Source organism: Argiope bruennichi, chromosome 11, assembly GCF_947563725.1.
Source record: "Argiope bruennichi chromosome 11, qqArgBrue1.1, whole genome shotgun sequence".
Taxonomy (NCBI): domain Eukaryota; kingdom Metazoa; phylum Arthropoda; class Arachnida; order Araneae; family Araneidae; genus Argiope; species Argiope bruennichi.
This window is the reverse complement of record NC_079161.1, coordinates 72,825,728-72,886,675: the sequence shown is the minus strand read 5'-3', so window position 1 is coordinate 72,886,675 and position 60,948 is coordinate 72,825,728. Positions and strand designations below refer to the sequence as shown.

General features: G+C 29.9%; 1 protein-coding gene across 4 annotated transcripts; it reads right to left on the bottom strand.

Moving 5' to 3' along the window:
* Positions 1 to 1,193: 1,193 nt before the first annotated feature.
* LOC129956462 (uncharacterized) lies at positions 1,194 to 45,350 on the bottom strand. Of its 4 annotated transcripts, none has more exons than XM_056068351.1 (16): positions 45,163 to 45,280; positions 39,329 to 39,506; positions 37,601 to 37,818; positions 34,792 to 34,863; positions 32,815 to 32,867; positions 32,616 to 32,666; positions 32,466 to 32,488; positions 30,901 to 30,982; positions 29,335 to 29,398; positions 28,122 to 28,202; positions 25,547 to 25,611; positions 14,773 to 16,715; positions 13,012 to 13,197; positions 10,726 to 10,893; positions 8,595 to 8,675; positions 1,194 to 5,213 (listed from the first exon to the last, which is right to left on the bottom strand). In XM_056068351.1, the coding sequence occupies exons 1-16, from the start codon at positions 45,184 to 45,186 to the stop codon at positions 5,068 to 5,070; spliced, it is 3,435 nt and encodes a 1,144-aa protein (XP_055924326.1). In that variant the 5' UTR covers positions 45,187 to 45,280; the 3' UTR covers positions 1,194 to 5,067. The 4 variants fall into 4 exon arrangements, with proteins under 4 accessions (XP_055924326.1, XP_055924325.1, XP_055924323.1 ...); XM_056068350.1 differs by having other exon boundaries at positions 1,196 to 5,282; positions 45,256 to 45,350; XM_056068348.1 differs by having other exon boundaries at positions 1,196 to 5,282.
* Between the last annotated feature and the right edge of the window lie 15,598 nt (positions 45,351 to 60,948).

Sequence of the window (60,948 nt, the reverse complement as noted above, 5' to 3'; positions counted from 1 at the left end):
CCAGAATAAAAGGAAAAGGAGTCCAAATTTATTCTTGTGTTGTGATTATTTAATAATGTGAGAGCTATCGACATAAATTTAGTGCATGTGTAATCACATTATCTTTAAAAAAAAAAAAAAACTGTCTTTAATTATACCAATTTTTTTGTCGTATAAATTTTTTTCTATATTTAATGAATATTTAGAACAAATTTTAAACATTATTTTCAACTTGAATACAAAGATAAATAAGAATTTTCAATGAATATTTAATGTATCACGAACGATAATATACAAACATAAGAATTCTGGAAGAATATTAAAATTATTTATAAAATTACTATTAAAATTGCCATTATTTTTTATTTTTTTAAAAAATGCGATTTTTTATCGATATTAATATAAAAAAATAATGATACGAGCAAAATAATGATATTAAACTTCTTCCCTTTAGCAAAATCAATTTCATTACAGCAAACGATATTTTTACTTAATTCTGCGAAAGATATGTAAACTTATATTTAAAATACTATTAACATGAAAAAAAAATGCAGAGTTTTACAATTTTTGGGATTAGAAATTAGGTTACATTATTAAAAGCTAAGAACAACAAACTCCATCTATTTTTTACGAATTTCAGAAAGTAGATAGAAAATGAAAGAAATCCATCATAAAATGAAAAGAACGCTGTAAGACTACTAAAATAATATGAATTATATATCTACCAAAAATTGAAGCTTAAAGATATTTTTCTAAAGATGCTATTAAAACAAAGTTATGTAAAATATTTAATAAAAAATGTTAGCAACCATTAATGCCGGAAAACCAGCATATCACCAGGAAAAATTAGATAAGAAATTTTTTTTTAAAATAATAGGAAGGCGTTTGTAATTCTAACTTGATTCTGAATCATAACATATCAAAAGCAAACGATAATTTTATTATCAAAGTTTTTTTTATTATAATGTTTTATTTTTACATCGATTAGTAGATATAATGGTGAAATAGTATTAAAATCAGACCAAAAACTACAAAAATGATATTCAAAACTTTATAATTCAGCCAAGCTTGAGCTCATTAGATTGAAAACATTAAACTGTCAAGATAATCTTATTGAATATGATTTATAAGATTGAAGGATTGAATAAATTTAGACTTCATAATTGTTTTCAGAAGTATATACATTGATAGAAATTAAATATTATTTACTGCATTTAAATCCTTTTGAAAGTTAAACTGAATTTTATGATGAATCAGTGAAATTTTTATTGAAGAATTCTTTAAAATGTTGCATAAATTATATTAAAAAATATTCCGTAGTACACATAAGATTACAATGCTGAAGGATTCATGTTCCATAGCCATATTTTCAAAAAATATCTTTTGTTTCAGCAAAAAGGTTTTCGTATTTATTGGAGTTTTATGCCTTCTATTTCAAATCAAATCTTATGGCAGCTGACAGCAAATCAGAGAGAAAAAGTGTTATGAACAAAAGATCATAAAGCTTCTATAGCCATATGAGTTATGCGACTATCGAAATTTGAAGTTACATATTACTATTCAGTTTTGTATAAATATCTGCTATATATTATCTACCTCTCTCACACACCTTCTACCCTCCATCATTACACAAATCTCAATGAGATATATTTTATTTTTATTCTGAGGAATACTCATTCAAAACAACAAAAAATAATAAAATAAATAATACTATTAATAAATTCCCATTTCTTAAGTCAACATTTCAGAACAATTTCAAAATAAACACACTGAAATAAACTTTCACAATAAATTGAAATAATTATTTAAAAAGGTTTAATTGCAGTAAACAAATACAATCATTCATCTGAATAATTTTTCGAGCCATGTGCATTATGCATAACCTTTGTACAAAAATATTTCTATATTTTTCAAAAGGCAGTCATAACAAAATTTTATTCACCAATAATTACCTTCTACTACTTCTAATAACAAACCTTCTACTACATATAGATTCTACTTATATTTGACTTTTTTAATAATGAAATACAATTCTTTCAAGCATTTTATCATTAATTCAAAAAATTTTATGAAAAAAATTATAATTCAGCATTAAAAAGAATTTCAGACCATAAGTGTTCACTATTACCTGTTTCATAGTATTTATTCCCTATAAAACAGACAAAAAAATTTTATGAATTTTTTTATTGTTGATATTATTACGTAGAAAAAAAATACCTGAGGATGTTGGTAATTATAATTTTCTTGGTGTACAATCAAATTCTTTCAAAAAATTAACAATAATAATATTACAAATAAATATCTAATCATAAATTGATCAAGGATATCTAAACAAATTGATATCGTTATTCACTACGTTTCATTTTAGACTCAAGAGCATAGACAAATGTTACGCATAAATACTGGACGCAAAACTACAATAGAATTCTTTAATTACATAAGAAGCATAAATAAAATTCTTGTGTTATTGTTTTAAACAAAATTGCATAATATTTTTATAATAAATACTTCTATAAGATACAAAATTATCTTTCAAACAAAATAATAAAGAATTTGTAAACGCAAGAACCCTTTCCTGATTTCAGAACAGACAATACTCTTCCCTAATACAGACAATATTTGTTCAAAGATTTTTTTTTAAAGTCACACATAAAAAAAAGTTGCCACTGAAGTCATTTTAACAGACATAATGGAATAGAATATGGGATAATATTATTTATTCTATTTATTGTTTGGAGCTGACAATTTGTTCTTTTATATTAGAGATGCTATTTTGATGTGTGCATCAATTAAAATTATTTGAAAAAAAAAAAGAAGATAATTTCTATTTGTCTAAATATGGACTGCATAACCATTTAATATTCACAGTTTAAATTTCAATATTTTATTTTTTTTCTTTTTGCTGGTGAACTCAAGGAAAATTACATTCTTCTATATAAATGGAATCATTTATTAGGATTGAAATTTCTATTTTGTTACAAATAAAATATGTTTAATTACATAAAATTTTATGTCAAAAATGTGTAAAACTTTCCTGCAAATAAGGGGGGGGGATGTGAAGATATATATAACAAACATATGAAATTTCTAAATAATGCAGTTATAAATAAGTTAAAATAATAATAATGAAACATTTAGTATACAAACAAAAATTTAAAAATTGTTCTTTTAGGGAGGTTACCTTTTGTTTGCATAGTTTGAGGCACTTGATAAGAAAGGCATTTTGAACTGCATTTGTAGATTATCATAAACATATAGACACACATATAAAGCGTGTCCCAAAATTAAAGCAAGATTTGAATTTGCCACTACTTGTGCGGTAGCAGCCTATTAAAAAAACCATTTGACAGCTGTTAGTTTAGGTTAGTAAAAATTGAGCGTTACATGATAGAACAATGAGTTTTCATTGTTGAACAATGTTTCAAAAATAACGAAAGTCTGGCGGTCACAGTTCGAAGATTTGAGAAATGGCTCCCTAGATCGTGTGATTCAACACCACTGGATTTCTTTCTATGGTGTTATTTAAAGTCAAAGGTCAATGCCAACAAGCCCATGTGCACTGAAGGAGGAAATTCAACGGTGCATCGACGAAATTCAGCGTTATTTATGCAAAATTGTCATGGAAATTTCGACAGAAGAGTACGTATGTGCCAGCAAAGCCGTTGAGACTATTTGCCCTATGTGTTATTCCAAAGATACATCCTGTGTATTTTATGATTCAATAAAAATATAACAATTTAAATAAAAAACTGTATTTTTTATTTAAATCAAATCCTGCATTAACACATTGTTAACACTATAGCATAATGCTCCATTTTACTATATCGTAACTATCAGCTATGAAATTTTTTTATCAGTGTTGCCAACACAAATTCACATCTTGCAATAATTTTGGGTCTCCCTTTATAATACAAACAAAAATAGAACAAGAAAACAAAGACATTGTAGAATCATTCACGAAGCATTTCCATGCTTCTGCATGGGGGGGGGGAGAGGAATTCCACATTTTTTGGGGATTTCCACACAGAAAAAGCTCTCAGATTGTTACCCCAGAATTTTGGCGAAGGGGTAAGGAATACCATAAAATTATTAAAATTTTTGTAATTATTAATAACTATACCTATTTATATGCATATATATGTACATAAATATTACAAATGCAAAGAGAAAAATAACATTTAATATACAATTTCTATTTACAAAATTATAATATCATTCCATTATAAAGCTATCATAAGATTCCATCACCTTTTTACAATAAAGATCTAGTAGGTCCGCCAGTTTGGGGTTATCTTTATTCCACATTTGTTGGGGATTTCCCTACAGAAAAAGCTCTCAAATTGTTACCCCAGAATTTTGGAGAAAGGGTGGGGAATAACATAAAATTATTAAAATTTTTGTAATTATTAATAACTATACCTATTTATATGCATATACATACATAAATATTACAAATGCAAAGAGAAAAATAACATTTAATATACAATTTCTATTTACAAATTATAATATCAACCCATAATAAAAGGCTATTATGAGATTCCATCACATTTTTACAATAAAGATCTAGTAGGTTCGCCAGTTTCGGGTTATCTTTATTCCACATTTGTTGGGGATTTCCCTACAGAAAAAGCTCTCAGATTGTTAATCCAGAATTTTGGAGAAAGGGTGGGGAATAACATAAAATTATTAAAATTTTTGTAATTATCAATAAGTATACATATTTATATGCATATATACATAAATATTACAAATGCAAAGAGAAAAATAACATTTAATATACAATTTCTATTTACAAAATTATAATATCATCCCATAAGAAAAGGCTATCATGAGATTCAATCACCTTTTTACAATAAAGATCTAGTAGGTTTGCCAGTTTGGGGTTATCTTTATTCCACATTTCTAGGGGATTTCCATACAGAAAAAGCTCTCAGATTGTTACTAGAGAATTTTGGAGAAGGGGTGAGGAATACCATAAAATTATTACAATTTTTGTAATCATCAATAAATATATTCCTTTATATCCATATATGTACATAAATATTACAAATGCTCAGAGAAAATTAACATTTAATATACAATTTCTATTTACAAAATTATAATATCATCCCATAATAAAAGGTTATCATGAGATTCCATCACCTTTTTACAATAAAGATCTAGTAGTTTCGCCAGTTTGGGGTTATCTATATTCCTCAGGAACCAATCTCTTAATGGAGCAGGGATGTGTTTGTCTGTAATACCAACATATTTTAATACAGATACAGCAGCAGAATCCTGCAGGAACTTTGTACCTACAAAAACTATTAATAATAATAATTAAATAAATATAAAAAATAGAAACAGAAATTAAAATATTTTGCAATTAATAACAAATTTAATAATTGGTTCTTCACTATTTAATGATGAATCGCCTTGAAATTTTGTTAAATACATGCTGGAAAAGAAAGAATAAATTCAAGAGAGCTTGAAACCTAATGCTGAAATATTACAATACAATAATGCTTCAGGATTATTTATTAGATTCTTTATATATGCTTTTTTAAAATTTATTTTTCATTATAGAAATAATAATATGAAGGCAAAATGATATTTTATTTCATATTATATATATATATATATATATATAAAGTAATCAATCTAGAATTACAAATATTTTGGAAACGAAGCTAAATAATTTTGGAATCACAACTAAAAATGATTTCTTATTCAAACTAAAACCAAAAAAGGAAAGGAGTTTTTTTGGTTTAATTTTGATTTTTTCCTATTAACTTGGTTTTTATTACTATATATATACAAATGAAATAAAATATCAGTGCAATGCACATAAATAACTAATACAATAAAATCCTGTAACTAAAACTATGAAAAATATTGTTGTAAAATAAGTGTGAAAATATGTTAAAAAAATTTCTTGAAAAGTTTTAAAGAAATAAAACAGATGTCACTGGAAAGCTAATTCTTTTAAGTTTTAAATGGGGTGACAAATATTATGTAATAATGTGCTCTAAAATTATTGAGATGTCATTTTGATTAATTTTTTCTTAAAATCTTAAAAACAGTTTCTAACTACCCAAGAAATAATTATTCACCAAATTTGGTAACTCTGAGTTCAATGATCTGCCCTAAAAACTGTTTTTAAGTGTAAGTTTTATAGTTTAAATCATGAATGTTGCAATTTACAGATAATACATTAAAAATACTATTAGGTAAAAAAATGATTGAACTCACTTCTGTCACATATAACTAACATCTTTATATATTTTTATCTTTCCAAACCATAATTACAAAGTCTTGAAGCAGAATATCATTACTACTACATCCATTTTACTGATTTTCAAAAACAAACCTCCCAATATAACCATCCAAAAATATACCGTTTAAAAAAATCTTCAATTAATCATCACTCACTCACACACGCTGAGATTAGCTAAGGGATCTTATGTTGAAAATTTTAATTCCGGTATGTAGATTAAAATTTAATAGTTATTTTTTTCTACCCTATTTCAATTTCTATTCTTTTCTTCAATGCTTTTTAACTCCTTGCATAAATACATAGAAACATATAAATATTATTTTACTAGAAATTCCTTTGTAAAAAAACTACCCAATTCTAATTATAGCAATTATTTAATTCTTTCACTTTTAATTATTATTAAAAAAAATTTTTACACACACACACACACACACAAAAAACATCATTCGCCTTGGGGTCCTGAATTACATTATCACCAGGAAATGAAAACATTCTGGTGACATTTTTGAAAAAATTGAAATTCTTTTAAATGATTAGTAATAAATCTGATTATTTTCTTTGAATAAATTTAATGAGCAAATTAAATATTCAAATTTGATGAAAAACATCTCCAGTGATTACATGTGAAAAAAAAGATCAAAATATTCATTTGTTACTAATTGGAGGGGGGGGGGGGATCAGCAGCAAAAAGAAAAAATAATCAAAATTCTTACAAAAAATTATACAATCATTTAGAAAAATATTTTCATTCATTTTAAGCTTCAAAGCTCTTCAGATAAACATACATAAGCAAGAAAAAAAAATCATGACAATTGGTAATTCAACAGAATGCATGCCAGTTCAATGATTTCAAAGAAACTCTTACACAACAAGAAATCATTTACAAAATAACACAAAATATGCAAAAAAAGATTTATAAATAAATTGTAAATAAAAAATACAGCCACATCAACATTGTTTTTAATAATTTCAGAACTATTTAGAACCTTTAGGGCAGAATTTGAGATATATTGATTTTCAAGACTTTTTTAAAACTCTATATTAGATTAAATGTAATTCATCAATTTTCCCTTTGACATCAGATGGCCTTATTAAGTATCAATTTTGATTTTATCTCCCACTACTTTTCTTGTTTTTTTTATATACATTTTATTTCTGAATTCAAATTATTATTATTTATGAGTCCAAAATTTAAACATCAAAATATATAATTTCTAACAATTAAATTTGCAATTAATTTATTTCATTGAGGAATAATGTTTCTAAAGTGGATATTTTTGTATTTTGTCAGCAAATGCATTAACTATTGCAGTGGATTCTGCATTTTTGGTTCAATTATTCTCTTTCAAAATAGAGCAAAAATTTAAATAAATAAATGTGCATATTTCTTTTATTATCATCATCTTTGAAAAGGACTTACATAACAAATTTATTTGGAAAATATTTTATAAAAAACTTACTATAAAGGATTGTGTTACTAGCTACTTGTTCTTGTCAGACTTTTTTTTGAAAAAAAAATCAAATTTAAAGTTTTGTTAAGAATAAATAAAGTTAAATGTAGAAATTTAACTATATTAAAAAAATAAACTTTACTAATAAAAAAGTAAAAAGTTGAACAGTTAAAAGGTCAGCAAGGCAGACCATTAGAATTAAAACTATCAAATTTGAAACTATAAATAAATAAAAAACCTACAAGGCAAATATGTTCATGTCAGATTTTTATTTTGAAATTTAAATTAGCAAAATTTTGACGTTTTTGTTTATAAATTAAGAAAAATATGACAGAACTTCTTTTCACTCTTCTAAAATTAAAAAAAAAACATCCAGTTTTTATTATTTATATAAATATTTAAAGGTATTTTCTATTGTTGTAATCAAACAACATATCTTAATGAGCTTTAGTTTTATTATATCAACTTATCTTTAAAATTCTGTACTTAAAATCCTTTAATACAACAAGAAATATGTTATATAAGCTCAAAGATTATAACTGCTAAACTAACTCATTTTATAAGTATGCTTTAATTCCTGCTAAATGTAAAATATATCATGCCCTATAATGCTACAGGGCCTGTGCAAGACTACTAAAAAAATGCAAAATAAATGTATATCACAATTTGAAGTCCAAAATTATTTTTTTTTGGAAACCATGAATTACCAAATTATGAGTAAAAAAATCAATTAGAACTAAATAAGATGAATAATTTTGTTAAGCAAGACAGTCATTAAATATTCATTTCATATAACTGAATCTCAGATTTAATTCAATATATATATATATATATAATTTTATATAAAAGCAGAAAATAATATATATTTAAAAAATTATTTTAATATATAAACTGAATAATCTCACTACCTTGATGAAGAAGACCTGGTTTGGTAAAAAATTGTAGTAGTTCTTCATAAGGACTTACATTGCAAAAAATGGAAATGTCCACTGCGTAAAATAAAAATGTCAAATAAATTCGATGCTTAGCAATTAGATAAAATCATAAATTTAATAAACAAATCAATATAAGTCAATGATAAAGAAGTCATAAATAACTTAAATTATTTGTTTTAAGATTTATTTATAAAAGTATTCAAGTCTAATAATACATTAAGACAATGATAAAAGGCATGACAATATACACATTGCATATAAAAATGTTACTTCTGAAATTGCAGAATTTTACCTACTCATTAAAGAAAAATGGAAAATTTACATTGGACAAAAGGTTAAAAATAATAGTATCTAGATAAATAGATACAATGCTTAGAAATTTACTTATAATGAATGTTAATATATATAAATTATTTATATATAAAATTTTATTTACATGAAATGAGAATATTGTTTAGTACAAAAACAGTAAAATGATATACACCTAAATATTGCAGCGGAACAACAACTCCTATAATTATGGAAAATTTTTAAAACAATTTTTATTTATCTTGATTCTTTTAAAATTATTATTTGTTGGTGCAAATATTTCTGAGAATTCTACTACTAAGCTGACTGGAAATTTAAATGCCACATATACATTTTTAAGCAAACATTTTGGATATCAGTTGAGAAGTATATCTTGATTTATTTATTTGACTAATTAAATTTTACATTACTGTATTTTAACAATTTTTTTGAAAGCAAAATAAAATAAGGTTGTTGTATTGAAATTCTTAGATACACCTCAAAACAATTAAAATTAATGTCAAACAAAATATAAATATTATGCTAAATTTCCATTAAGTTTTATTTCAATTTTATTTCCTTTATTTATTTGTGCTTTAATAGAAGATAACATAGCAAAATATAAAATGACCAATTTTATAATAAATATCAATGTTTCTAATACATCAGAAGATGATTTAGAAAGAATGAAAAGACTAATCATCATAGCTTTTCAATAAAAGCAAGCAAACTCAATATTAAAAACTAAATAATGTTAAAAAAAACAGCTTTCTCATGAGTTAAAGAATTTAAAAAAAATCATGAATGCACTCTCCAAATGACTGAGTCAGCTATTCCATTTTCAATGTTTGATTCTAAAACAATTAATTAAAATTTATTTTAACACTTTTTCAAACCATGGAGGTAAAATAGTTTTTGAATCACAGATTTAATAACATGTCAAAAATAATGCTTTATCCATATGAAGATATAAGATCCTCTTTATTATACAAGTAATTATTGTAAAGACAATTTTAAAGAAAGAAAAAATAACACTTAGAGAATAATTTGGATTTTATAATGCCCTTTATGCTAATATGATGGATTTCCATTAACTGTTAGTTGATATAACTACACTTTTTGGAATGGAAATATTCTATATTTAATCATTATTTAAGTAAAAAGTACTTAATAAAATATCCTAATATACAATATTTCTAATAACCGCAACATTATTTAAAAATCTCGTAATTTCTTCAAAAATAAGAAGTTATACTTTTAATTATTTCATTCATGAAACAAAGGTCTTTTAATAACTGAGAAAAGTTTGTTTCCTTATAAGTTATCAAAATTTTTTTATGACATTGTAAGTGGTCATGTGGTGACAATTACATAAAATGATTAAAAGTAGCTAATACTTTCTTTGTAGGGAAATATAATTATCAATTAATGAAATTATAATTATAACTTTCCTTGTATTTAATAAGCAAAACTTTAAGAAAATCTATTCTTATTGTTTAGATTTCTATGACACAAAAACAATTTAAATCTTCATATTAATTTGGACAACCTGCTAATAGTAAATAACATTTGCAATTTTAATTTATATAATGAAAACAAAATAATACACACCCATTCAATTTTTAAAGGTACATTAAATTTATTGATATTCTAAAGGAAAAACAAAAAATAATGCTACCAATAGAGAATAATTATAGATATTAATTTCTACTAGCACAGCACATAAATTTATGAATAACTTGAATCGTTTTTAATTTACAATGTTACGGATTCCAATTCTTAAAAAAATTGAAGTGAAAAAAATTACTTCACTTACCATGCAAATTACAGAACAAATCAAATCCATGTTCATTAAAACAGTTTGAAAAATGCAGCAAATTGGTAAATATATATTTATTCCTAAAATGCATCTTCCAATCCCAAGTTTGTCTTGAAACATAAATAACTAAGGCCTTTGTCAGCATCCATAAGTTTTGAAATAACTCTATATGAAAAAAACTGAGAAATAAGAATTGTGCAAAAGCAATAAAATATTAAAAAGTATTCTCAATAAAGAGATTGTAAAAATAATTCATTTCACGCAAACTAAATATTTTCAGGTATATGATGAATATTTCATGTGCCATTTAACTGTTTTAACTATAATTACTTTTTTAATAAAATGGTTCCAGTAACGTTCTTTCCAGCGTCATTTTATGGTTACACATATTTTTGGTTTTTCACATATTAAAAAGAAAGGATTTATAGACCACCAACTATCTCTGCAGCATCAGCCTATGTACATTAAAGCAAAAAATAAAATTTCTGCAATTACAAAAAGCTAAATTATCAAATATTTTTAATATGTTAAGAAACAATATTAAACAAGGCAAATTTACTTGTGTAACAAAAAAAAAAAAAAAAACAGTCATGGATGCTAGAAATTTTTTAAAATTATCATTTGTATTCTAACGGAAACTGATATAATTTGTATTCTAAAAACCATTGAGTTGTTTAAACTGAATTATGTACCTGACAATACCAATGGCTCTGAAGAAGGGGATGGGGGGTCCACAAACAAAATGTTTCTGAGTAAAACAAGTAAACAAATAGACTCTAGCAGATCTGCTCGTGCAATGCTATTTTAATGATGTAATATGCAAGTATACAAAATATGATATTAAGGCATTATGCAATATGTACATTTTTTTTTAAATCTGAGAAATAGCCTTTATTTTTATTAATTGATCAGATAGTCACTTATTTAGATTAGATTAGATTGACAATTTATTTATTTGTTATTTAGATTAGGTTTGCTACTAATTCAACCAGATAATTGGAATTCCAGTATTGGTGAATGCATTATGAATAAAATGATATGCATGATTGCCAATATATCATCCCTGAAATATTTACCAATAGGGCCTTGACAGAGATATTATAATACACCACATATATTATGATCCATATACATATTCAGTGTGAGTAAACAATATTTCATAGCTGACACATTGTTTAGGCCTTTGAAATTCAAAGATATTCTACATTTGATTAATATATCAGCTCATAATTTTTCTTTGTTTTAAAATAAATTTTCTTTATTTTAAAATAAAATTTTAAAGAGAACATAAATATTCAGAATTCAAGATTTAAAAGTTTTATGGAAAACTGAGAAATAAAAATTATGGTCATATCTACAACATAATTACACCTGATAGCGTATATTTTATTGTCAATTGTATTATACTAGTCTTGAACTGATAGTATAACATAATTAAACAAATCATTTAAATATTAGATATTTCAAACTTTCAAACATTCACAACATTGAAGAATTTCAATTTTAGATGTGTCAAATAATTCTTACTAAGAAGATTCAAAATGAAGTTAGTTTTGCTATTTAATTTCTTTTATAATAATAATAATAAATTAAGCACAGCAGGACTTGATTGATTTAAAATTAAACAGTCAAAAAAAATTCAATTTATTAAAAAATTTGAATAAAAAAATGCATCTAAAAATAAGTATAAAATAATTAACAACAAGAAAAAGTAATTAACAACAAAAACAGCAGCATAGTTTACTTTTAATATGTGATTATTTTAATAAACAATACATAATTAATAAACAGTGATTTTAATAAAGGAAGTGTTTTAATAAACAAATTCATAATCCAGCTTTCTGAATATAAATTGCACAATGAAACTCAAAATAAATAGCACAATTCATATCTAAATGTGTTCAATTTTTTTTAATAAAAAGAAGAAAAAAAATTGGCCTAATCCATTGTACAGTTATGTAGTTCTTAAAAGAGTTCAACAAATAAGAGCTTCAAAAATTATCATCTTATCATTATGAAGATACAAAGTACAAACATAATTAATTAGAAGAATAGATATAAAATTTTTTTGAAACTTTTTGGTTAGAATTTGAACGTATAAAAATGTATTCAAAATATAGATCATATTTTAACAGAAGGTTAATTTGAAACTCAAGGCATAAAGATTAAATAAAAAAAAATTGGTAAAGTTCCATTGTACTTAGAAAATAATCGTGCAATTTATAAAACATATCGGTTATAATATGCAACGGTTATAATAATTCAGAACTGTTGGACACTTACGTTTAGCACATCTGGAAACAATTTCAGAGGTTAAAAACTCTATTGCCTGATTGGGATCTGTTACCAGTGGATGAGGAAAATAGGCAGATCTTAATTTAAGGGTTCGTGCCCAAAGGTCAGAATCCATTAACAATGGTTTTTCTTCCATTCCATAAAAGATAGAACTCAACAACATATTTTCTTCCACTAAAATAAATAAACTAAATTTAACACTATCAGATATAAAAATAGAAATAAATGGATAAATAATAAAAAGTAAAATAACTCTACAAATCGAGTTAATCCATTTAACTCTACACACCAACTTTGTTTTCAAGATTCTGAATTCCAAAAGTTAGCCATAGATATTTAAACCTAGAAGATATAATTAAACAATTAAAAGTATCATTCAATTATATTCATGAAAAGTAGAATGGGGAAAATAAACTAACAATGTGGAATACTGTAAAAAGCGACAAAATCTATTTTGAACAATGGAACTGTGCCTAGTTTTTGAATTTAATAATAAATATAATTAATAAATTGAACAAAGAGTTAACCAATTCAACATCATTTTGTAACTTTCCAATATAAATATTAAAAAAATAAATATGGAGATAAGAAAATCCATTGTAAAAATTCCAGTATTTTAATAAATGGCAATGTGCATTGTTGAAGAAAAAAAGAGAAGGGGGAAAAAATCAAATGAAGGAGAGAGAAAAGAAAGGAAGGGGGGGGGGGAGAAGAATCATTAAGCATTATCTTAATAAGTGCTGGAACCCCTGGAATAAGTCTTAGAATTCTCTCCTTTTGTTGGTTTTCTTTTTTGATATTTCCAGTAAACATGCCATTACAACCATGATTTCAAATAATCATATTCAATTTGTGGTAGAACAAAACAAGATAAAAAGGTTTCTTCATCTTCAGGAGAACATTTAAGCAATTTTTAAGGACTATTTCTGTAAATTGAGCCCTTTTAAGGTGCTTAAAAATGGTTTCAAATTTAAGCACTTTTCATGATTCTATGTACCTGTAAATTTATATATCTAAAAAGATGATTTTCCAAATTTTTAAATGCTACAAAAACTTATCCTTTTTAAGAAGATATAATATTTGCAATATTACTAAAAAGTGTCCAAATTTATCTTAATTTTTATGAATTAAAATAACTCTGATGTGCATATTTCCACCTACCAAATTATGTTTTGGCCAAGTTTCATATCTCTTATTCATGTAGCCTTCTCATTAAATAAAATATTTATTCTGTTTTAGCATTCATAGATTATTTTGAGCACTTCTGCAATTCACAGTACTTCTGTCTCCAACAGGCAAAATAGAATTCAAGTGTTTCGAATGTTGGAAAAAGCCAGTATACTGCAGCATGCATGATCAACAATTTATAAAAGTCAAACTAACTTGTTATTAACACCCCGTTAGTCACATGTTTTTCAGACATATGTGATTTTGCAGTATCTGTCAGATACACCGGTATATATATTGTTAATATTAGTAAATAATATAACTTTTTCAATAGAATAATACAGATATATAAATACAATGCACTTTTTTCCAAAATAAACTAGAAAGACAGCAAAAGAGAATTTTCTCTCAGACATAACATCATCTAGTTATTGAAAAAAGAAGTAATCATGCATTGTCAGATAAGATGTGACTAACGGAATGTTAGTTAGAACAAAGAAAATAATAATAAAAACCATATTTAGATACAAATTTGAGTAGACATTTATAAAAATCTTAGCAAAGTGGCATCTAGAAAATTACCTGAAAAACTATCATTCAAGCTAAATGGATCTCTCCAGACCGCGGCAAGTGCGTTAATCAAATATGGTGCAAACGGGTGTCCCAATCTCAGCAATTCACAGCACAAAAAGAGAACTTCCCACCTATCATTGTAGCATTTGCACATCTCCATAAACACTCTACACAAAGAAGCCAAACCATTCAGTGGCATTTTTTTCTTTGAAATGATCACTTCATGAATTATGTTTAAAACGTTCCTTCCCAATCCATTCAAGTGAGGCAATGACTTCTTTTCAATTTCAACAACAGCACGGACAACACAGCTTTCAGAATATGGTATATACACATATAAATCTTGATTTTGAAAGTAAGTGAATAAACTGTCATGTTGTGGTCTTTCACGATAAAGATAATCCACTACCAGAAAAATTAAAGATGGCATGTCCAATTTTTTGGGGTCTGAAAAATAATCAATTAAGGATTGCACATGCTGTGCTATACATGCATCAGAGATTGGACCAGTATCAATATTCCCTAGCATAAAGAAAAGAGGATTTGTACCTTCCCTATATTTATTGAATTCTGAATTTTTTATTCTATATAATTCTATTGCAAGTTTCTCACAATGCTGTGTAAGGAATACATTCAATTTTGGTAAATAAGTATCATTTATATCTTGATGAGATTGCTTGCAAATAGAGTCGAAGTGTAAATGTTCACCTGGAAAAACATTTTTGAAGTTCTGTACATTTTTAACCTTTTTCCATTTATTAGGTTTTTGCTTATTACTTGGGGCTTGAGCGGAAATTAGATCATTACAATGTGAAAGCGTTTGGCAATTATCTTTAAAATTTGCATAAAATGATTCAATATTTTCTTTTTTGTTTAAAGATACTTGCTGATTTAATTCAAACTGTTCTAGCATTTGATATCTTAGTCTTTTCCTCATTATTTTTCTTTTCGTTTTAGAAGGAAATTTTTCCATTACAAAAGATTTTCTTTTTAAAATTCTTTCTTTTCTAGTTTTTTTTCTTTTTTTCTTTTTAGGAAGTAATATATCTTTTGAGGTTAATGTGGAAGAGGCAATATCACCACACTCAGGAAGTTTTTGACCATTTTCTTTACAATTTGAGTTATACGATTCAGTGTTCATTTTTTTAATTGGTAATGCACATTGTTCTTGTACAGGTATATCAAATTCATCTTGGGTTTTATTTGCATTACATGACTGCATTTTAATTGCAGAGGCATCCAGAAAGTTTCCTTCCACAACTTCCTCAGCATCATTATTTTTTGTGTTAAATTTATTCAAAGAAGCATCGGCTTTAACCACAACTCCTTTGGCAGATGTCTCAGAATCCACTGTAATCTTTTCAGGTGAATTCAGATATTCCATTATACTTCCAAATATAGCTTTTTCAACATCCTCATTTTCCATGTCAAATTTATTCAGCGAAGTATTAGAATTAACTGAATTCCTTTCTTTAGAATGTTCAGCATTCATTACTTTTATTTCAGATGTATTCAAAGAAGAATTAGCTTCCACTGAGCTTCCATATACAAAGTCCTCTGCATCGTTACTTATTATATGAGATTTACTGAGAGTAGCATTAGTTTCAATTGAGTTGTCTTTTACCGATTCCTCAACATCACAAGTATTTATAAAATTAAAAAAGCTATTATTTAAAGACTGAGTTTCATTCCTCAATTGAGAAAGGGGACAACTTTCTTGTAAAGTATTACACAATTCATTAAATTCAACAGTTGATCTGTTGTGTGAAGATTCCTGGACAACTGATGTGATGCTTTTTGATTCAACATGTTCAGTAACATTTTGGTTTTTTACTGAATCAAAAGTGTTTTCAAAGATGAGAGAATTCTGTGATCTGCTGGAAGTTGAAGACATAAATTCCATTGACTGGATGATATTTTCTTTTTCCTTCCCAACAGCAGCAGACATATTCCTGGAATTTAGAAAAAGGGTAAGCCATCAAGGAGTAAGTCTTTTGAATCATTATTTTTAGAAATTTATGGGAAATAGGGTATATATTGATTCTTTTCGTTTAAAATCTTAAAAATAATTAAGAAAAATCAATATAAAGCAAGATTTCTAGAAATTGCAACACATAATTTAACAAGAAATATTTTGTGTTCTGTTCCAAGCTTATAGATACTTAGGTCGAAATTGAAACATAATAAAAAAAAATCTGAATAAATATTTTTTTTCTATTTTTTTATAAGTAAATTCTACTGAGAACTACCAATATGGTCAGATCAATTTTTTTCATAAATTAGTAAAATCATAATCATAATTAATAATTCTTTTTCATAATTTTTCATAAATTAGTTTTTCATTCATAGTTAAAAAAAAACAATCTCTCATAAGAATTCTTTAAAACATACAGATTTTTCTAGTTTCTTCTTCTTTTTTTTTTTTCTGTATTGTGTTGATTGAAATTCTTTCACTTGTCAAACAGAATTTATACTCTTTGTTCAATTTTGTTGAAGACACATTTTACATATTTGCATAATAGAAGAACTGTCAGAGCTTTGTTGTTAAGCAGAGATTACATTGACGCAGTGGAAAATGATGCAAACATGTTCAAAAACATATCAAGACCAGTCTTATTAAAAATAGTAAAGTGCAATCAATAATCATATCTTCTCAATATTCTATGTAAGCACTATCTCTAGAACAAATTCAGATTTACAGGTATGATTGTATACACTGTCAGTATGCTACTAAAAAAGAAAAGCTAACAGAAAAAAGGAAAACAAGTTAACACATTCATTTTGTTTTAAAATGTCACCTGAGAAACAGGAAAATCCAGAAGAATGTACCATCAAAGTGTATTATGTACATGCATTGATATGTGGAATTTTTTATATTACAGAGATAATATTTTAAAACCACAAGAGTCAATTTTCTTTCAAGAAATCAATTTTCTTTCAACTTGGTACTTCTTAGCAGTCCACAAATTAAATGTAAGAGCTTAATACAGGGTATTTTGCACAATAGAAGTTCATTGAAAATTATAATTGAATATGAAAATAAATATAAAACAGAACTGTCAAGCAAACCAGCTTTATACCTGAATATACATGCACACAAATGAAATAAATCTTTTTAATCTGCATGTTTCAATGCAAAATTAATATAAATTTCATTTTCCGGACTAGGTTGTTTTTTCCCAATGAGATTCAAGGTTACTCTCAAAATACTGAATGACTAATTTATTTATTGCATTCCTGAATTCCCTTTTCCATTCTATGTTTCAAAGCTATAAAGGGAATAATTCAATCATGAAATCCATGATGCTTTTCTTTTACCACTTAATATTCACTGGCACACAAAAAAATAAAGCGCCCAAAATTCCAAAATGGCATGAATGGTGTTAAAAGAGACTGCACTGGTAAAACCAGGAACAAAACATTGTCTTACTTTCTTGTTGTACTTTCACTTTTTGAAAGTGGCAACATGTAAAAATCAGAGTCAAAATAAATGGATAGAACGAAGTTGCTCTGAATTTAGATGTCTGATTATTTTTATTTTTAAAAGTTTTATTAGGAGAAAGGGAAACAGTTTGTTTCTGCAAATCTCAACATTTGGTGACCTCGGTACGTGATTTATGAAAATAAGCAAGAAAGATACAGGTCAGAAAGTTTATTTATCTTTTAGTAACGGATGCTTTGAGCGTTCAAGGTCAGACGATCTATTACTTTTGCTTTCGTGTTTTGTTTTAAGTTTATGGAAATGGAAGCACTAATTCAGAGAAGAAAACCTATTAGAGCATCTTTTACGAGAATATGCAACGGAATTAAACTTGAAATAGAAAAAGAAAACCCGGAGGAAGAATTTATAAGATCGAAATTGACAACTTTAGAACGTTTATCGGACGAACTTCGCTCTTATGATATTCAAATTTTAGATTCAGAATATTCTTCTGAAGAGCAGTTTAACAGTGAATGGGAAAGCATCGAAGAATACAAGGAAAAATTAGATTTGATTAAAGTTAAAGTTGAAATGTTCTTTTCCCGCCAAATTGCGCAATCCGTCGCCAGTATGTCTCCAAACTTAAACAAACGAAAACTCAAGCTGCCTGAAATAGTGTTAAAACAATTCGGTGGGGACATTAAAGATTGGTTGCCATTTTGGGGGCAATTCCAACGAATTCATGACGATAAAGAAATTCAAAATGAAGACAAATTCCACTATTTAATCCAAGCTACTATACCTGGTACTAGACCACGTGACATTGTCAATAGCTTCAAGGCAACCGCGGAAAATTATCACTAAGTCATAGAAAGCTTAAAAAATAGATTCGGACGGGAAGAACTTTTAGTGGAATTTTATATACGAGAATTGTTAAGTCTAATTATTAAAAATGTAACTGAGCAAAGAAAAAGGTGCAGTGTGTCCGAGCTGTACGACAAATTAGAATCCTATTTGCGTTCGTTAGAATCAATTGGAATGACAAGCGACAAATACTCTGCCATGTTATTTCCACTCGTTGAATCGTGTATTCCTGAGGAGTTATTAAGAGTTTGGCTGAGAAATCATGCATCAATAATCACAGAAGAAAATACTTATTCCGGAAAATTAAAACAATTATTGTTATTTTTGAGAAATGAAGTTGAGGGAGAGCAGAGAATTTCTCTGGCAAAAGCTGGGTTTAAATTTGATTTTGGTGCACGAAACGAAGTTAGAAGGGATAAAAGGTTCCAAAATGAAGATTCTGTGCCTACTGCGAATGAATTATTCTCGGGCCATAAGAAAACATTTAACCTTGGGGAAAAGAACTCTTGCATTTTTTGTGAGAAACAACATGAAAGCCAAAATTGTTTTGTGGCTCAAAAAATGACTTTAACTCAAAGGAATGATGAAATTAAGAAAAGGAATGGATGTTTCATCTGCCTAAAAATTGGACATAGGGCCAAGCAATGTAGGTCAACTGTTCGATGCTTGATATACTTAAGAAGACATTGGGCTGTAATGTGTCCAGACTTACAAACATGTAAAAAGAAAGATGATGATAAAATTAAGGAGGAGGATGCAAAAAAGGTATCTTTAGCAAGTACCAGTTTTAATTATCCAGATGAAGTGTATCTTCAAACTTTATTAGTGAATATTGAATCTAATAAAAGGCAGAAAACGGTAAGGGCACATTGACACTGGATCACAGCGTTCATATATATTAAAAGGAACGGCTGAAGAAATTGGGTGCCATTCAATTGGAACAGAAACTTTGATTCATGCTCTTTTTGGAGGAGCCACAACAAAGAGAGAAACCCACAAACGTTATGAAGTGTCTCTTAGTAGCCTATATGGCAATTATTCTAGAAGATTAAACCTTTTGGAACAATTAAAGATTTGTGGACTAGTGGCCAGTTTGCAGCCTAGACCATGGATAGAAGAAATGAAACAAAAAGGTATCACTGTCTCTGATGTTGAAAGAAAAGATTTGAAAATAGAAATCCTTATTGGAGCAGACGTCGCAGGTGCATTGTTAACGGGAAAAGTTCACAAATTAGAAAACGGATTGGTTGCTGTTGAATCTTTGCTCGGATGGACAGTTATAGGTAGAATAAATTATTACACTTCAGAAAGTAATGTGTCTATGTCCTACCTGATAACGTCCATGTTGGTTCACAGTAGCGACATAGAAAACTTGTGGAAACTAGAGGCATTGGGACTTACAGATTCCAAAGAAAATAGAAGTGATGTCGAATTACAAGAAGCAGTATGGGATCATTTTCACAAGACCCTAAAAAGATCAGAGGATAGATATGAAATCTCTTTACCTTGGATCAATGAGAAAGACAAATTACCCAGTAACAGAGAAGTAGCGAAAAAAAGACTAATTTCCACGACAAAGAAACTCATGTTGAAAGATAAAACAGAAGCTTACAATGCAGTGTTCGAAGAATGGGTTAAATCTGGAATAATCGAAGAAGTACCAGAAGAGGAGAAAAGTGTGCACTGCTATTACCTTCCACACAGGCCGATATTCAAAGAGAACTCTACAACATTCATAAGACCAGTTTTTGACTCTTCGTGTAAGCAGAAGGAGTTTCTTTCCCTTAACGACTGTCTCGCAAAAGGTGAAAACTTAATTGAATTAATACCAAGCTTGCTTCTTGATTTCAGACGAGGAAAAATAGGAGTTATTTCAGATATCAAAAAAGCTTTTCTTCAGATATCTATTCAAAAAAATGATCGTGATTTTCTGAGATTCCTGTGGTGGAAAGACTCTGAACAAAAGGAAATAAGAGAATTTCGACACTGCAGAGTAGTTTTTGGATTAAAATGCAGCCCATTTTTATTAGGTGCAGTGATTAATTCGCATTTGGATCAGTGTGATATTTCTCTAAAAGAAACAGCTTCAAAATTGAAATCTTCATTTTATGTTGATAACTGTGTCACCTCAGTCAATTCGAATGAAGAAGCAGAAGATTTTATTACAAAGTCAACTCGATTGATGGCAAGTGGTAACTTCGACTTGAGAGGGTGGGAGCAGACAGAGAAGAGCAATGTGAAATCGACAATAAGTGAACCACTAAAAGTTCTTGGTCTTATGTGGGATAAGTTTGAAGATTCACTGTTTTGTGACATACCTAATATCGACTTAGATGACATCATAGTGACAAGACGAAACGTGTTATCAATTGCACAGAGAATCTTCGACCCAATCGGTTTTAGCTGTCCTTTCACGCTTCGACCAAAGATATACTTGCAAAATAGTTGGGAAACTAAATTGAGCTGGGATGCAGAGCTGCCTGAGGAAATCAAAAGAAAATTCTTGAAATTGGTTAAGGAATTGCCCTTGTTAGCATCAGTAAAGATTCCTAGGCAAGTTACTCAGACCGATGGGCAGTCTTTTAGCCTCCACACATTTTCCGATGCTTCGCAGGGGTCTTATGCGAGTGTAGTATTTTTAAGAAGCCAAAAATCAGATGAAGTCGAAGTGACATTATTGCAAGCTAAAGCCAGAGTTGCTCCGCTGAAGAAAATAACTATACCAAGACTTGAATTGCTTGCTTGTCTTATTGGAGCAAGATTGGCTTCATTCATTAAGAAGAACCTCAAGATCGTAATTTCAAAAGAGTATTACTGGACCGACTCTTCAACAGCACTCTTCTGGATAAAGAATGTAGAAGCTTGGGGAACGTTCGTGAATAATAGAGTTTCAGAAATTAGGAACCTGACAGACTTTAGAAATTGGCACCATATACCTGGTATAGAAAATCCTGCCGACATGCCATCAAGAGGATGCTCAATGAAGAAACTTATTGAATCCAGATGGTGGGAGGGGCCTCATTGGCTGGCATTGTCGGAAGAAGAATTGCCTCATTCTGCGCCAATCGATGGCAAAGTGGAGGCTAACAAAGAAAAACGTAGAGTAGTAATGACGTCATTAAACCATGTTGATGATTTTTCTTCACGAGTCTTCAACTACTTTTCAAAATACACGAAAAGACTAAGAATGATGGGTTGGATACACAGATTTATAGGAAATTGCCAGAAGACAAATGTAGAAAGAGAAGACGGCGAGTTAAAGGTCAATGAGCTAAAAATGGCAGAGAAATATATCGTAAAGATTATTCAACATGAATCATTTTCTTCGGAAGACATAAAGAAGTTGAAGTCACTTAGTGTGTTCAAAGATGAGGAAGACATTTTACGTGTTAAGACCAGATTAACTGAAAGAAAGGACCATCACAATTTTATTTTCCCCATGTTGCTTCCGAAGAAGCATGCAGTTGTGGAGAAGTTGATACTTCATAAACATCTATCTTTGTTTCATGCCGGGATACATATATTAATCTCCAAACTTCGAGAAAACTTTTGGATTATCAAAAGCAGATCAACTATCCGAGAAGCTTTATCTCGATGTGTTAGATGCAGAAGGCATGAAGCTAAAGGACTGCAGACAGTGCCAACTACTCTGCCCGAAAATAGAGTTAGAGATGCTAAGATTTTCGAAATTGTGGGAGTAGATTTAGCCGGCCCACTAGTTTTGAAGAACAAGAGTAAAGCCTGGATCATACTTTTCACCTGTGCTGTTTTCAGAGCGGTTCATTTGGAACTGATTTTGACCCTCTCTACTCAGGGATTTTTACTTGGATTTAGAAGATTTATTGCGCGTAGACGGCGGCCATCGATAATTTACAGCGACAATGGTAGTAATTTTGTCGGATCCAACAATCTCTTTGAGTCAATTGATTGGAATATTGTTGGAAGGGAAGCTGCCATACTTAAGATAGACTGGAAGTTTAGTCCACCAGCAACACCATGGTGGGGCGGTTTTGGGAACTACTTGTGCAAATGATTAAGAAACTTTTACGTCGTATCTTGGTCCAAGCGTCTTTAAACTACGAAGAGTTAATGAGTGTATTATGCGACTGCGAATCAACTGTGAATTCCAGACCCCTTACATATGGGACAGAGGACTCGGACGATCTCATTCCTTTGACACCGTCCTTGTTTTTAGGTGAAATTCCAGAGTTTGGTGTACCTGATTTGGATCACCTAGATCGAATTGATTTCAACAAGAGACTTAGACATCTTCAAAATGTGCGAGAACTTCTGAGAAGAAGATTTAGGTTGGAATATTTTAGCTTACTGGTTCAACGTCCATCAACAATGTTAAGTTCTAGACAGATAAAAATTGGGGATATAGTTCTCGTTGAGTGTGACAACAAGCGCAAAGTGCTATGGCCTCTAGCCAAAGTGACTGAGATATATCCAGGAAAAGACGGCAATGTTCGTGTTGTTCGAGTCAAAACCGCTTCCGGAGAATTAGTTCGACCAATAAAGAAAATATTCCCCCGCGAAATACCTTCATCTATGGAGTCAGATGAGAAAAATGAAACTGAAACACTTGAAAAGGAAAATATAATTTCAGAATCACCGATGAACAATTCGGTTCCAGAGTTGTCCCAGAAGTTTAGAACTATCGTGACTAGATCTGGAAGACAAATTAAACTCCCATCCAGATTTATTACTTGAACTCTAATTAAGTAACTTTAAAGTTTTTATACTAAGAATTGAATTTTTAACTATTTAACTTTATTTAGTTTCATTAGTGTTTTGATTAATTTATGTGTCATTAATCAAAAGGTGGGAGGATTGTTAAAAGAGACTGCACTGGTAAAACCAGGAACGAAACAATGTCTTACTTTCTTGTAGTACTTTCACTTTTTGAAATTGGCAACATGTAAAAATCAGAGTCAAAATAAATGGATAGAACGAAGTTGCTCTCAATTTAGATGTCTGATTATTTTTAAAAGCTTTATTAGGAGAAAGGGAAACAGTTTGTTTCTGCAAATCTCAACAAATGGTGCATTCATGCCATCTAAATCTTTAATTTAGATTTCAACACGTCTTCTTTAACCTTTAACAGGGGAGGTGAAAATTTAAGACTTAACTGGAGATATGCTGTCTACAAGACCACAATTTATTTGCGCTTAAATGAAATTTTCTAATAAAAGCATTAGTATAAAAATCAGCCACTATATTTAGCAGATATTTTTCTTGGTATATAAAAATTTTTCAGAATTTATTTTTTAAAAATATATTATCATTGAGAAAAATAACTGCTTTAGAAAATATCTTGTCTTCTGAAATTACAAGTTACAACAAATAATATTCTTAAAAAAAACACATTGCTTTTTATGTTCTAAATCATATTTCTTTTTCCTGCATACACGAAAGTACATAGAAAAAAATATAATAAAAAATTCAACAATTATATGAAAAAAAAAAAAAAAATTGACAATGGGTAAAATTGACTCCTTTTTTTTTTTTTTTATCAGCCTCATTTCTACACAGAAACTTGTGAACATTCGTAGGACGGTTTCGAGAGCATTTTAAATGTATAGGTTAAATACTAATATAAAAATCAGCCTGTAAATTCTGTAAATATTTCTTTTGGTATATTTTAGTATTATTTTAATTTGGCATTTTAGAAAATTTTCAAAACACATTATCACTAGAAAAATTAATAATATTTGAACATATATATCGGAATCGGTCAAAAACGAACTTTCATCGAAAAAAACAAACAAAAAAACATCCTTTCGAAGCAAATTTTCATCCATTCTTCGGTGCAATTACCCTCTTCACTAAAATCACTTTCTGCTTCATTTAAAAATCTCAAAAGCTCTTCTTCATGAGGAGATCTGTAAGTTGGATGATATTTTGTGAGCCAAATTTTAAAGCCCTCTGTAAAGTCTTGTAATACTGGAACACTAAAGGGAGGTGTGTTCTCACAGACGTCCTACAAAGAAATAGATGAAATATTTTCAAAAGCATAAGCTAAAACCGGTTGAAATAGTGCACATGTAGTGAAGGTCACAAAACAAGAAGCCAGGTTCAATCAATTCGATTGAGGAAAGGAGTGATCGAAAATCCATCCTTAGCGGTCTGAGATACCACACTCCTCATTTAAGGGTTAAGTCAGCACCTTTGATATTTAAAAACGCATGCACAATTTACGGATTTCCAACTTACTGCATTACCTTCAAATAATATCAACGGCAATTGCTTCATACATATGTATATTTTATAGTTGTTGCTTTATACAGATCAATTCTTCTTTGACAACTAAATAGTCAAAATCAGCATGAGCAAATCATTTCAAAAGCAGAAAGAAATTGAAATTAAAGATAAAAGTTGAAAGGCATACACTACAGTATGAAAATCAAACTAGAACATCTGGAGAATAATTTAAAATACCTGCTTTTTTCAAAAAATTAAAATAATAAGAGTAGAAAATATTCAAGAAATACATACAATTCTTCTTCATTCTTTTCTTCAGGACATTCCGGAGGATGGATTTTCATCCTTAAAAGTTTATTCTACAAATCAGGAGAAAAAAAAAATCAAGAAAAAAATGAAAATTTATTCAAAATATTATTGAACATTTCCAAATACAATAAATTTGTGTGTGTTTTAATAATATTAAAAAAAATATTTCTATTTTTAAAAACATTAAAGATCTCTTATTCATAACTGCTTACTTTTATACTATGGCTATTCGCTCATCATATACAAAAAAGGAACATTCAGTAAATTTAATAATTTTAGCACAATAAATATTTTTTTTCAAAAGTAATCATCCTTTACAACTTGCACTCAGGATTGCCACTCAAAACTGGGAAAAAAATTCCTTGTGTTTTCCCTGTACGAACAGTCAAGATACGAAGAAATGCAAAAATAGCATATAATATGGCATAATCGCTATGAATGTTATCAAGTGATTCATAATGAAAAAAATGGTAAAATTACTTAAACAATCAACATAAAAGTCAATCTTTAACAGAACTGCACTTGAGGTAAAGAAATGAAAGATTGTTATCTCTCACAGACAAGAAAATTAAGTATTACACCCATTCTTTGATGCCAGAATTGATCAGCCGTTTTATTTTCATACTAGAAAGAAGGCACATTCTAAATGTCAATACTTACAGCACTCTGATAAGCCAACTTTCTTATTTCCAGTGGAAGCAATATAAAAGAAGTACCTGCATAATTCAGCAAATACGATATATTCTTTTCGTCCACAAATGCAAATACCCTCTTCAGTTTGGAATATCCAAAAGGAAGAGGAATATTTTACTATTTCTTTTTAATATATCTATGCACAGATATGATTCAAATATCGAATAATAGCTGCATTTATAATACTAATTTTTAATACTTTGATTATAGCTAACTCATACACATCTGAAATTTTTAAGTCCATTCAGATTTCCTTTTATACTTTCTCATTCTGAAACTAGAAAATAAATAGATGGAATCCTTCAGATTTATAATTTGTTCTGTAATCACTTTCATTTCCTTTGTTACTCTCTCCAATGTGGGATGCAATTTCGTACTTTGGTTTGGCACATTTTAATAAAATTGGATAATATCTGCTTGATATACGTATGATATGTGTGTTTCCTTTCCACTCCATCGTCTCTTTGTAAATAATTTATTTTTACTTCCCTTCGATCAGTAATTGTTCATGAATTACTTTAACAATAAATAAAGTAACTGGCATGGCATTAATTAAAGCAGGAAGTCTAACTACAAAAATCTTAACAAGAGGGAAATGCATATTACAACATGCTCATTGTACAGTTTTGGACATTTATATTGATTTATAAATTAATATTGCATTTATTAAAATTTTTTAAAATTGCATTTATATTCTAACATATAGACAAAATAAAAAATTAAAAAGATTAATTAATTGCAAGATCAATTAATTTATATCAAATTAAAATTTATAAAATATTTTTTTCCATTAACAATCAAAATGGAATACATTCATGCAATTTCTCACAGCCCATTTCGACAGGGCACAAACTGTGCTTATTAATAGTAAAAAAAAAAAAACAATTTTAATAAAATGCCAAAAATCACTGCATGAAATGCATGTTACACCTTATCCCTATAACCTTAACCTTTGTCACCCCTACCTATAATAAAGTGATTATACTGCATTTATTGAAACAAGTTACAGCACCCCTAGGTGAAATGAAGAAGTTACGAAAATAACTACAAAATAAAGAAAATCAACCAAAAAGCCCATGAGATTAAAATTATGAATGCCCCACAACTTGAAAAAGGGTTCATTTAAAATTGAAAAAAATGTATTATCTGGTATTATCATACAATTTTTCTGAATTAAGCAATGGCAAAGTGAACTTTAAGCAATAAAGAAAACTAACAAAAATGAAAATAATAAAAATAAATCTGAAGCATGTACTGGTAGTATGGGATCTGAGGATACAATTTATTAATTTTAGGATAAATCTTTTTTTTTCATGCTATAATCCTAATTTTAATCGCAAAATATTACTGCCAATTCTACAGATAACTCCACGAAACTTATCCTGTTTTTATTATAGTATAACATTGCCACTATAAGTAAACCTTCCTTCCCTGGCTTTAGAAGATGAAATTTTGAATGAAAAGAGCTTAAAAGGATTTCACCATTCACCCAGTGTATACAGATATTGCAAATATTCCCATCTAAATAAAATATGGCAAAGCAATTTGCATACTTTTATAACTGAATGCAGGAAACAGAAGCATATATTAAAAAGTTGAAAACGAAATAAGCAATCACAAACTTCACAATAAAGAAAGGGAAAAATTAATATTGTTTTGCCTTCCCTCAGTTCTTAAATTTACATTAATATATATTCTTGTTACATTCCAATATGATATGCTAGCAAGTTCTCTAGCTCCCGTTATTTGTGTAAATTTTGAAAATCATAAAATATTCATTGAATATTGGCATTAGCTAATTATTTTAGGCAAGAATTTAAACTCAAGAACTTTTACAAAAAGGATTTCTGAATTTTATCTTCTTTACCTTAAGCATCTGCACCTGTAATTCCAAAATAGAAATTTCTCTTTCATCTGCTTCAATCTTCTTTTTTAACTGATTAATGTCCTAAAAATAAAATATTATAGTTGTAGAAGATAAAATTTAAGTCTCTGAAATAGAGAAGAGCAATATCTAAAAGGGCCGAAGGGGAAATTTTTAAAATAATGAATCGTAAAGAAAAGTTAGAATTAAAAACAATTTCGTAATTCATACAGTATATAAATACAGTTTCACTCTTATTTTGCATATTTTAAGGAAATAGTGGAATAATAATACAAAAGACACATCTTGAAAATATATCTAAAAAAGAGAGAGATAAAGCAATATCTAAAAAAAAAAATGAGAGAATAGATTTAAAAAAAGATCTAATGAAAGAGAAAGCACTAAAAGATAGGATTATAAATATAGGATATTATCATAATTAAAAAATTTTTTAACCTAAATTTATTACTAAGTGCTTTAAACTTCAGTAATATCCAAGACATCCAGATATCACCTATGATAAGAAATTTAATGCTTAGATTATTTTTTAAAAACAAAACTTTTAATTAAAAAAATTATAATGGGATAGAAATAAGTTTATTGGTTAAATAATCAGCGGCATCTAGAGCAAAGAGCTGAAAAACTGTGTGGTTAATGAATAAAAAAACTATAACAATTCAGAGAGTGTTTAAACTAGTATTTTAATGCACCATAAATAAGAAAAGATTAGCAAGATCGAAAAGGTTAATAGAGAATGGAATATCAAATTTAATAAAATAAGCTTTAAAAAACACATGGCTAATGGGGAACTAAACAGCAAAATTTAAAAAAAATTATTATTATTATTATTTTGCCTTTAATTGTTATAAATGTCAAAACTACCCGATCCTACATAAATTGGGTAATTTTTATTTTATTTTGTTAAAAGCATTCAATCTTTGAAACGTGTTCCATATAGAATATTGTCTTAAGAAATGCAATCAAGAGAAAAAGGAAAAAAAGTATTAAAATAAATAAATAATTAATGTTTAAAATCATTAATGAATGAAAAAAAAAAGATGACTACCACAGAACAAAGTAATATATAATGAATATATTATTCATTGGCTTTAAAAAAAACTGAATTTCTGAGCAAAGAAAATGTTTTTCCATAGATAATTTACAACATAATTTCTTGTTTTAGTACTTGTAAAAATATGAAATAGATCAACCATACCACATTAGCATTTAAAATACTTGTTTCATAATGAGAAACCTGTTCTTCACAAGGCACAATTAACCTGAAAAAGTGAAATTATTTTATTAATGAGATAATAAGAGTTGAAAAATTTACAAGACATGTTTAATAATCAATGACAGGTATTTATAAAGAATGTAGAAATTTTTTTCATGGTTGAAAACAAATTTTCCATATTACATTTTTATAACAAATGCAAAAAACTCACATTAATTTTATTTCTAACTACACATATACTAATAACTTATTTTTGAACCTTAAATGAAGTCTCCTTAGAAGTGCTTTAATTTAGTTAATTTGCATGTGAGAAAAATTGTGAAAAGATACGCATCTGAAATGCATGCAAAATTAATGCAAATTTATTTTATACTTTCTAGCAAATATATATGTAAAAATTTGTTTGGTTTAAAACAATTTTATTTCATCAGTCATCAGCTCAGGTTTTCAATTGTCACCTAATACTGCATAGCTTTCTATAATTAAAAATAACATTTGTAAATAAATACTAAACAGAATCTGTATTTTTTTTTTTTTTTTTTTTACCAAAATAGAAATATTTTTTATTCTAATTGTATATTAAAGACACTATAAAATCCACAGAATCAGTTTATTTTAAATATAGATTAAGTATGATTATGAAAAGTAAATGGTAAAAATACAAAAAATTGCAAAAAATAAATCTGGAAGTGCAAATGAAAAATGATGAACATCTACGAATACTTCTAAGATTTTTATTTTAAAATAAATTCTTCTGCCTGCATTAAGCCCAAAAAAAGTATTACCATCAAAGAAATTAAGATAAGGAATGATAGTTAAACACTGCAACAAAACATTTAACATGAAAGAGTGTTATTTAAAACTTTATATATATTACAACAAAATTGCAAAAAAAAGTGTAAACACTTTTGTATTTTAACACGTAAACAATTTATGAGTGAACGCTGAAGTCATTTTTTTTAGAGGGGAAGGAGGAGAAAAGTTTAAACTGTAAAATGCGTATTACATTTTTTTTTAAATAAAAATATTTAAAAAGAATAGTAATATTTTCAAAGCTCCTGAATTTTTAAACAAAACAATTTTGACACTGCTAATGAAATTTTTGGCATAATTATCAAAATTTTACATTAGTTATTCACATTAAGATTTCAAGGAGAGTTCCGAAAATATATTCTTGGATTTTTGTGATGCTTCATGTGATTCGGATTCTGTGTTAGGGTCCAACCTATAAAGATCGGTGGATATCTAGAGCTACCCTAGAGTAGCTATTTATAGCTAACGGCATGTTAGCGGTTTTTTATTATTATTATTCTGTGATTTAATCGAGGAACTATTTTGTGATTAAATTGTCATTTGATTTTTTGTAAATAATATTAACCTAGATGATAAGTCATTCTTTGGAAATATATAGGGCTGTAAATAAAAGTATTATTTTGTTACTCTACTCTCTTATTCGGTCGGTCTTGGTCAAGATATTACAATATCATAAAAGTTTTAATATAATAACATACATGTTTAAAAACAACAACAAAAAAAAAGAGCCTTTACTTTTCTTGAAGGTTGATTTTTTCTTTTAGCTCCATATTTGCATTCTTCAAAGTTTCATTTTCCTCTAATAACTTATCACAACGTTTAAAATGTTAAGAAAAATATACAACTTGCTGTAGTTATATTAAAATAACTCATATTTTTTTTATAATGCAGAATATACAAAATATTTATGAATATCAATGAATAAAATTTTAGCTATTAATTTTGGTTAATTAAAATTAAGATTGTTTTATTTTAACTGCACAACAAACAGTCACATAAACCAGCAGGCATGGTCTTCCCAAAACTTTCTCGCATACTCTCTAATAATTTTTTCATGCCAGTATATGAGATATGTATACGAAAAAGTAAAAATAAATTTCAAAAATAAACGAAATTCTTAAAATTATTGAAGAATCACAGCTCACAAATAAGCACATAAAACATGCATTGTATCATAACTAATTATAAATTGTGAAGTAAACATTAACACAAAAGTGAAACAGCAAAATTATTCCTTTTAAATTCTGCATTATTTTTCATATTTTAATCATGTGTGTTATAATCAGTTTCAAATCATTGAATTTTTTGTAGATACATAATTTCATATTTAGAAAATAATAAGTAAACAGAATATTCTAATATTTGCTAAATAAGATTTATAAAGGCATCATTAGGACTTCAGAACAATTTGTTAAATGCATAAACATTGATAAAATACATGTCAAGTAAAAAAAAAAGGAATTAATAATGGAATTTTAATTCTTCAGAGTACTGAAACCTAAAAAATATATGCATGCAAGGAAAAAGACTATAATTACAAACATGTAAGATTAATATCCTTTTAAATAAAATAAATCTACACTTTATTCATGTCCCAATAGCTAATATCTAAACCTTTAAGATAGTCATAAATTCAAATTGGAAAAAAAATATGCTCCAAATGATGCGAAGAATTATATGTTCTACTGTTTGAATATTTTTCAGTTTTTATATCTCATTCTGATATGGTGTCTCTCTTTCCAACTATTAGTCATATTTAATAATATATACTTGACACAAACCACTACAACAACAAAAGGAAGTTTTATGCTTCTCCAGTCAAAACTTATCTAGTTATGAAGTGTTAAATATCAGTGTATGAGACAATTTCAATGGCCATCTCAAGAAATATCATGGGATTTGTTCGAGGTGGCTCAAAAGCTTCATATCTGCACCAGTTTTGGTAATGGAGGAGCTAAATGTAAGGAATAGAGCTAAATATAACAAATATAATATAAGAGCTAATCATAACTAATAGGACTGGAAATTATAGAAAATTTAGGCATCATAATTTTTTCGGCAATATATTTATTGATTCAAATGTCATAAAATATGATTTTTTTGGGACATTTGGAGCATTTTCCTAATTGGGTTTATATGTCTATCGCTAAAATATTCTACGTCTAAAGCATAATTCTAATTTTAACTAATAGGCCATATTAGAGTGGACCTCCTATATAATGCTAATATTCAAAATAAAGTAAATACATGATAAAATACAGATACAATGAGTTTAAAATATGAAAAATATCAAAGGATATTTGATAGTTCTTCATTGCAATTTCTGGAAAGAAAAAAAAAGTGTTGAGTATCAGCTACCAAAAAATATATTTTCTATCATTAAAGAATCAAAGATGCACAACTATATATTGGATTTCGATTAAAAAATGATAAAAAAAATAATTACTTACTGCAAGTTATCAGTATCTTGAGCAGATGAAGTTAATGTCACCTTGCTGTTTCTGAAGGGGGAAAAAATAAATAAAATACAATAAAAGGGCAGATTATTAGCTACCACTACATATATTTTCAATCATTAAAAAACAAAGAAACATAATTATATATTGGATTAAGAAACAAAAAATGATAATACGAAAAATAATGACTTACTGCAAGTTATCAGTATCTTGAGTAGATGTATTTAATACTACATCATCAACATACTGAAAAATAAAATTTTTCATTAAAGAGACATTTATGATTAACAGTGCAGAAATATAAAGAGCATAGGGAATAAAGATTAACATACATAACCAGTGTAAATAGTATCCCTAAAATTTTCTCATATACATTCTAATAAACTTACCAATCAAGGCAACATACATGGCATTGGTGTACAATACCTACAAAATATTAACTTTTGGTGCATATTTAATATTTTTAGTAAATTCACTTGTCATTCTTGGCAAGTTTTTTGATGAATGATCCCTGGCAGGGTTAATAGTACCCAAAAATCGAATTTCTGCTTTAGACACGTTTTTGTCAGCTGATTAAAACAAAAATTTGATATAAAAGAGCATGTGTAGTTACAAAATCAAATTTAGTATTTGATATATTTAAGTTACAGTGATTTTGAATGAACGTGTTTATATGTTTCAGAAAGTACAGACTGACAGACAGCTAACCCATAGTTGGATTTAGCTCAACATTTGATTGATGTCTACACTTTAGATGTTAAATCTATGCACTGAATTTTATCTACTTATTTTTCTTTTTGTAAATATCGTGTTAACTTATATTGAAACAGACAGATTTCCTCCAAACAGATTTTACTCAAAGCTTGATAGACACCCACAAATATGGTGTGAAGACTGTGTACAAAATTTCAACTGTCTGGCTCAAATCATTTTTCAGTTATCTTCATCACACACAGACCGACATTTTTTAAAAATGTGTTTTTCAAATTCAATGCGATTTAAAATCTCGAGCTCAAATTTTTGAATGATTACTATATTTTTTCTCTATACTACGTATATGGGAAAAAAAAATAATCTAAATTTATATGTGTCTCAAAATTATTGAAATGTATGTTTATTTTTTATATTAAAGTTTAAAATAGAGCAAATATTATGGTAAGATAATATTTTCTAGTAATTTTTGGCATTACTCTACTATCTTGGTGCAATAGTTTAGTTTCAAATGTTTAATATATATATATATATATAATATAGGGCTAGTTTGGTGAGGACTTCATAACTTTTAAATTTAGATGATGAAAACTCTATTCTGAGTCGGTAGTTTTCTCTCTTAATTTTCATGCCAGAGTGAATTAATGTTACACAATTGGATTTAAAAAATATTGGTTCCTATATAAAGCGGAATCAGGTTTGAACCAATACCCCATAAGTTAAGAAGCCAAGACTGACACCAAAACATTATAGCCATTCTACATTTTGAGACATTGTGGTCACAGTTATTATCTTAAAAATTGCGCCAAAAACAATTTTGCAGATAACTTATTTGTTTATCCTTGTTTTAATGTTTTCCAGAAGGAAAATAATTTTATCTTGCAAATATTTAACTATTTTTACATCAAACTAGCAAAATCATTGTAAAATTTTAACTATTAAAACCTAATAAATTCTATCTTTAAATAACAATCACAATGACGCTTTAAAATTTCAGTAGATAAAATGGTACGGTTTCCTCACATAGGAAGAAAAAATAGATGAAATTTACATTCTAAAGATTTAAAACATGCAAAATGTATTCATAATTCAAGGTTTCAAATTTCTTCATATATCTTTCATACCATGCAATTCATTTATATGCCATTAATAATAATGTATAATTAAAAAAATATGATTGGAAAAAATTTTGGTGGTGTGTAAATAAAATATTTGCAGGGATATTAGGGTTACTAATATATTTCTGAGTCATATGCCATCCACAGACTTTATGTTTGACCATCTGTAACAAAACAATAAATTTTACAAAACAATATAATATAAATGAAAATTCCTCTTACTCTCAAACAATCCCTCATTCTCTTAATTAGTTTTTTTAATCCGATAAACAGCTAGATAATTAAAAATATAAATAACTAATTATTGAAAAGTTTGCAAATAATATGTCTGTGATGCTTACATCAACTCGTTCAACTTTACATGTCAGAAGTGCTCCAGTCATCACAGGTGGTGCTGTCGTATCAACTAGTTCCTACAAGAAAATATGAACATCTTAATTCTTCCATAAAAGTGAAATACAGGTTTTTTTTTTCTTAAGGGAGGCAAAGCTTCCAAATTTTTAAAAGTAAAACAGTAACTTCACATTCTGAGTTTAAGTTCTCTATCTTCAAAAGTCAATCAATATTTTTAATATAGTACGTTACTTATCCAAATACATGCACAATTATGTTGAAAGCATGAAATATAACCTATACAGTTGAAAGCAAATTTGTTTCAATTATCTTTTATGAACAAAAAATATGATATTTTTAATGAAATTTTAGATTTAAAAAATATGATATGATGTGAACATTAAATAAATTGTAAATTTAAAGCTGATTGACATGGCTAAAATATTGTTATAAATCTGTAATGCTGCTTCCCAGCACGGTTAGTTCAATCACTGGAAAGACCATTTTACAACCAGCTCTGTTGGATGCTGATCGGGTGCCGAGTCAAGGATCCCAGAGTTTGGTGACAAAGATAATATTGAAATCTTTCAGAATTTTGGTGATACTGCCAACAGGAACCGAGAATCTGACTGTTCCAGAACCTCCTCTGCCAGCCTCCGAGAACTATAAGGCCGGCAGTCTCAAGCCGAAGACAGTCGTGTATAGAATCAAGGAAAGAGTCAACGGTAAATAGTTGAATCAGTCCGGCGAAAAGCAAGCGATTGCTGCATTGAGCTATGTGCTGAGTCCTGGTGTTGATTGTAGAAGCAGCATCAAGTCGTGTAAAGAGTAGCCAGTCGTGTAGTAGTGAGTCTGCAGTTAGATACATCTAAAACTAGGAGACAATGGAGAATTGGAGGCTTCTGGAAAGACGTAGAGAGTAGATACGAGATTTTCTCCTCCTGATGAATTCTATCTAGCTGCTTTGTATGCTGCTGAGCGATAAAGAAAGCAGTGAGTCATACAATCCAAGTTTGAAAGGAAATGAAACTAATATTACATTAATTAAGCTTGTAGGTTTCTTAAATTTATTTTAAAACTAACTATTCAATTATGATTTTAAAAATATATAAATAATCAATATATTGTTACAAATTTATGATGTTTTTTTCCTTCTCAATAAGTTTTATCATAAAGAAGATAAGATAGTTTACAAATATAGTAATGGTTGCTGAATGGATGCCAAGTCATTGACCCCAACCTTGATAACAAAAATAAAGGACTCTGAATATTTGAGAACTTTTTTGATAACCACATTCGAGCTTGAGTTCCTGCAGTTGTTCTAGAACATTTACTATTCTATAAAAAATGTACGTAGTCAGGAAGCATGCCTTCATAAAATTGTACCAAAGTTCAAGCAGATGCACAATTTTGTCATTTGCAGCTACTTCCATGAAACAAAATCCAAGACGCTAAGATAAAAAGAATGCCACACAAAAGAAACTTTTGGTCAGTGACTTCAACATAAGTTTCTGATTTTTTTAAATGTGTAATCAAATATTCACAATCCAATTTTTTTTTAAATTTTGAACCTGGAGATATGACAGTAATGCTTAAAAGGGGGTGGGTCTGAATTATAGAAACTATAAAAAAAGTAACAAATAATAAAAAAAAAAAAACTGAAATTTGGTAAAGCAAAAAGAAATTGTATGTTGAGAAATATAATAAAATTTTGAAAGATGAGTTATGAAATGTATATTACTTCAATAAAAACAGAGGAATTTATCATGTGAAATAAAATCTTATTTATGAAATCCAGCTGAGGACATGAAATGGGATACAATATTTCAGCAAAATTACAATTATATAAGACAAAATTAAGGTAAACAGTAAAAGAAATTGTACAATTTTAAGTGATACTATTTAATGACAGATTACTGCAAAGTACCAAAAAATAAAAACAAATATGAAAATGTCAGAAAAAAAAGTCTTAATGCACACAAGCCATGTGATTAAACTGTAAAATAGGTTTAAAATTTCCATGGGGAAAACAGGCATTGTTCTAAATAGCGTATAAATTAGTTCTGAAAAGTGATCAAAATTTAAGAAATAGTTGGACAACATTGAAATTGAGGGCACTACACAAATAATTTTTTGAATTTTAAGAAAATGCAAAATTTGTTGTGCAACAATTTGTTCAGAAGTTCAGCAGAAATCTGTAAAATCATTCTGCTCTCCCTCACCCCACCTTTCATCCCCTTTTGGGGACAATAGTAAAATTTTAATAGCACAGTAAATCTTTTCCAGATGCCAATTGGCATGACTGCCAAGATTTGTTTGATTCTGCCAAAGGTTTGGAACTGAATAAGGTTATAACAAACAAATGAATATTGAATTATATATATATAGATAGATAGATTAAGACAATGCACATAAGTTTAAACTAATTATTAAAGCAACAAATATTATTGCTGTAAAACTATACTTTAAAAATTTCATTAAAGTTAGAGAAAAAAAATTAACGAAAGGCTTATTTTTCAAATTTTTAAAGCAATATAAAAATGATTTATATATGACAATATGCTGGGCATTCATTGAGAAAAAATGCAAAATTTTTTAATCTTTTATTTAAAACTAAACTTTTAGTTTTTAAAATTTTAAAAATGCAAAATTTAATTAGCACTAATTATGCACCAAACTAGGTAGCTCTAGCTTCAATAGTGTAACCTGTAAACCTGTTCACCAGTTTTTTTCAGTTTATACAGCATTCTAGTCTTATTGCTTAATTTCAATTTAAAAGAGAACAAATTTAAAAAAAAATTTATATCTTATACTTACTCCTCCAGCAAGAAGAAGTTTTTTCTCAAACTCTTTACTAGGATTTGGAAACGTCAGTTTTCTTGTCCATAAGGTATTTACTTCATCATCATTAATGCAAATGTCATAAATATAATTCACTTTCTTGAGTTTTGCCTCTTTGCAGAAATACACTTCAATCTGAATGGAAATATTCTGAGAGGTAGATTCTGATAGAACAAAAGGGGGCTTTTCCTTGACTGAAATAAGAATTTAATAAAACAATACGAACACATGTACAGAAAAGTAACATATGCTTGTTCCTCTATCACTTCAGGTAAAACTTGATATACTGTTTGTCTATAGGTCATTAAAAATATCCTAAAGCAAAGTTTCACCAACTAAGATACATTACATTATTGAAAGCAGGACAGTTCTTATCCAGAAAAAAAATTACACATATGTAGAAGAATTTCTTTTTAATATTTGTATATTTAAAAGAGAAACTAAGTTCGAATCATATTAAATTTTTACAATCTTTGTTTTTTATGAAGGTTTATAATTTTTAGATATATCATTGTGGGTGGTGTAAAAATTACATGTTGTAAGTGTCGGGTAAATCATGGATTATGTTTTAAAATCTTGTATTCTTATGAATTCTTAGCAGTTCACAGCAAAATATTTATTTTGTAAATATAGGGGATCTGAAATATTTTTTTTTAAATTTTATATTGCATTGTCAGAAATCTATGCATCCTAAATGGAGTATTTATAATCAAGCACTAAAAAAAATTTGTATTATTGAATTATATTTGTGAGCAAAATCCTTTACATTATAATAAAAAATAGCTATTTAATAATCCATAATAGTAAGAATTAAGATTATAATTAAGAGATTTAATGCAACAAATATTCCTGTTTGAATTAAATTTTGTCAGGTTTTTATTAATATTAAGTTTATCAAGTTCAAATTGTAACAATATTCTGTATTTATTTTTAATCAACAGCATGACTAAAAAACCCAGTTTCACAAAGAAGTGTTTTCATACGTTGAAAGACATTGAGAAATGCATCTTTTTCTTAGCTTAGCACCAGTGATGATGCAACCAGGTCCAATACCAATATTTGGCAACAACTCATGCCAGTATTTTTTACTTGAAACCAGCATTAACATGACAGTCTTGTGTAATATTTAAAATTGTGTTGACAACTGATTTCAATATATAGCTTGGCAACAACTGCTGCAGTGCTAAGAGAAAAATATTAATTTGTATAAATATATCTGAAAAATAAAGATTAAAACAAAAGGTATAGAAGTGCCATTTTACATTCATTTATAAATTTTGCATAAAAGTGCAGCATCAGGTGCATGCAATAAAAAATATTATTGGTACAAAAATCATAGTTTGAGAAATACAGCATCTATACAGTAATTTATTATTTTTTGTTTTATTTTCAAATACCTGCAAGAATCCTTACAGATTAATAGGAAGTAAATAAATTCAAAAATATTGATTAAATTTGCAAAATATTACCAAAATGATTTTTCATATTTCGTGTTTCTATAAATAATTACAAATAACATGTTGATTGTAATGCAACAGACTGAAGTTGATTCACTTTTGTAAGGGAAATATAATGCAGCTTGTAAATGAATTTGATATCCATAAAGCAGCAGTTGCTTCCAAAATGTATAGCTGATTTGAATAACAGAAAGTACGTATAATCATATTGAGAGAAAAAGAAAATCAATTAGATATTCATACTTACTTATTTTTGAATCTGGATAACTGTCAGGTAAATGAAATATAACGTTCTCCACAATATATTTGATTTCATTACCACTAGCACCTTGTACAAATACTGTCCAGTCATGAGTATAGCCTTCTTTGGTAGGCTTTATATTTTTGAGTGCTCTATGGCCAATTTCTATCTTTACTTCCATGTCCTGTAAAAACAAACTATTAGAGAAGGGCAATATTGAGGTTTGGTTTTAGAGTTTCCTAAAATTGCTTCATCATCAAGTGATATTCAATTCAATTAACATTTGAGATTAGACAATAAGTTTGAAAAAATTTGTTTTCATTTGAACAAGTGTATTTCAGAAATATACCTATTTGTTTGAAAAAACGTGCTCTAATTCTTATAAAAGACATAAAAAAGTAGTAAAAAGGTCTCTTAGGAAAATAATACTAAATATTGCAAAACAAAAAAAAAAAAACAAAAAAACACTTGGACTGTTACTACCAGGCAAAAAATTTTGCCCTATATGTCTTATAAAAATTATCTTTTGCACTACATGTCTTATAAAAAAAATTCACATGGAAATTAAACTGATTCCTGATTATGAAATAAGTATTCAAGAGGAAATGGGAAACTCTGCAATTAAAAAGGTCAGCAAATTTAGTAATGTTCAAGGAAAACAATATGGAAAAGAAAGAGAAAATTGTCTCAGCTGCAAAGAAAATTCGTCTACTGCTTTACAAGTAAAACTTACTGAAATTGAAAACATACAACAGTCTGCAGCTTGCAGAATGAGGATTTGTATAGTTTAATAGAAGAACTGAAGATCAAGTTTACAGAAATAACACCCCATACAGAAAAAATTCACATTTTAATCCTGGTTCCACAAAGTTATCTTGGAAAAAAAAATAAGTAAAGACTGAATTTTCCACTACAATGTATTTACTGAGGAAAGCAAGAAATATTTAAAAGTTATTTCATATTCTCGGAAAACCTGCATCATGATAAGACACAAAAATAATTCAGAGAAATATTTTAGTTATTCAGACCTTTTATGTGTCAGATGATGTTAGTCACTTACATCCCGGGAAAAAAGATTTTTTAATGTAAGAACAAAAGATTTTTAAAAACAATCAATTATCTACAACTTAAAGAAGTACTACTAGTTTAAAGAACAACATAGAAATATAAAAATGGGATTTAGTAAATTCACTGAAGTGAGACCAAAACTGGATTTCATATAAGCTGGAAGAAATGGTATATAGTACACTCCATCAAAATATGACATTGATGTTGCATTCCATTAAACCTCATCACTAAAAATAATGGAATTATATGTTTGCAGTTCAGAAAAAGACAAATGTATGTTTAGAGAAAATTGTCAGTATTCTAGTGAAAACTTTTGCAATGAAATAGCGAAATTTGATACTTTCTAAAATACAGATGAAATAATTTACAAATGTTAGATTTCAACTGTCAGATCTACTTTAATTCCTCAAGTTGAGTCTACTGAAGATGCATTTGTAGGGTGTATTCCAAACTTAACGAAACAATTTTATTGCAAAGTCACAATCCCTTAACAACCCTCAACAAGAGTGCATAGTTCTCTTTGATCTTTCTGAAAGCTACATATTTATTGTTCAGAATCTTATTCAAAGCCTCCACTAGGAAAATAGCCAAGCAGTAATTGTAGTTTAGGAAAAAAGAAGTGAAAATCAGCTCTTGACTCCCTCTGTGTACACCATAAGTGAGCACACCAAACATGATACAACAACAGTATTTTCTTTCGAAACTGCTGTAATGCCTTATAAAAAAGAAAATGTTTCTTTGGTAAAGAAACTTATTTATTTAAGTGATGTCTCTTCAGCTCAGTATAAAAATTATAAGAAATTTGCCAATGTGAATCTGATTTTGAATTAAATGCAAGGTAGCATTTTTTGTTGCTGTATGTCATGCAAATGTTTATGTGATAGTACTGGTGGGACTGTCAATCGATTAGCAACACGAGCAAGTTCACATAGACCTTACAATAATCAAATTATAACTGTAAAAGTTCCTTTCTCCTGCACAGATTCAATAATGAATATTAGGTTTTTTTTTTTTTTTTTTTTTGTTTTCTTTTATCTTTTTTTTTTTTTTTTTTTTGTTCCCCCAGTAAATGTTACTGAAGTTGAAAATAAGTTTCAACAACAATTTAATGAAATACAAACAGCTAGTTTGGGGACATGCACTTATTCATTGCTACATCCCCATTTCCAAATGCACATAAAATCCTTGTTTCATATTTATCACAATCATCAGTAAAAGAACAAAGTTTTTATTTTTTTTTCCTAAGTTTGCTAATGAGCCTAAATCAAACTTCAATATCTTCATTTTTATGTATCATAATAATTGATGGCCAGGTTATGTGTCTGACATTTCACCAGATAAAAATGATTTTCTTATAAAGTTCATGAGTCCACATGGACCATCATTGCAGTTTACATGGCCTATTAAAGATGCTTTTTGTTGGGTACCACTTAAAAATATATGAATTAAAACATCTATTTCATTATCATATTCAACTGAAGGATCTTAGAGAAATGAGCAACAAACCTTAAACCTGATAGAAAAAAAAAGTTTGGAGAAGATGAAAAAGAATTAAAATTATAATGGATGTATTTAATTTTGTTAAACTTTTATGAATGAAAGTAAATATAAATCTGTATAATTGTTTATTCAAACTATATTATTATTTTTTCATTTATGACAGATTGCATAACTGCATTTCACTTATGAATGACTTAATTATTTTTCCACTTATGACTGACTGCACATTTTATTTATGATTGACTACTGATAAAGCATGAAGAAAATGCTGTTATTTTAACTTAATTTTAAGCTTTAGAAACCAATGGGCAATTTCAATTTCTTTTCAAGCAAATAATAGACATATTGGTCTATATTCCTATAAAATATGATAGTTTTTTGAGACTTCTTTCATTTAATTTTTTTGAGCCTATAAGAAGAGGAAAATTTTCATTTCACTCAATATCATAAAGTTTCAAAACTTTTTTAAAGACAAAGAAAATTGAAAGGCAACTTTAAAAGTAAGGTAATCTCTTTATGATATTTAGCTCTTTATTAGACATTAGTTTCAAACAATGCTAATTAATTCCCTAAAACTTGAGAAGAAATTTAAAATGCCTTTTGATTTGAAAATGAAATATTTTCAGTATTTTATTATTTAAAAAAATTCAAATAAAGTAATAATGCACATTTCAAACATTACAACAATATTACAAACTTTTTGTTTAGATTAGCTAATTAATAAATTGCAGAGCTTTAAAAATGCAGCATTAAACAATTATACAAATGCTGTTTAAAGTACTAACTTTTCAGTTGTTTGAAACAACTAAAATAAGTAATATACAAGTACCCCAACCTAGCCAGAGGCCATGCAGGAAACAAATATTAAGCTAAATGATCTGGGTATTCTCCTACATGCCTAAAATGAAATGATACACTAAATTTCATAAAATCCTGTAGCAATGTCGTCACGCTTTTTAATTGTTTTTTCATTTCCCATGGAATGACTCAATATATAATCTCAAAGGCAAATGGATCAATGGAACTTCAAGGTACAAGAAACTGGAACTCATCGGGTAACATCTAGCAATCACGAAACTATTATAATAGTGTTATTAATGTAAATGCTCTGAGAATTATAATCCTCTCTTTCCCCCATAGTACTTTAATTTCCAAAAGTGAAATTCAATAACACACTGTTGCTGAAATATTTTCCAAAAGTCTGGGAAAATTGCATTTTTCAAGACACTTTTAAAAACTTTGAAATACATTAAGTATTGTTTAAAAGAAATTGAAATTCAACTGCTAAAGTAAAATAATAGAAAACATTAAATTACATTCTTTAAACTTTTTTATTTGCAAAGGAGAAAGATGTACTGTCAGTATCATTTTTATTTTTTGGAACTCAGTACTATTAAAACTAGAATGTTTGAAAAAAATGAAGTAAATTTAAATCAAAATACCATAATAGTAACAAATGCTGCAAAGAACATTGCGATTCATAAATTTAAATTTGCACTGAAAAATATGTCTAATGCTTTAAATGCAATTGGATTTGGTTGTTTTCTTGTCTTAATTTTGCAGATAAAGATTTTCATGCTTTTAATATTGGTCTACTAAAACAACTATTCACAGCCTCTCAGCTCTATAGCAAAAAGTTATTTTGTAACCAATAGAAACCTTGCTGTAGAACAATTGTGACATTTAACTGAAAAAAAAATGCAATAAAAAGAAGCAAAAAGTAATCCAAGTCTAATATTATTTAAAGATAGCATGACAAATAATGAATAAAGTGCCATAAAATTATTTCAAGATAAAGGAATCTCTCATAGAAATAGATTTTGTCCTCAAAATTACTCAATGAAGGCAAGTTTTATTCAAAGGAAGCAATGATATTTTGTTGTCACTTACATTCATGATAAAAAAGAGAGAGAGAGAGAGAGAGACAGAATACAAACATAGTTACATCTTTTTCTCAATGATATTACATTTACTTATTTATGATGGGAAGATTTCAATCACATTTCATAAAACAACTCTAAATAGGAAGTACACAAGGGAGGTAAAGAGCCAATTCTTTGATGACTTATAAAAGAATAAAATTAGCAAATTTAACAAATAGAAAAAAAAAATTACCTGATAAATAATAGTCAGATAACAAAAGAGAAAGTCTCTTTACAAGACAAATTTAAATGTGAAGATTTCAAACGATTCTAAATTTTTACACAGGAACTTGATAAATTGAAAATGAAAGGATGGAAGAGAAATTTGAAAAGGGTTATTGTTTATGACTTTTATATATAATTCTCTTTTTTCCCCTTAAAGAGAGAGCATTATAAAATTAATAGAATAAAATATTTGGAATAAAATTCCCATAAGGGAAAAGACAGTCCTTGCAATCATACCCGATTAAAATAAATAATCTTAGTTATGTTGCAAATGACAATATTAAAATGAGACAGCCTTGACCACACATAAGTACAAATCTTATGCAAAATAATTTAAAATTCTTAAAGAATTTTTCTTCTTAAAAATTTTTAAATAATATACATTATTATACGTTTCTAGTAAAAAATACAAAACCGAAACAATATTTCGTTTATTTGCAGTTCTAAAATTTTCTCTATATGTTTGTTTTTGCTAAAATATATCCCATGTCTAGTTAGAAAATGACCCCAAAGTTAAAGTGGATTTGAACAAATATCATCATTTATGCTAAATATTAAAACATTTAGTGCCCCACCCCATTTAGCATATGTCATGATGTATATATGCATGATGATATTAGCATATAGCATCATTTATACTAAATATTAAAAATATATGTGCTAAATTAAAATAAAATGTTACATAACATTGAAAAAAAATCCCTTTTACGTTTCCATACCAAACATTTTTAACATGAGGCTTGTCAGCAATGTTTTTTAAATATGAAAAATATCAAACAACACATATGGATAATGAAATTAAGAGCAAACTTTTGAAAACAATTCATAAAAAGGATATCAAGCATATACAATAATTATTAAACTTTTAAATATAAACTTATAAAGAAAAAGTAAGAATTACATACCACTTGGCCTTTAGCACATTTTAGTTTCACAAAATTAGCACATTTAGTTTCAACAAAATTAGGAATTAGCACATTTTAGTTTCAACAAAATTTCACATGGAAAAAAAAAATTAACAATTTTTGCTAACAGTAAACAAAATAAAACAGTAAAATATTACAACTGTTTAAAATATCCAATTGCGTTATTTGCAAATTAATTAAAAATTATCATAAGACCTACGCATTTATCGTAACACCTACGCATGTAGTTCACAGACTTGTTTTGTTAAATGTCCCGTTACGAAAACGAATCGCATGTCAAAAACTTGTTTACCTTTCGTTATCTACTTGCGTCTCAATCGCAACATTTATGTGTATGGGACAGGCGAATCCATCACTAATAGTACTTTTCACAGATTAGGAACGTTTGCGCAAGGACAGCGTATTCCCATTCCCAACCCTATTTCATGTTTGGAAGAAAATCGAGCAAAATCATTGGTTCGCTCCTCTAGTGACGTCATGGCTTGCTATCGCTTAGATTTTCGGCACAACTTGGATTTGACGAGTTTCATAACTAAATCGCATGAACTGAGTGAATTCAACTTAATCTTTTGCAATGTATGTTTTATATCTTAGCTACGCATATATTGTTGTTTGCTATCTCTATTTCTCATCATAATTTTCCGTTTAATAATACTTAGAATATTTTCCTGTTAAAGAAAGCATTTTATTGTGTTCCAAATTTATAAAATGTTAATATAAATGGAAGTCGTGTTTATGTACAGTGGCTCCCAAAATTGAGTATACACTATACTCTTTCTTCTTTAATTTTATTATTTTTGACCTTAACATTCCTATTTATGGCTAATATTTATAAGAACGACAAAATATACATTAACAAAAGTATTAGGCTAAAAAACAAAACGGAGGAATCAATAATATTTTTATTACAGTAATTTTTATGTCAAAGTTGCAAATTCCAAAGTCACAAAATTGAGTATACATCTAGCAAAATCTGTCGACAAAAAGAGAAAAAGATAAATTAATATTTTGTTGCATATCCATTTGCATTTAGAACAACTTGTAAATGGTGTGGCATTGAGTTGACAAGAGTCTGAGTTTTTTCGCCAGATATTTTCGACCATTCTTCTTGTAATACTCTTTTTAAGTGTTCCTTGCCCCTAATATCGTGTTTTTGAACTGATTTTCCTAATTATGCCCACAAACTTTCAATCACATTGAGATCTGGAGATTGAGGAGGGGTGTGCAAGTGCATTTTACAATTATACAACAACCATAACTTAACTATTTTAGCTGTATGTTTTGGGTCATTATTTTGTTGAAACAGAAAACTTGACCCTAAACCCAAATTCTGGGCACTTTGTTTTAAATTGTTCTTCAACATATCCAAATATTTAATTTTGTCCATCATTCCATCAATGAAAACTAAATTTCCCACTCCTTTTGCAGACATACAGCCCCATACAAGAAGTGAACTACCTCCATGCTTGACAGAAAGATTGGTGTTTTTAGGAAAAAGTTCAGAATTGGGCTTTCTCCAAACATAACATCGACCATCACTACCAAAAATATTGAACTTACTTTCGTCACTGAATATTACTTGATTCCAAAAGTCAGGGGGCTTTGAAATATGATTTTTAGCAAATGAAATTCTTTTCTCTCGATTTACTTTGGAAATGAATGGTTTTGTTCTGGCTACGCGACCATTATAATTTGCTTTTTGGATTACTCTTCGAATTGTTTTTGCAGAAACACACTTTCCAATTGTTCTTGAAGTAGATGTAGCAATTTTTGTAGCACTCACCTTAGGATTGTTTGTTACTTTTCGAATAACTCTTCTCTTGGTCATTTCACTGAGGATTTCTTTTCTTCCTTTTCCAAGTTTATTAGCAATTTGTCCATACATTTTATACTTCTGGATAATTTTTTGAACGCACCCGTGACTGCGTTGAATTTTCCTTGCAATTTCTCGTAGATATGTACCATCTTCAGACAATCGAATAACAAGTTTCCAAATTCCAAAATTTATTTCATTTCTGGAGCTCATTATGATAACCAAAACGTTTGTTTTCGCTTGGAAATCAATGACTGCCAATTAAAGCAACAAAACTTATTCACTCGAAAAAAAAATAATGGTAGTCAAGTCGCATATTTTATAAGCTGTATACTCAATTTTGTGACTTTGGAATTTGCAACTTTGACATAAAAATTACTGTAATAAAAATATTATTGATTCCTCCGTTTTGTTTTTTAGCCTAATACATTTGTTAATGTATATTTTGTCATTCTTATAAATATTAGCCATAAATAGAAATATTAAGATCAAAAAGAATAAAATTAAAGAAGAAAGAGCATGGTGTATACTCAATTTTGGGAGCCACTGTATATGTGTCCTCACATCTTCTCCTAAACGCCTTGGCTGATTTCAACCAAACTTTGCATACTAATTTTTTATGATAAAAAAAATACCATTAATTTTTTTAAATACAAATATCATTTCATTAATTAGTAATTCACTGAAAATTTGTTGCTTTTTAGAAGCAACTTCGGAGAGAATTATATCTTACAAGAAATATTTTAATATGTTAAAATTCGGAATTTTAAATTTTCAGTAACATTAAATTCATTTCCGGGCAATTTAACAAAGTTAAATCATTTTTGAATATCAATTTTGAAATTCAAGACGATTTTAAAATATGTGATAGTAAGACCTTTATATATTCTGCCACTATTTTTTGAATTTTCTATTTATCTTTGGTAATTTGATTGAATTAAGGTAATTAATAGTTTCTGAAAAGCTGAAAGAAAGAATAAAAATTTTATATCCTTCATCTTCCAATAAACACATATAAACAAAATAGTCAATCACGTGGTGCGAAGTAATAAAAGGATTGTTTGCATTATAATTTATCCAAAATTAGAGTTTAGTTTAAAAATATTATACATAAATGCATTCCAATAAACAGAAGATTATAAGCTAATAATTTATAAGTCTAATTCATAAAAAATAAATTGCTTACATAGTAGTTAGTTGTATATAACCTTAGATAGATTTAAGACATATCCTATCATGAATTCTTCTGATATTTAGCAAATTTTTTATGCTAATCAAAAGTAACAACTCTTACCAATTTAACTCAGGCTTGGAACAAGAAAAAGACCATATTCATAAATTAATGTATCGTTCTAAACACCAAGGTGTAAAATAGATATGATTAATTGAACAATAAAATGATTGAATTTGTACAAAAAGTTCTTCAGATATTAAAATTTCTATAGAATTATTACACAAAAGAAAATTCGTTAATGACATAAACGAAAAAATTAGATTCTCGAATAATTGATCCAGAAATGTACCAGGCCTGTAAAAATCATGAATTCCCCCATTAAAAAAAATATATATATCTTTTGATTTCTATTTGTATAGAAATAATACTTCAATTTTACTGAAATATTTATGACTAATCTTTTTGCTTTGAAAAACGCTTAGTCAATTCAGAATGAACAAATACAAATTTAACTCTAGAAAAATCGGACATTTTCAGACATAATAACCAATATTATAAAATTAAACAAATGATGTACTGCAATAACTGTAACTTATTTAAATATAAGTTGAATGTAGTAAAAATATAGCATTTATATTTACAATTGCAATTGCAATCAGTGAAAGCTATGATAAAGAAAAAAATTATAATATTTGTGCCTAGCACATAGATTTAAGAGAATAATAGCATTATACCAAAGAAAACAATGTTTGTTTACATTTTCTATAATACAAATTTAGAAGAGCTATAATGTAACTATTTAAAAAGACAATTTATGTCTTGTAATTTTTTAACAAATATAACTTTCAGTTAATTTAGTATTTTTGAAAGCTAAAATATTCATTATACTTTTAAGCATCAATGTAAACAATGGTATCACATTTAAAAAAATATCCATCGAGAAAATATTTATTGGAAATATAAACATACAATTTCGTAACAAATAACAAGAAGCAACCCTTTCAAATACATGTAAAATATTAAGCTTATCAGCAAAATATATAATGCGAAAATATATATAAAAAGCTTTTCTATCCCTTAATAAATTCTACAAATATACTTGTTTTTATTGCATATATTAAATATATACAGAAACAGGAAAAATATTTTTCATATAAGAAATTTTACATTCCAAGTAGAGAAAATATACAAATAAATATTGTGATTGATTTCAGCTTTTTAATTGTGCAATATACATATAAAAAATAGAATAAATCCTTCAAAGATTTTTCAAGAAAAGATTCTAAGCAAGTTTTTTGCATTAGGTTGATATTTCATATTTTCTGTGGGGTTATGTTTTCTTTTTTGGGAGATTTGAAGCCCTTTAGACGGACGACCACATGCCTCTTGTCATTCCAATATCCCTGCGGGCAATGGATGATCAGCCGTAACTTCAGAGCACTCTTGCTGTATTAATATTATTTATTCTAACACCACAGTTTTTTATTTTTCAGATTCTCTATTACAGAACTTCTAGATAGATATCTACAATTCATGGATAACCCTTATTTAATGAAATGTCCTATAATAATAACTATAAAAATTAAAAAAGAAAAAAATTAAGATTTTGCTTTGAAAAATACATCTGATTATTAATTCCTAAATGTAGAAATTCCTTTATCTGGAATAACATGCTTCTAGAAAAATTTCAAAGATTTTACCTTTTAATTTTTGTATTATGAATTTTTTAATGTATTGGTAAGTTTCTCAAGTTAATCAAGTGATATTATAACATACAAAGCACAAAACTAAACATTCTTCGAATTTGTTAACAATTTATGTTACAGAAAAACTTCCAAATTTTAAGCGTTGTTGTCCCTTAACAAATAACTTTTTAGAAATAAACATGTAACAAGAGTTTCTAACCTTATTCAGAAGAAACAAATTTTTCCAAACCACCTGTAAATAATTTCATCAATTTTTCATGCAATTCTTCCTTCTGTGAATTTTTATCATAATATGCATGAATGTTATAATCTGAAGAATGGTAACTTTAGCGTGAAGAAACTCAGAAGTTAAAGGAGGAATTCCTTCAAGAGATTCGCTGTTCCTATTAATTGTAGAATTTTGCATGCATCCAATTGAAATGGTAAAAATCAATTGATCCCTTCTCCAAGTGCCAAATAAGGGCCGCGGTGGCCTGGTGGTAATGTCTCGGCTTCGGAACCGGAGGGTTTCAGGTTCGTGACCCGATTCCACCGAAGAATCGTCGTGTAAGGGGCTCTGTTGCAAGCTCAGGTTTCGTCCTCGTCATCTGACCGTGGTTCAAAATTAAGAGGTTCCGTCCAAAAATAGCACTAGTGTTGCTTCAAACGGGACGTTAATATAACCAAACCAAGTGCCACATAAGTTATTTGATGTTTTTGTTATGCCTCAATTGGAGGAAAGTTTATACTACTAACATGAATAATGATAAAAAAACAAAAAAATCAAAAAGTGCTGGTGATCTTCCAAAGACATCTGTAACCTACAAGGTAGAGAATATATAATAATAACAGTATATTTTTAGACAATAACATTTATTCATTATCAAAGTCTGTGAATGACATTATGTGTGCATCTTTTTTTCTAAAAATATCATTTTCTGTATTTTTTCAGCCATCTAAATAAAATTACTGAGTATATTTCATAAAATAATTGCACATAACCCTTATGTTTATTCTATCCTAATTTTTAAATTGTGGCTGTTGGTATGGGTGAGGATAGAACCTGGGACCTTGTGGTTCGCAGCCCAGTAACATGACCACGATACAAAAGCAATGGCTCGGGCAGCGTAGCTATTAACTGGCTTATAAGCTATTCACCACAGACTCTCACTTCAGTGAGTTGGAGGTGAGACGAACGATATGGCTGTTGAGTGGTGATGTATTTACTGTTGAGTTTAATGCGCCTGTACCCATTTGAGTAGCGCCAAGCGTTATGGCGAGCGTGTGTGGGTGAGTGGTTGCTGATGCTGCGTCAAGTGAGTCTGACGACTTTGGGTTGCTGCGGCCTTTTTGTGTTGCTGCGTCAAATGAATCTGACGACTTTGGTTTGCTGTGGGTCGATAGCGCCACGACAGCTATACGGCGATTGAAGGTTCATCATCCGATGTCACCAATGAGACTGATTGGAATAAGTGAGGATAGAACCTGGGACCTTGTGGTTCGCAGCCCAGTAACATGTCCACGCTACAAAAGCAATTGCTCGGGTAGCGTAGCTGTTAACTGGCTTATAAGCTATTCACCACAGACTCTCACTTCAGTGAGTTGGAGGTGAGACGAACGATATGGCTGTTGAGTGGTGATGTATTTACTGTTGAGTTTAATGCGCCTGTACCCATTTGAGTAGCGCCAAGCGTTATGGCGAGCGTGTGTGGGTGAGTGGTTGCTGATGCTGCGTCAAGTGAGTCTGACGACTTTGGGTTGCTGCGGCCTTTTTGTGTTGCTGCGTCAAATGAATCTGACGACTTTGGTTTGCTGTGGGTCGATAGCGCCACGACAGCTATACGGCGATTGAAGGTTCATCATCCGATGTCACCAATGAGACTGATTGGAATAAGTGAGGATAGAACCTGGGACCTTGTGGTTCGCAGCCCAGTAACATGTCCACGCTACAAAAGCAATTGCTCGGGTAGCGTAGCTGTTAACTGGCTTATAAGCTATTCACCACAGACTCTCACTTCAGTGAGTTGGAGGTGAGACGAACGATATGGCTGTTGAGTGGTGATGTATTTACTGTTGAGTTTAATGCGCCTGTACCCATTTGAGTAGCGCCAAGCGTTATGGCGAGCGTGTGTGGGTGAGTGGTTGCTGATGCTGCGTCAAGTGAGTCTGACGACTTTGGGTTGCTGCGGCCTTTTTGTGTTGCTGCGTCAAATGAATCTGACGACTTTGGTTTGCTGTGGGTCGATAGCGCCACGACAGCTATACGGCAATTGAAGGTTCATCATCCGATGTCACCAATGAGACTGATTGGAATAAGTGAGGATAGAACCTGGGACCTTGTGGTTCGCAGCCCAGTAACATGTCCACGCTACAAAAGCAATTGCTCGGGTAGCGTAGCTGTTAACTGGCTTATAAGCTATTCACCACAGACTCTCACTTCAGTGAGTTGGAGGTGAGACGAACGATATGGCTGTTGAGTGGTGATGTATTTACTGTTGAGTTTAATGCGCCTGTACCCATTTGAGTAGCGCCAAGCGTTATGGCGAGCGTGTGTGGGTGAGTGGTTGCTGATGCTGCGTCAAGTGAGTCTGACGACTTTGGGTTGCTGCGGCCTTTTTGTGTTGCTGCGTCAAGTGAATCTGACGACTTTGGTTTGCTGTGGGTAGATAGCGCCACAACAGCTATACGACGATTGAAGGTTCATCATCCGATGTCACCAATGAGACGGATTGGAATAAGTGAGGATAGAACCTGGGACCTTGTGGTTTGCAGCCCAGTAACATGGCCACGATACAAAAGCAATTGCTCGGGTAGCGTAGCTATTAACTGGCTTATAAGCTATTCACCACAGATTCTCACTTCAGTGAGTCGGAGGTGAGACGAACGATATGGCTGTTGAGTGGTGATGTATTTACTGTTGAGTTTAATGCGCCTGTACCCATTTGAGTAGCGCCAAGTGTTATGGCGAGCGTGTGTGGGTGAGTGGTTGCTGATGCTGCGTCAAGTGAGTCTGACGACTTTGGGTTGCTGCGGCCTTTTTGTGTTGCTGCGTCAAATGAATTTGACGACTTTGGTTTGCTGTGGGTAGATAGCGCCACGACAGCTATACGGCGATTGAAGGTTCATCATCCGATGTCACCAATGAGACTGATTGGAATAAGTGAGGATAGAACCTGGACCTTGTGGTTCGCAGCCCAGTAACATGTCCACGCTACAAAAGCATTTGCTCGGGTAGCGTAGCTGTTAACTGGCTTATAAGCTATTCACCACAAAATCATAACCAATTACTGAAGCACTATGCACTTTATTAGTCTTATTATTCTTTCATTTCAACTATAACATAAATGGTAATGAATACATATAAATCACAAATGTCTTAATTTAATATTAAGCACAGATATGTAATATATAAGCTCAATTATAAGCTCAAATAATAAAGCTTAACTTCATCTGAATATCTAAACAACTCACATGTTAACCCTGCATTGTTTTGCTAAAATGGTAATGGGACGACCAGCGATATCAGGTGATGAAAAAAAGCAAAGAAAGTCCGAGAGAGAATCTAGCAATTTGATACGAAAAGCTGATCGTGAAGTTGCTAGGATGGTGGTTAAGTGCGAAAAATTGAATCAATTTTTAAATAGTGGAGATATAAGCAAGGGATACTCTCTTTGAGGGGCTTTGAGTTTTGAATCGGAAGTAGGCCGATCGTAAAATGAAGATTCTCATCAAGGAAAAATCAAGCGTACATCATTGATCAAACTGTCAGTGTAGTTTAAAAACTTACCAACTGAAGATGACAAACATCGCGTACAGTATCGGACAACAGTCGGGGTTGGTGAGTGAAAGCGAGTAGGGAGGGATACCCCCTGGTATATGGAAAAATATTGCCGTAAAAATGAATTATATATCTTTTCTCCTAAAGAAAATAGGCGCATTCTGTCTTTAATGGGCTTACAAGAATTTAGACAAAATTATTGCATAGTAAGATAAAAGATGAAAAATTTAGTCTCAATTTCGATGTTTCATATCTAAGATCATCTGAAAATATTCTATTTGTTTGCTAATATTCGTGGATCGAAAACCAAAAGAAAATGGCTCTAATTTTAATAATATAATAAAAGATGCGAAATTATTGGCATTTTTATCAGGGATGATAACATTTTAAGTTCTTTAACTGGCAAAATAATGCGCGGAGTTTATCTCTCCCACAGTTTTTTACGTACTGTTTTATAAAAGTGACGTCCCACCCCTTCCGCCCCAGCATGAAATTGTGGATCTTGATTAAAGCCATGAACGCTATAAGTGCGCAGATTATTATTTTCAGAGTCCCAAATATCAGAGTTGTAAAATGAAAGATAGGTAAATTGTGAGACTCTAAGAGCTCTTAAAGTTAAAACTTGAGAAAAATTAAAAGAGCTGAGAAAACAACGATTGTGTATTAACCGAATGCCACTGGCGAAAAATAGTTATTATAGAGCCTGTTTGGCGGTTTTCTTTCGCGATTAATCGCTGCGATGTAGCTAATGCACAAGTACCAAAAATGCCGAATATATATTTGGACGTCTTTTTTTTTCAGACCGAATAAAGCCAAAATTTGGCACAAATGCGGTCTCAAGATTATACCATATATCATTTATTTAAGTCATAGCGTTTTTAAGTTATCGTTTTTTACTTGTAAATAGAGATTGCAATATCGGACCAAAATTTCAATACCGGTATTCGGTATATTTTAGATCTTAATACCGGGATACCAGTTTTAATACCGGTATTAGAAATTTTAGAAAAAGAAAGAAAACATAGGTGTTTCTTTGTTTGGCAAATAAAAACTGGTTTTTATTTGCCAGTTTTATTATAGAGTGTAAATAATTTGTAACCTGTAAATTATAACAGTATATAAAGAATCGCAAAAAAGTAAAAGAACATCTTATTTATTTAAATCACAAAAAAGTGTAAATATCACTATTCAGTCTGTGGTACTATTACAAACTTTTGAAAAGTGATCTTAAAAAATATAATGCATCCATTGTACTGTCATTAAGCCCGAAAAGTAATTTTGTGCAAAAATTATCAGCTGTGGAAAACGCTCTTTCGGCATCTACGCTAGTTGGTGGTACTGTTAGCAATGCGCGATATACTTTTTCCAAGTATTTACCTCTAAATCCCACATCATCAAATAAATCGATTTCGGATGGTTTGGAATCGTCGGATGGTTTTGGATATAGCTGATTTCTGTATTGTATTTTGGTTCGTTGAAATTTTTTTATTTATCGCTAATTCTAATTTTTGTTCAAGAGACAATTTCTTTTCACTATCGACATTAGTATCATCATAATCTTCGATAACTGATTCGAATTATGCTGAATGTGGTTAGATTTGTGGGTAAAAAAATTTTAAGAAAATTTACTATAAACTTAATCAGATTTGAATTGGTTCTTTTCTTTTCTTCTTTTTCATTTTTAAAATTATTATAATTATGTAAATACCATACCAATTTTCTATTTCGGTGTACCATTCTTCTGTGTAATGTGATTTTTCAATGTAATATATAATTCTTCAGATAGTGATGTGTGCTGTTCTTTCAGTGACTGCAAGATGAAATTTATTGTTGCATTAGCTGTTAATAAATTAGAATCTCTCCGACATAATATCTCAATAGTCAGTTTTATTGGAAGTAGAGCTGATGCAGTTCTAGATATTAAGTCAAATTTACTATCTGAAAAATTAATTTACAGTTTTAAGTCGATTATTGCTTTTTAGATTGGATTTCTCAGTTTCAAAAATCGTTCCATCATTAGAAGTAAATTTTTCCAACGTGTTTTAGAATCTAATATTAACATATATTCTGTTTTATTTTCAGTTAGTATATATTTTAGTAATGTGTCATTTTTTATAGGGAAATGTTTAAATATCTTAACAATTTTTCGAACTTTATAAATTATAGGAAGCAATTCTTGATGGGTAAATATTTCATCCTCATTAGCCATATCTTCTTCAACAATTACATTTTCATTATCTTCATTGTCAATATCACTCTCACTCTTACTCTCTTCAAAGTTGGAATCCGAAGCTTCTATATCCACAGTATTTGGATTCTTCTGTTCTTTATTTTTTTGGTATAATGCATCTATTACTCCTTACTGAATTCCATGAGCATAGCACAATTGCTGATTTGCAACAATCAACTTTCCAACTTTTTCCATAACTGTTGCTCCATCAGTCGTTATGAATACAATATCTTCTTTCAGGGATAATCCATATTTCGCTCATTTACATTTCAGCAATTAATTAAGCCATTAAATAGCTAATTAATTTTGCCCGCTAGGGAGATATAAAAACAAAAACGTATACTATTTTGCTATGTTGGCGATCCCTGAACATATAGTGGAGATAATTTTAAAAATGTCTAGAAAATACCGAAAAAACGGTATTTAAACTTGTGAATAATCAGTATTACAAAATTGTACAAATGGCTCAAAATACCGGTATTCGGTATCCCGGTATTGAAATCCCTACTTGTGAGCTAAAGATTGACAGATTTCTTGACGGATTTGGCTCCAAATTTGTTAAACGAATCTACATTCTAGATCCTAAACCTGTATACCAAATTTTATCTTCCTAGGTATTTCACGTTATCGTGTTCACTCTTACTCGGACAGCCGGACATTCTTTAAATGGATTCCATTCAAAATGTCGCAGAAATCTGCGAATTTGATGTAAGGAGAACATACAAATTTTCAACTGCTTAGGTCAAAAGCGTAGGGAGGTATTTTGGGGAGGAGGGAAGGTTAACCTGCTCACAGACAGACGGACATGATATGAAAAATGTGTTTTTCGGATTCAAGGAGTGCTGAAAATTGAAGATCCATCAACAGATCAACATTTGTGGATCAACGTTTTTGAAGATAAAGCAATGGAGATACAGTCCAAGAGTTTGTGTTTCATTTATATGTAACTGAGTTTTCTAAAAACTGAGCTATCGTGGGCCAAAACATGGTCCAGTTCGCCGGAGACCACTATGCATCTATTGTATAGTGTTTCATTATTTGAAATGTGTGATTGATTAGTGGAGATATCGTCGATGATGACGAACTTGGTGCGAAAATACCAAGAATGAGAATTCTGTTGTGGATAACTGGTCTCGAGCGACAGCAGTCCCAGCAAAGAGGTACGGGCAATATTATCCTTTGAGTTATTAACTAATTAATTTCCCGAGATGAAGTTAATTTTGTTTTTGATGAGTTATAATTAATTTCCTGAAGCGAAGTTAATTTGTTTAATGAGATTAAAATAAAATTGTGATATTGTTCTCTTGAATTATTTTGAATTATATACTTAAAATGGCGGGTTTAGCAAAATTAAAGAAAGATGAATTAAAACTCGTTACCGAGGAGATAGGTTTGGTTGTTGCGGAAGGCATAAAAAAGAATGAAATAAAGCGTTTAATTGAGGAGAGTGATGTGTTCTAAAACGACAACGAAGTTGTTAAAGATGCTGTAGATCGAGTAACAGGGAATAGAAACCAAAAATCCGATCAAGATAGTGAAATAGAACTAGAGCGCCTTAGATGAGAGAGAACTAAAATAGAATTACAATTAGCGCAATTAAGGGCTGATGAAAATAGTACTCAGACTTCCGTTAATGTGAGCGGTGCTGACGCAATGTGATTTCTGCCCAGTGCTCTGAATGTCAAAGTGAAGAAATTCATCCAAGCGCGGGTGAACGGCGGATCTGTTGGTTAGCTGTGGGGGTCAACAACTGCGTCCAGCTCCTAACTGTTCAAGTGGAACAGGGTGGGGTGGTATGGCCAGTATTTCCGCACGTTGCGCAAACCCGACTCTAAATGGCGCGACCAGGGTCTCCCTGGACGACGCAAAGGTCTTCACGCAGGCGTGCACGAGCGCCCGGCTGCACACCTTGGGGTTCTCCCTCGGTGCCTGACTTGTGTGAAGACGACCTGCCGAAAGGTAGGGTATCCACCTTTGACGTCTCTAAGGAGATGTTAGGGGTTAGCTACGGGCATTTAATGCAACGCTGACCTAACGACATCTAAAATGAGACTCCTCCGCTAGTGAGGGTAATCCGAAGGAAGCCCGTCGTACGTTTCAGTGACTTCGGTTGCTGGGTACATCTTGGGAACATAAGTACCAAGGAAGTGCGGCAATGGGTGAGGTTTTGTGACCTCGACCGAGTCCAAGACTCGAGATTCGAACGCAATACGAGCGAGCGGAAGACGAAAGTCGGATGCAAGCTCTCGAACGCACTGCGCTCCTAGTCTTCAGGACTTAAGTCTGGACTTAGAGCTAAATCCAAGCGAAGTCGACAACTCGCGTGACGCGAGTTCACATTACCAACAGGTAATCACTGGATGATCGACTTAGCCTCTGGTCTGTGGAGAGGCTACAAGCTGGGTGTGTGGGGTTGTATGTGGTTACCTGCACATCGACGTTGTCCCCCGTTCCCAGAACTTGTGGGCTGACGCTTCTCCGCGTCCCCCCGCTTATCGTTGATTCTCCTAGAGATTCCCATGGAAGATGTGGTTGCTAGATGGTCTCCTTTCTTCTTCGAAAAACGGCTAGAGGGCCTGAGGGCACACGCCGTTGTTTCCCTGCCTGTGTCGGTTCCGCCAGTTCCGGAGCGACAGATGGCACGAAGGTACGTATCGCAGGTACGTATGCCCACCTTTGTGTGTTTCACTTTACTTTTGCTTTCTCTCTGTCAGGGCACTGGCCCGGAAGAGGGGAGGGAGCCGTCTGGACGGGTTAATGGTCCTTGGGCCTATCCCCAGGACGTGTGAAGTCCTCTTGGAAGGGCAGCGCATGGGTTGTGGTGCATGCTTTGTTCTCTGAGTGCCTGAGTCTCACTAACTTTCATTTCTCCCTTCCACCATTCATGGGCGCGGGGTACCACTTTCGGTGCTCTCTCCTGGCCTGTGGGCGGTTGGCTTTTACTCACATGGACGGTGTGAGTGGAGACGGATGTAGGCATGCTTCGGCCGCCTTCTGTGCTGATCGGGGGTTGCCGGACGAATCCGGTTCGGCCGCGTAGTTTGGGGTTCCTCCTAAAAGCGACACGGGGCCCAGCAGCCCGTGGACCCTGGGTACGCAGGAGTCATGACCTGCTGAAAAACCGCTCGGGGGGTAAGTCCTTGTGGCTGACCTTGTCGATGCGGTCGTAGAGTGTAAAACCGAACCAGAAGAGTCACTGGATAGCTTATTAAAGTCTGTGAGAATATTGTGTATTAAACCACCGAGCAAAGCGCAGGATTGGAGTTTCTTATTTTATTTCGTTAAAGAGAGCACTTAGTACTAAAAAGGTTCCTGAGGAGTTTAAAGCAGATTTTATTAAATTTATTAGGAGAAAGAGCTTCTAATATCCTAACATATTGCTGAGAAAGATTTAAATAATTATGAAGAAATTAAATCAATTGTACTAAGAGAATTCGAGCCAACAGCGCAAGCGGTTTTAGAGAATTTTAAAAATGCTTCTAGAGATAACGAAACTCATGCAATCCGCGTCACGCTTAATGACGAGTTTTGAATATTATTTAAAATTAAGGGGTGTTACAGATTTCGAGACCCTAAAACAATTGATAGTTTCGGATAAATTATTCCAAACGCTGGACAAAGAAACAACAACTCATATTAATATCACACAAAATCAAAAGTGGTTTACATCTCTCGAGTTAGGAAAAGAATGTGATCTGTATTTTGCTTCCAAAGGCAAAACCATTAAGGAGACGAGAAGAGGGCAAAATTATAGCAATAAATTTTAACCAGCATCAAAAGCATTTTTCAATGAAATGAAACATAAAAATTGCTATTTATGTCTAAAGAGCGAGAATCATCCTTTGTATGCTTGTCCTCAATGTAAGAGACTTTCGGTTCTTGAACGCGTAGAGATAGTAAAAAATAAAAACGCCTGCTTCAAATGTTTATCGCCTAATTGCAGCGTTAAAAAGTATTCGTATAAAAATTGTTTCCGTGGAAAGACTCTCAATAAATTAATACCTTTTTCGGAAGAAGCAAAAAATGTTTCGTCTTCGAATATAAAAACCGCTAAAGTCATAAATAATTCGCAATCGGAGGGGGAAAATTCGGATCAAGTTTCGGTTTCCCCCAGTAAGTGGAGTCCGTCTTTCGTTGCAACAAATCTGATCGTAAATCAAAATGTAGTTTTGTCTACTGTAAGAGGTTTAATAAGGCAGATGTTCGCAATGGCAAGAAGTAGGTGCATTTTGGATAACGGCTCACAGTGCTGCCTCATGAGTCAGAATTAAATTATATGCAGAGGCTTGAACTCCAAAGTGAAAAAATAAATCAATCTATTTCCTGTATTAATAATGCCTGACTGGTAATTAATTGCAGAGTTACAGCAACTGCGGCTAAAAAAAAAAAGTTTCGAAAGAAATATTTTGATGTTAGTGGTATCAAAAATAACAGATTTAATACCGAATAAGATGATAGATATGCGTGTACATATTCCAGAATCAATTCACCTTGCGGATCCTAATTTTAATATTCGGGGCAAAATAGATATTTTAATTGCCGCTGAATACTTTTATGAAATAATAAAACCGGGAAAATTAAATGCTAAAAATAAGAATTTGACGTTACAGGATTCTGTATTTGGGTATATTGTAGGAGGTAGCGTTTCGAGTTCAGTTAAATTAAATTCTAATTATTGTGGTTTAATATGTGGAGGAGAAGAATTAAATTCAAACTTAAGAAAATTTTGTGAGATTGAGGAAATAGGCAACGAATTACCTAAAAGTAAAGAGAATGCTATTTGTGAGGAGCATTATGCGCGAACACATAGAAGAGATGAGACAGGAAAATATACTGTGGCGATGCCATTTAAAGAACACTAGTCATGTCTAGGGAATTCAAGGGATATTGCTCTAAAACGACTCGAATCGCTGTGGACGCGCCTGTCTAGAGACCAAAAATATCTGAAACTGTATTCTGACTTTCTGAAGGAGTATGAGGAGTTAGGCCACATGAGCGAGATACCAGATGAAAGTGTTCAACCTGAAGTGACATATTATATGCCACATCATGGCATCTATAGGCCTCAAAAAACGACAAGTGAACTAGGTATCATATTTAATGCGTCCACCTTGACTAGTAATGGAAAATCACTGAACTCAATTCAGTATAGCGGCGGAGTGATTCAAGGCGATCTATTGACAATGCTAATTAGATTCAGAAAGCATATATTTACATTTACTGCAGATATTCGTCAGATGTATCGTATGATTAATACAGATGAGAGTCAAAGATATCTCCAAAGAATTTTATGGAAAGCGGGAGC

Coding starts and splice junctions, on each gene's coding strand:
- LOC129956462 (XM_056068348.1), bottom strand. CDS start 45,186: ATGCGTAGGTGTTACGATAAATGC. Junction 30,983..32,465: donor TTGCAATGAAGAACTATCAA/ATATCCTTTGAT, acceptor AACATTTTAAAC/GTTGTGATAAGTTATTAGAG. Junction 10,894..13,011: donor TGTTTCCAGATGTGCTAAAC/GTAAGTGTCCAA, acceptor TTTTTCATATAG/AGTTATTTCAAAACTTATGG.